The sequence below is a fragment of the Homarus americanus genome, unplaced genomic scaffold (genome assembly GCF_018991925.1).
Source record: "Homarus americanus isolate GMGI-L3 unplaced genomic scaffold, GMGI_Hamer_2.0 scaffold46583, whole genome shotgun sequence".
Lineage (NCBI taxonomy): Eukaryota > Metazoa > Arthropoda > Malacostraca > Decapoda > Nephropidae > Homarus > Homarus americanus.
The window spans coordinates 3,161,248-3,233,336 of NW_024731675.1; the positions used below are offsets into that span (position 1 = coordinate 3,161,248).

The 72,089-nt window shown below is 39.8% G+C and overlaps 2 protein-coding genes across 5 annotated transcripts; both read left to right on the plus strand.

Moving 5' to 3' along the window:
• Positions 1–1,395: 1,395 nt before the first annotated feature.
• Positions 1,396–28,072, plus strand: LOC121867798 (staphylococcal nuclease domain-containing protein 1-like). Its single transcript, XM_042367915.1, has 16 exons — positions 1,396–1,522; positions 3,884–4,002; positions 8,758–8,900; positions 9,138–9,265; positions 10,061–10,255; positions 11,701–11,868; positions 12,136–12,300; positions 16,000–16,124; positions 16,293–16,490; positions 18,767–18,950; positions 19,466–19,738; positions 21,074–21,289; positions 22,037–22,223; positions 23,632–23,843; positions 25,029–25,232; positions 26,744–28,072. Exons 1-16 carry the CDS (start codon positions 1,475–1,477, stop codon positions 26,852–26,854), a joined length of 2,676 nt encoding a protein of 891 aa, XP_042223849.1. The 5' UTR covers positions 1,396–1,474; the 3' UTR covers positions 26,855–28,072.
• A 5,119-nt stretch (positions 28,073–33,191) lies between these two features.
• LOC121867799 (FK506-binding protein 15-like) lies at positions 33,192–57,803 on the plus strand. 4 transcript variants are annotated; one of them, XM_042367917.1, is made up of 18 exons: positions 33,192–33,323; positions 34,729–34,932; positions 35,891–36,035; positions 38,307–38,402; positions 39,323–39,484; positions 39,662–39,781; positions 40,795–40,954; positions 42,598–42,740; positions 43,786–44,004; positions 44,287–44,460; positions 46,147–46,400; positions 48,138–48,288; positions 50,282–50,656; positions 51,714–51,788; positions 52,078–52,158; positions 52,786–52,992; positions 54,531–55,271; positions 57,527–57,803. In XM_042367917.1, the coding sequence occupies exons 1-18, from the start codon at positions 33,262–33,264 to the stop codon at positions 57,599–57,601; spliced, it is 3,444 nt and encodes a 1,147-aa protein (XP_042223851.1). In that variant the 5' UTR covers positions 33,192–33,261; the 3' UTR covers positions 57,602–57,803. The 4 variants fall into 4 exon arrangements, with proteins under 4 accessions (XP_042223851.1, XP_042223853.1, XP_042223854.1 ...); XM_042367919.1 differs by having other exon boundaries at positions 54,531–54,897; XM_042367920.1 differs by having other exon boundaries at positions 54,531–54,711.
• The last annotated feature ends 14,286 nt before the right edge of the window (positions 57,804–72,089 follow it).

A 72,089-nucleotide genomic window follows, 5' to 3' on the forward strand; every position in this document is an offset into this window, starting at 1 on the left:
CCCGGCCTGGGAAGATATTGGCAGCATAATGTGTTGTCTAATGGTGGACCCTGCTGCCAAAGGTGACCAAGTCCCAGGTTGATGATCTGACTCATTTACACACTATTGCAGGGCCTCAATTGTTTCTCTTACTTTGACAACACAACATAAATATATTGTTTCTCACTATTGATCTTTTTGTTCGTTTTTGTATTTCTTTATGGTTCTTTATTATGATTATTATTATTATTATTATCATTATCAGTTAATATTATCATTATTATTTAATTTTGTATTTTTATTATAAATGTTATTTACTATGAGCTATTATTATTATTATTATTATTATTATTATTATTATTATTATTGTTGTTGTTACTATTATTATTATTATTATTATTACATTTTCACCCCCCAGGCCCCGATGTGGGTCAGTGACCTGTGTCCGGGTGGGCTAATCCCTGTAAAAAACAAAACACCTGTGACCACCTCCCTATCGTTACCACACTCTCCGTCGTCTCCAATACAGATCCCTGTGAGGCTGAGACACAGCTACAGCCAGTCTAACTGGGAGGTATTAAAGCAAGAGTTAAAACAATCACCAAATACACTATAAACACACCTCCCAAATAGAGAACTCACTAGCGAAAACGTGAGCCAAGCAATGGAACACCACATACCTCACCGAGCACTACCACACCCCTAATACTCACACCAAGCAACAATCCTAGACACACAATTCAGTAACTTAATAAAAATAAATCATAGAAAAAGGATGGAGGCCAAAATACAAAAGACCATACACGGAAAAACCAAAAAAAAACAAACATGAACCATTGAGAGAGAGAATACACCTCGAACTTGAAGAGAAATACAATCCCAGGCAGGACAGATTTAGAAAATATAGAGGAACTTATACAACCATAGTCCTAATTTATAAAAAAATAATAACCAACACATTGCACAATAGACATTCACCCTTAGGACTAGGGTGCATTAGGACGGAGGACCCCACTAGCCATTGAGGTGTGTGTAGATGGCGTTGGTGATGTGGCTAGAGCCTGCCACATCACCATTGCAATTATACTTTTAAGGTCAATAGCTACAATACGTGGAAAATTTCGCTAATAATTACGTGATCTTTATTGATGTAAAGTAACAAAGATGCGAAAATAATAAACAGAAACATAGAGTTGAAAACTGCATGAAATACTCACCATGAAAACTCATCTGTTTTGAGTTCAACTACACAACTGAAACAGAAGTAAATATATCCCACAGATCATTTATAAACTTAATTAATGGCTTATATTAACTTAACTTCCAATACATTAATATTTTGTGTATATTAGAGATATTTAATGTAGGGATATCAGTAATAGGGTGTTAGGTATGGTATTAAGGTTATTAGGAGTGTTAGGTATGGTAGTCGACCTTAAGAGCTGTCAGCCGGCGTGGTCACGTGACTTACCTCCTCCGTCAGGCACAAGACACCATGGCTGCTCCTCAACCACCACAAGTCTGCCGCGGCATTGTTAAACAGGTTAGGACGATAATTACCCTCGAATTTAAGGCTCTTCAATGAAAACTCACCCTGTTGATAGTTTACTGTAGCTTTGTGGTTGACTGACATAAGGAGAGAGAGAGAGGGGAAGGCTGGGTTATGGACCATATGATTTTATACAATATTTATAAAGACGATAGAAAAAATGACTAATATTCACCTTTTATACCTTCTATGCACTCATTCTTACGTGTTTATATCCTATAGGGTCTTATTATAGGTATATTTAGTGGTTATTGAAGGTAGATAGTGTTATATTGGTAGTTTATATCTGGATGGTTTGTGTGTTATTTACAAAGGGTATAAATGCTTTAATTAAGTAATATTTTATAATTTTTATCTAAATTCTATCAAAAACAAGTAGATAATTATAACCTAGACATATTAAAACTAACTTAGAATAGTGATTTACCTTCCAGAAACAACTTATAATAATGTGTTTTTCCAATGGATTTTTATTATTTTTCTAGTTATATTTAAGTTAATACTAGTTAATGTGTGTCTATTAACGTGAATTATTCTAGAATTTATTGAATATTAGTTATCAGTATGGATTTGAGTTACTGATATCTTATGTAAGTGGACCATATGTAGATTAGACCCACTCATAGTTACTTTAGGTTTTAACTCTGGTCTTTTGTGGTTTTATAAAATATAACTAAATTAAAGGGTTCTATAAGTGTATGTATATCGACAGTGATTAATTTTATGAAGTCTTAATTAAACAAGGAAAGAGGAATTGGTAAAATTGCAGATTACAGCAATCAAGAATCGCCTGACCTGACCTGACCTGACCTGACCTTCCAGAATTCTGTGGTTGCTATTTACTGCAAAATTACAGCAGAATTTAGAAATGATGGGAATTATTGACAATTGACCAGCCGGGGCTTTAACATAGTAAATGATTATAAAAATACCTTAGTTTCACTGTCCTATAGATGATGGGTTTGTTTCAGAATTACTGGTTAGGTTGGGTTAGGTTAGGTTAGGTTAGGTTGGTGTTGTATAGACTAATGGGATGTTCTACTGATTTTAAATGGATTAATAGGCAAGGTACAAGGAAAAATTTGAGTGTTGGTCATCCCTGTATATAGATAACCTGACCTGACCTAACCTAACCTGACCTAACCTGACCTAACCTAACCTGACCTAACCCGACCTAACCTAATGTAAGGCGAGTTTGATGACATTTAACAATAAACTAATTTTAATAGAACACAAATTCAGTTATTGTGAATATTTTAATGATTTGTGAAATAGACCACAACAGTATTTGATAATGACATTTAGAGGAGGTTTTTTTAAGGTACTTGTTAGTAAGAAAATAAACCTGGAAACAAATAATGCGTTGGCGGGTTAGTCGTCAATATTAGCCACCTTTTGTATATAGGAAGATAATGGTGTTACTATAGCATGAGCTTTACAAGATATTTAGGTTAGGTTAGGTTGTGTTTGGTCAGGTCAGGTTATGTTAGGTCAGGTCAGGTCATATCGGGTTAGGTCAGGTCATGTTAGGTCAGGTCATGTTAGGTCATGTTATCTTAGGTTATGATAGGTCATGTTAGGTCAGTTCATGTTAGGTCAGGTCATGTTAGGTCAGTTCAGGTTATGTTAGGTCAGGTCGTGTTAGGTTAGGTCAGGTTAGGTCTGGTTATATTAGGTCAGGGCAGGTTAGGTCAGGCCAGGTCATTTTAGGTCGGGTCATCTGGATTATAACTAAATATTTGTACTGTACGCAAGAGTTAACATTTGTTTACAGAAGGAATATATATTTTTTTAGGGGGGGGGGGTTGTGTATCACCATTGGATTAAGGTCTATATATATACACAGGTTTCGAGTCATTCATAAAATCAGTATTACTTGTTAACTCGGGTGTCATATGTTGTTTTATGATGTTGGCGCTATTATTGTTTCGGTCATCCAGCGAATTTTAGGGTTTTAAGTTATTACCATTTGAGGGTGGGTTAGGCTGGCTTAGGTTAGGGTGGGTTAGGTTAGGTTAGGGTGGGTTAGGTTAGGTTAGGATGGGTTAGGTTGGGTTAGGTTATGTTAGGATGGGTTAGGTTATGTTAGGATGGGTTAGGTTATGTTAGGATGGGTTAGGATATGTTAGGATGGGTTAGGTTATGTTAGGATGGGTTAGGTTAGAATAGGAGGGTTTAGGTTAGGTTATAATTACGTTTTTCCAATGCCTTTTAACGTGTTTTGAATGATCCTGACCTACTTCCAAATAGGTGGATGACCCAAACTCCCTGATATGGATGGAACTCCTGCAAAAAAAACACTAAAACATTACAACATTTCATACTGCTGATTAACATGAATGATTGGCTTGGCAGGTATTGTCTGGCGATGCTGTTATCGTTCGTGGGCAGCCGAAAGGAGGTCCGCCCCCAGAGAGACAAATAAATTTCTCCAATGTTGTTGCTCCGCGTACGGCTCGAAGGGCGACAGCGAAGTGAGTATGATTGTTGTAGTTATTCCCACCACCATCAGGATGATTGTTGTTAATCCCACCACCACCAGGATGATTGTTGTTATTCTCACCACCACCAGGATGATGATTGTTGTTATGCCCACCACCACCAGGATGATGATTGTTGTTATTACCACCACCAGGATGATTGTTGTTGTTATTACCACCACCAGGATGATTGTTGTAGTTATTCCCACCACCACCAGGATGATTGTTGTTATTCCCACCACCACCAGGATGATGATTGTTGTTATTACCACCACCAGGATGATGATTGTTGTTATTACCACCACCAGGATGATTGTTGTAGTTATTACCACCACCAGGATGATGATTGTTGTTATTACCACCACCAGGATGATTGTTGTAGTTATTACCACCAGCGGGGTTTCACTTTTGACGGACCCTCGATATAACGGACTGTCATCTCTATATAGTTCGTTGTATGGGGGTTTCACGTCTAACGAACCCTCGATATAACGGACTTTCCTCTCCATATTGCCGTTAAATAAAGGTTTTATTGTACTGTAATTATCAACAGGATTATACCCCCAAATTATCCTAGTTATCATTTCACACTGTTTATAATCTCTCCCTTCTCTGTATGCTCTAATTTCTCTACAATAATCAATGGGTAAATGTTTATAAATCCAGCTCACAAGACGGACAATAACAAAGGTATTAAACGCTAAATACCCAGGTGCTAGTTGTAATAGCTTAAGGTCTTGTATGGTTTAAAAGACTTGGCATAAAAATACAATTGCCAAGTACAGTAGACTATTTGTGGGAGGAGGAAGACCTGCCCAGTTTGGTTGAAATTCCAAATTGAGGGATTTGCTTCGACCGTCCCGAGAATGCCGAACTTTGTGTAATTTTTAACCTAGATTTCATTCCCAAAGAGGTTTCATATGCCATACAAATGTTATTTTTGCTGCTTGGTGTTTTAATGTTTGTGGAAAAGAGTTTATTTTTCCACTGTCTTTCTTATGCTCTCGGTACAGCTGTGTTCGGCAAGTCGCCCATCGCCTTGTGTTGCCGGGTGCTTTCGGTGTCCGGTAGCCGTCTCGTTGAGAATTTATTTGAGGTCATTATGGTGTCAAATTCGTCTTTCTAACACAATTACAACAGATGCCTTGGATGAAAGTTTATACACCTTTGGCTAGCCGTAAATATATTCGCCCGTGGCTGCAGCACGTATGATGGGAGAGTGATCAGAGAATCGTACTAAGTAGAAGAGTGTTTCTTATGGTATACATTATTACTGTACTATGTCTGGTGATGTAAAATAGAAGCACATAGTACCATATGGGGGGGGGGGCACAGGGGGACCACACTTTATATGAGGGGCCCCACATTGAGACAAGACCTCGGCCATGAAAGCCGTGTGGGAGAAGGTGAAGACCGTGAAGATGTATCCTCCATCTTCAACCCCTCAGAAGCTGAACCTCCTCATCCTGAAGGAGTTTTTCTTTTACTTCAGGAATAGAGGGAGTTGAGTTCACCGGTCGAGTGGTGACCTTTTGTTGACCTTCGGTGACCGGGGCCAGGCCGAACAGTTGAAGAATATTACGAGCATCAACGACGTCGCCAACCGGGTGGTGGTCAGTCTCTGCGATGACATGCCACGTTATTACCCCTGGAAACACGGGAGTTGTTGGGAGACGTATACGTGGAGAGGAAGACGAAGAAGACGGAAATCCGCTTCGGCTCTGGCGATTTTTTCCACGAGATATCGGAGACAAATGTGAGCGCTACGGCCACCCGGGGAAAAAGTGCCGGGCTCGGGCGTCTGCGGGAACACCGGGCACGAGCACACCATCTGTACGACGAAACAGAAGAAATGTGCAGCTTGTTGTGGCCCTCACTCCTCCGACCGGGAGTGTCCCAAGTGGAGGGAGCAGCGTAGGGTACCTAAGGAGGCTCTTCTTGTAGTTAAGGAACAAGAAAAGAAGAAACAACCAGAAGAACAAGAAACAAAGAATAACAAGGAACAACAAGAACAAGATGAAAAAGAATAATATTTGTGTGAACTTGATCTAGTGTGGAAAGTGCACAAGAAAAACAAAAAAGGGAAATGATGAAGCTAATAAATCTACGGCTGTAATGATCGCAGCGTTTGACGGCCAGGAGAGCAAATGAAGATGAGAGGCGGCCAAATTAAATCAAATTATATACATGGTCATTGGTTTTATATATGCAGTATATCTCAACAGTCCATATAGCACGTGGACTTCAAACCTCTGTGTGTGAAAAAGTCGTTTGTATCTTCCGGTGAATGTACTAAATGTATAAAAAACAATAAGTAATGATATAGAAAACACCCAAAATACAGTACTGTATTTTAGGGCATATAAGACACACCCTCCATTTTACCTGGGAGTATTTAGGATAACAATTTCCTCCTGTAGCCATATTTTTCTATACAGTACCAGTAAATGTGAGGAATAAATAAAAATAATACCAATAAATGTTACAACAAAAAAATACTGTATTGTCAAATCAGTAAATAAAAGCCAAATAAAAGTTTAACTCGGTCACCAATTGGATACACTCCCTGGTTCACCATAGTAATGAGACCAGCAAGGATGCCACCTCCGCCAATTGTCTAACAACGCTCCTCCCCTCTACACACCTCGCCCCCCTCCCCTCTACACACCTCGCCCCCCGCCCCTCCCTCACTGAGCCAGCTAACTCGTGTGCAAAGAAATGTATATTCCCTTTGTGTGTTTACCCTTAGGACAGTTATTTCTTTTACTTTTTCCATAGTATGTATGTAGGATGGTGTGTGTATGTAACTAAGTAAAAATAAATGAAAAACACAAAAAAAAACACCTCATAGCTTGGCCCAGTAGCCTGGTGGTTACAGTGATGAGTCTAACCTGGCTATGAATCCATTATTAATCACTATTAAGCACTATTATATCAGTAAACACAAATAATAACAGTAAACCCAGTGAAATATGGCAGGGAGGGAGGGAGAGAGGGAGGGGAGTTACAAGAGCAGACGACGCTCAACTGGGGGTCACTCACTCCCCTTACTGCTCCTGTTACCAGGTGTACGTATGGGACAAATACATATCTTGTTGTCTAATTTGAAAATGGTGATGGGCCCAGTAATGAACAAAATATATAAATCATGCATTTACCTACGATAACACAATAAACATTATTATTACTAGAGCGAATTAATTAATATTTGGAGGAGGAGCGTGAACAGGAGGCTGAGGCTCTCTTGTAGGTGTAGGGCTTGGAGTGGACGATGGCAAGAAGAACATGGGGATTGGAGGCAGGTCAACCTGGCACTTTGGTTCCTTCATTATTTTCCTGTAAGGAAGCAGGAGCTTCTCCATCTCTCTCTTGAAGTTGACTGATCTCTTGATAGAGGGATTTGTCTCTAAAACATGTCAACAAGTGCCTTACTAGCCAGCAAGCACCTGTGACGGTTAAGGTGGGCACCTCCTCTACTTCACCTCACAACACTACTCCTCAATAACCTCGGCCAGCTCTTCCCCAGCATGACCCAAGAGCTCCTCTTCCTCCTGAAGATCATCAAACCCCTCGCCTCCCACTTGACAGGCAAGCTGGACGATGTACTGCACATCCTGGTCGACTGTGGGGAAGTCGGCAAAGTCGTTCACCACCTCTGGCCACAAGGCCCTCCAGCAGGAGTTAACACAGGGTTGTCAGGTCATCATGGCACTGCTTGATAGAGATGCAGTCTGCAATGGATAACCTTTTCCACATTTTCTGCACCGACTCGGCACCATCCCGTGTGTCGTCGTCCAAGGCCTGCCGCATCCTGCTGAAGGTGTGGGTCACGTACTTGGCCTTAAAAACAGCGATGACTTCATGGTTGAGTGGTTGAGTTCTTAAGCAGAAAGATCACCTTGACATTTTTGTTGTCAACCTCGAGGGCCTCGGGGTGGCCAGGGCAGTTGTCGATCACGAGAAGGACCTTAAACTCCAGGCCTTTCTCCTGCAGGCAATCCTTGACCTCCCTCATAAAACAGTTGTGAAACCAGTTGGTGGACACCACTGCCATCATTCAGGCTTTCTTGTGGCGGTAGGGCTTCTTCTTCAGCCATAAGCCAATTCCGTCAGCTTTAAAAACCTGCTCCTGCTTGTAGCCCTTCTCTTGGATAATCTCGGCTGATTACCAGTGATCCTCAAGTTGTGCATCGCCATCACTGTCAAGATTTGGAGGCTGAATTTCCGTACTGTGTGACGGACTTCCTTATTAGTGGGTATTGTGAATCTCCTCTTCCAAAACTGAACATTCTACTGCAGGAGCAATGTTATCAGATTCTGGTGAATTTCTACCCTTCTCGGGCATTTCATGGTCAAGTAAATTATTTTGTTTATTATCTCTGTTGGCAGTTTCAACTGTCCCATCATTTATAAGAACACCAATACAGTATTTGTGGTTTTTGTTTGCTGCACATGGTTTTAACTACACGCACATTGTGTTGTAGCTGCCGACTGACATAGCTGTGAGACCTCGGGTGGTAGAACCAAGAAACATGACAGCAATGGGCAGGAAGAGTATGGTACACCGACAGCTGTTATGTGAACCTATTGTGAAGAGAAATGTAGGGATAACATGCCAGTGTGCTCTCATATTTACTGTACAGTCTTGGTGTTCCCACAATTGTGTTAATTATTTTCTTGACACAAATTTTACCCGTTTTTATTCCAAAGTTTGTACAGTATGCATCAAATGATTCTCTCTCCATGCAGTGCCCCCGAGACAGTAGACGAACCCTATGGCTGGGAGAGCAGAGAGCATTTACGGAAGAAGGTTATTGGCAAGGAGGTTCTTTTTACTGTTGAGACCAAGACGCCCACTGGAAGAGAGTATGGTGCTATTTACCTGGGAAAAGGTTGGTATTGTGTCATGGCTAATTACAGGTACTTGATTGATTTATTTATCTCTGTATGTAGACATGGTAGACTTTAAGAGGCTGGTGTTGAAGTGTTCATGCGTAACAGTGTGTAAACCTCTTAAGTGTAGTGTCGGCTGTAATGTGTATTTTCTGTTTTATTTGTCATATATTGTCATATTCTTAAGGGTTACTTTTTGTAATTTCATTGCATTGAAAAGTTGTGTTTCTTTACAGATGTAGCAACTGGGGAGAACGTAACAGAGACTATGGTTGCTGACGGTCTCGTTTCTGTGAGACGAGAAAGCATCAGAGGGGAGTCTCGGCTTGTGGATCTTGAAGAGGCTGCCAGGACCCAAAGCAAGGTAACTTAATGGATGTATTTGCCTTCAGCCAAGAGGGCCAGAGGGCTGCTGTCATGAACCTGATAAGAAATGATGTCTTCACAATTTCCATCACCATCTTTAACAATTCCTCGAAAGTACTGTGAGAGTGGGTCCCATAGGAATGTTCGGGACATTGTCAATACAGGAAACAAGGAGGTAGCGTAGATGGTAATGCACTCTACCGCCTTTGCTTCCCCAAATTGTAAACTTAGGTTCATTGCTTATTTACAGCTAGGTGAACTGGGAGGGCCTGGGAATTGAACAACTGACCCATGGAACAGGAGGCGAGAGCTGTAACCAGTCAACCGCCGTGCTCCTTAAAGCTTTGTAATGTGATACAAATAACACTAGATGCACGGGGGATTCCCATCAAGTCTTCTAAAAGTATTTGTGCCGGAGTAGTCAAAATGTGTAACAGTAAATTACATACGTGGTGAAAAGATTGCTCGCTTAACCTTCAGAAATTGTCAGCAGCCATTTTGGGAACGTATATACAGTTATCTTTTTTATTTTATATAACTGTAAACTGATTGAACTTAAGGTGAGATGGCAGTTTTCTGTACTCTGGAGAAAATTACATGAAGGGTTAACTTACAGGCTGGTGATGAGTACTGCTAGGGAAGGTGTGTGGAGTAATGGGAGTAAGCCAGGTAGATAGTTAGACCTTGTTGTGGTAGGTAAGAGCCGTAGCAGAAAGCACCATTTTGCAGCGGTGAAAAGGAAGAAAAGTCAGCAAGGGGGATACATATATTTAACAATTTCTTTATTTCTCAGGGTAAATGGGCAGGCAGTGATGCAAAACACGTCCGCAATGTGAAGTGGACGTGTGAAAACATGCGTTCGTTTGTGGACAAGGCCAGAGGAAAGCCTATTGATGCCATCGTTGAGCACGTCCGTGATGGTTCCACAATTCGTTGCTTCCTCCTCCCAGATTTCCACTACATCACCCTCATGATATCAGGGATTAGGGTAAGTGTATGGTGTACCTAATACAGTATGTAAATTCTCAATTTTTTAATGTTACTGACTGAGACAACACTCTTCATTGTACTGTTACTGACTGAGACAACACTCTTCATTGTACTGTTACTGACTGAGACAACACTCTCTTCATTGTACTATTAGTGACTGAGACAACACTCCCTTCATTGTACTGTTATAAATGTTTAAGAGGGGGGACTCAACTGTTACACTGCTCTACACTTACACCTATTTTAACTGCTGTACTGTATTCATAAACGGGAAACTTATTTGCCAGTTCTGTATAATTAAAGTTGGAATATAGCCAGCGGCCTGGTTGAGGACATGTTAAAACAGGGCAGATTCAGTCAAGTTTAGTTTTATTTATACTGTAATAGGAAGTATGTGGGGTGACCAGTGTTTGAAAGGTACCATAAACGGGACTGCCATTACTCGATCTGATTTGGTTTGTCATGAAAATGCGATTGGTTTAGCGGTGTTCATATTACTTTAACATTGACCATTATACGGTGTAGGCCAAACTTATATACAGTAGAGTAGAACCCCGGTTATCTGGAGTCTTAAGTTACCAGCAGTCAACGAATTGGCACCAAAATGAATTGGTGGTAATAATGTAAATAAAAATTCCTCCAAAACAGCAAGAACCATAAGTTTGAATACCACACACAATGGGGATTAGCTGCCATATATATTGCTATGATAAACATAACATAACATATAAAATACAAAAACACATATTTTATATGCGGAAAATAGTTGGGGCAGTCACCCGGCTGACTGACAGACATGTGGCTGCTGGGCCGTGTGTATCACATTGGGAGGGAGCGCGGCCATGCAGTTATAGTGTGAAAATTAGGGTAACTAGCCATTTATAGCCTTGGAAATACAACATCAGGCCGGACCATGTGCAGCTCTTAAACTAAACTGTGTGTATACAGCATTGAAATAATCCATTAAACTGTATATCAAGTGTAATAAATTGTGAAGGAACCCTCAAGTGGACTTAAATCCTGAGGAGGGAGTGAGGCGACTTGGTAACAGCGCGGCGGCAATGTTGGAACAGAGGCCAGCTGTTATTGTTGAAGTATATTTTGTTCTACATCTTCTTATGAGCAAGATAATAGTTGTACCAGTAGTCATTTGAATTTATTATCAAGGGTAACAAATAACCAGCTATTTATTTGTCCTCTGCACCACATGGTCGCCCAGAAATCCACCCAGAGGTACACACATGTATATCTTGGTTGCATGATATACGGTAGGTCATATGAAGCTGTCTTGTGCTGACCGAGTGGCTATACTGTATTCTTGGCCAATACTCGTGGGGTGCAAAAATCTCCGTCCGTGTCTTTATTTTTTTTAGAAGCAATTGTTCATCATACAATATAGAAAATAATTAAATCCATTTAATCTTGCATTTTGTACAATTCCAGTGTCCCATGAACAAGCTGGACTCCGAGGGTAAGCCAGACAAGTCAAACAGTGAGCCATTTGCTGACGAGGCGCGCTTCTACACGGAGTCTAGATTGTTGCAGCGAGATATCCAGGTTATTTTGGAAACTTTCAACAATAACAACTTTGTCGGCTCCATCATTCATCCGGTAAGATTAACAAATGTGTATTGTGCTTATCTGGCTAGTTTTGTACATGTTAAGTTTAGCTAGTAAGTAAGAGTTATATTATATTAAATTTAGCTAGTAAGTAAAGGCACTATATTATGCACTTTAAAGTTTGCTAGTGGTAAGGGCACTATATTATACACTTTAAATTTAGCTAGTAAGTAAGGGCTTTACTATACATATTAAATTTAGCTAGTAAGGAGAGTTAATGACTAAGGGTATGTCTATTAAATTCTGCTGTCTTCGCAGAATGGAAATATTGCCGAGGCTTTATTACGTGAGGGTTTTGCGAGGTGCGTCGATTGGTCCATAGCGACGGTCACGGGAGGACCAGAAAAGCTGCGAAGCTCGGAAAAACAAGCAAAAGAGAAGCAGCTCCGACTTTGGACAGACTACAAACCCACAAGCCTGTCGGTAAGTCGATTGATGTCTTCAGTAGTGACTTGATAAATGTTAGTTTTTATGAAGACTTTACAAGATAAGTTCAGATACAGTCTCGTCAGATTGGGGCCCTTTGAGAGTAAGACCTAACTGAGGCTGTGATAGTTTCCTGGGTTAGGTTTAATGGTCTTCTCTAAGGTCATCCATCCGTTACATTAGTTTTGCTTTCACTGGCACACACTTTGATGAATGTGGGTCTTGCTTCCACCATATTCAGGTCACTAAGTAGTTACCCTAACCTTTTAATTGGTTACAAATCTTACGACTAAAGTATCCAGTTTGTACAGGCCATTACTCAAATTCATGCAAATAAATTTGGTATGTTTAATGAGATTAAATTCTATAATGTTCCAATTGACAGTTGAGTTACAAGGTAAAATTGAGGAGGCATTAGCCCAGTCAATGCAATGCTTATTATCTCTCATATGAATGAACAGAGCATTGGATTCCTGGCCTGTGCTGACACTATATTTATGCTGTTTTTCTAGTTATAAGATCTTGACCCATATGACCTCAGTAGAACATATTACATTCCTTGCCAGGAACCTTGTAAATACAGCCATCTCCATTTCTTGGATAATTCTTCATTAACATGTTTTATAATCTGTAAGGGATTATTAAATGTTACATTTACATTCCAGGTTTTCAGTTGTAGAGGAATTTGAGAGTAATTTTTGTTAAATGGTAATACTAAGAGATTCTTATTGTCATGAGAAGGTTTAGGATCAGTTCTATAAAAGAATTTCTTAGCCATATTAAGACATTTGTCTGTAAAAGATCTAGGGTACTTTAAGTTAATCCAATAATATACTGACTCTTTGACTAAAATGGTGGGCAGAATAATAATGCATGTATCAACACACATTAGTAGGTTTCCTATAAATACTGAACTTAAAGGTGTTACCTACACTGGATCAGACAGTCTAGGAATGGTAATTTACAGTTGCTTTCTAATTCCACAGTGAATTTGATGGAGGGGGCTAAGTTAAGTAGTGGTAAAGAAACTTACAAATTCTCTCTACATGGCCAAAGACATATCACATCATCTACATATCTAAATCAAGCTGCAGAAGATGGTAAAATATTACTAATTAATATCCTCAAAAATTCCAAATGTAAGTTGTTCAACATAAGTGAAAGTGGATTACCCGTTGTCATATCAACTTTTTGAGCATAATATTCTCCATTGAATTAAAATTGACAATCTTCAAGACACGGTTTGATGAGTTCAATAAAAAACATTGTTTGAGATGGTTAAGGAAATATTATCCAGGGAATCTGTGAGGAACTCGAGCAAATCAACTACTGGGACCTTTGTGAAGTGAGATATTACATCAAAACTGACCAGTATAAATCTTAATTAATGTGTAAGTTAATATGTTTATCAACTAAATCCACATTATTGTCAATGTTAGAGTTTGATATGTTGCCAACTAAAGGGTTTAGTAAAGACATCAACTATTTAGACAGCTTAAAAGTGATTGACCCAGCTGTAGTAATAATGGGTCTTGTATGTCTTAAAATAAGACCGTACATGTATGGCAGTGAAGGGAACTTTGAGGACAAATATTTAGTGGGAATATCTTCACCTCTGAAAAGAGCCTTAAGTTTTTCTGTTAAGCTGAGTGTTAACTGTGTTGAGGGGGATTATGTATGAGCTTAGACTGAAATAAATATATTAACCCTTAAGCCCTGGGTTAGGGTGCTGCTGGCAGTAACCCCCCCCCCTCTTCCTCCTCCTCAGGTAAATCTAGAAAAAATAATTTTTTCCAATAATTATAATAAAAAAAATTGTCAGGAAAATAGGCGGACGTTCTGGAACGTCACCCGGGTCTAAGGGTTAAAAGAACGTCACCCGGGGCCTAAGGGTTAAAAGAACGTCACCCGGGGCATAAGGGTTAAGAGAACGTCACCCGGGTCTAAGGGTTAAAAGAACGTCACCCGGGGCCTAAGGGTTAAAAGAACGTCACCCGGGGCCTAAGGGTTAAAAGAACGTCACCCGGGGCCTAAGGGTTAAAAGAACGTCACCCGGGGCCTAAGGGTTAAAAGAACGTCACCCGCATAAGGGTTAAAAGAACGTCACCCGGGGCATAAGGGTTAAAAGAACGTCACCCGGGGCATAAGGGTTAAAAGAACGTCACCCGGGGCATAAGGGTTAAAAGAACGTCACCCTAGGCATAAGGGTTAAAAGAACGTCACCCGGGGCATAAGGGTTAAAAGAACGTTGAGAACCTGAGCTCTCTTTGAGGCACCTGATATATACTATACATTTATCTCAAGGAAGTGAAGTGGATTTCCCCCCAATTAGTCTGGATTAACCTGGATATACTGTACATATATACTGTACAGTATGTGGTATAATATACGGTGTGGTGTGACAATCGCCAAACTGGGGGCTGGTGACACTCACTCCTAACCTAGACATACACCACAATATGGTCAATACGTTGTAACCTCTATTTAATGGTATTTAATGGACTAAGTGGAGAGGAAAATCTCTATGTTGACGGTCCGTTAGATGTGAAGCCTCCCATCTAACGGGGGTTTTGCCGTAACTGTATTAAACAATATAAAATTCTGAAGGTGAAATTAGACCTTGTTAACCACTTGTGTACGGGGTCCCCTCTGATCTGAATAAAATCATCGGCGTTAACCAAATAAAAAATTAAAAGTGGCGTCACTGTACCGAAGGAATTAAACCGAGTCCACAACAGTTGATTGGTTATGTGGAGGAGAATACAATGCATACGCTTCTCAATAAATAACTCGTTACCTCATACAATTAGTTTCCATAGTCTTAAAATTATTAAATGCTTATTGTGTACAGGAGATATTTTTATGTACTATACTGGCAAACTGATGCAAGAGGGTGATGGTTAGTCGCCAATTGGCTGTGAGGAGAATAGACATATTGTACGGTACACATTTCAAATTCATTCCTTACCACGTGTTATTTTATATACACTCAAAAGATTATCTCTACCTGGGGTGATCGATGAATCCCAGAATGAACGCTGTGGCTCCTGTTGTCTCGGTAGGATTGTCAAAATCCTTCGTCCGTTTTCATATTTTTTCAACACAATTTTGTACGATATTCTTATGTGTACTCCACCATGTCTGAGAAGTATTGTTGTTTAATAAAAATAAGTGTAGAACAGTTGAATAAGACCCAAGTTGTGTGAGGGGCAGAGCTTGACCCATTATTTCCCTTAACAAGTTTAAGTTAGATGAAGAATGATCACAGGCGAATGGGGTTTTCAAGAGCCTAATACCGTGATCTATTTCCAGTGGTATAAGGTATAAGTTGGTCTGTTTTAAAGTGATACTAACCCAGTGACAAGTTTTCAGGATACAAAGAAATTGGTGAGTAATAAAAAGAACAAATACACTGAGATTTATGACTTCATCAGCAACAAATAAATCAGAAATTATTATCACTAGAGATATTCCTCATTGACCACAGTCAACAGGTTCATGGGTCATCAATACAAGGACTTTGTTGCTTAATATTTCTGTATTAAGGAGAAAGGCAACTGATTCTATAGTGGATATGCTGTGCAGGAAAGAATTGAACTGTAGAGGAGGACATTTATACATGCTGTAGCTTTTAAGTTGGATGAGACAGTTTGTATTAGCACAGGCTGATGAAGACAATTATTTTACTTCATACAGATAGCTGACAAAGACAAGGAATTCACCGGTAAAGTAGTGGAAGTTGTCAACGGTGATGCTCTTGTGGTGAAGCGTCAAGATGGGACAAATAAGAAGATATTCTTGTCTAGTGTGAGGCCTCCCAGGTAAGTGTGGTGGGCTGTGTTCCTTAAGTGCAGAATATGGTTAGATATTTAACACTTTCATGAAGTATCACAAGTGTTCATGTTTCACTATTTCCTGATGTAGGCTATGAAAATATTGTTTACAGTCTGTCCCTGTTTGTGGAGATAATTATTTTCTTAATTTTCTAGACTTCCAGATTCAGAAACTCCTCGACCTCCAGGAAAGAACTTCCGTCCTCTCTACGACATTCCTTGGTTGTTTGAGGCACGAGAGTTCCTGCGCAAGAAGCTCATCGGGCAGAAAGTTCAGGCCACAGTTGACTACATCCAACCTGCTCAAAATAACTTCCCAGAAAAGACATGTTGTACTGTGAGAATTGGAGACGTGTGAGTATCATAACTGTGATGAAGTCTCTTCTTGTCTCCCACTACTGACACTAGACAAGGATGCACAACCCTTTTTGATTTGGGGGTCACATCAAAAGACTGACTCACAAGTTTGGGCCGCAAGATTTGGGCAGGTCCTTGTAATTAGATAATTAAGTCGTATGTTTAAAATTTCCATTCAAATGTATTATAAATACTTTTGATAACCAAGAATAGACTGTTGGCAGTATATGTTTTCTCACAACTAAGTTATTTCAGTGAGAATATATAATTGAATAATGTACTTACCACTTGGAAACTTTTTCTTGAGTTTAATGTGATGTGAGATGAGCTTCATGTTGGGATCTAACTCAGTGTTTGTGAGCTGTAAAATGGAGTGTAGATTCTCGCCAGTTAGCCTACCTTGAATCTTTGACTTGTTGAGATTTAATAAACTGAATGGTTGCTCACAGAAGTAAATGGAGCCAAATAAACTAGCATAAATAACAACCTACTGTTACAAATAAAGTTACAGTACTGATCTTGAGGCAAACACTTGTAGAAATTGAATAAGTTCCTTCCATAAACATTGCATGAAATCTGTCACAGTTCTGTAGATCAATCTAACTGGGCCTCAAGTTTGACAGAGAAGGAATTTCTGAATACTATAGTTGGAAGTGTTTCGTCTCTTTCTCAAAGCCTCCAAATTGCTTATCAAACACTTCTGGAATATCTCAATCATTCTTGCATAGTTTTCATCCAAGAGGTTAATCACTGGAGTGTATTTCCCTGACTTAACCCCCTGACTTGTGATGAACTCTACTTTAATATCTTCCAGAACCCGCTTCAACTGGTGATGATTCGAAGCTCGTGTTTTATAAAATTGGTGATGATTCAAGGCTCGTGTTTTATAAAATTGACAGATGAAACTACAAATTTCATCACATTTTCAAAGTTCGTCTTTCTTTACACATTTTGGTGATGTATAAAGCAGTGAAACTATCAGTTCATTTTTGTGTTAACCAAGGTGTTTGATCAACAGTGGGACTATATCATTATGTGTACCCATCATTATAGGAGTCCCATCAGTTATGTCAACTAAGTTATCCATATTTAACTCTAAGTGATAATGTGCTCCAGAAGTCCATTTAGTAAGTCGCTCCCTTTTGTGTGTTCCTTCAGTGAACTGTGACCAAAAAGTTCTTCGTGAATAATAAAGTCGTCTGTTACACCACATACTGTACGGTATGAACACCAATAGCTTCATCAGTTTGCTACAGAATAAAAGTACACAAATTCAATAGCTTCCTCTTTTAGCTGCTCTAACAAATCACTTAATGTTGCACGTACTTGGTCAACAAACTGGTCATAACTAAACCTTTTGGGGATGTTTTTGTACGATATTGGGTCAGGCAAATTAACTCTTTCCTCGAGTACACAGTGGCTGAATGAATTTAGCTCATATACTGACTCATATTGCCACTAGGTGTCTTGGAGGTTTGCCATTGAGTCGGCCACACCCCATACAATTGGGAAAGTGAAATGTGATAACAGTGCTATTCCTACCACACTGTCACCTTGTGTACCAAAGGCTTCATCTGCAGTGTCCTGTATCCATTCTCCTGCTAATAGGCTCTCAAGATGTACCTACTGTCTTTGCCACATGTGTATAAAATTCATAGTAAATAGGGAACAGGCCTTACCTATCAAAATTAATTCTGGTCTGCTAATAATCAGGAATCTGCAAGATGAACGTGATAATTATCATTTTCTCTCTATATTTATTTACCGGCGAGGTATAGATCACCATGAATGACGACCAAGCTCGGAATCTGGCTTGACTGATAGATTTGAGGCACAACTTGACATTATTTTGGGGAAAGTTGTTTGGATTCTTAGATGTGCGAGGTGTGATTAATAAGACTGTGTATCATGTTGTATGGTACTAGTGATAGAAAAGAGGCACCAAGACTCAAGAACTGGGATGTTGGTCACTATGAGAGCTTGGACAAATTCAACAATAGTGGAAGATCCAGCTTGTGCTGTATTTTTAATCTTCTCTTCTCTCTCAAAATTTTATATGCAACCTAATGCTTTGCAGACTGTTGAGGGCATTCAGGAGATGTCTGTGTCTGTCTGTCTCTCTGTCTGGAACTTGGCTGAAGCTTTTTCCTGACACACACACACACTATTTACATCAACTTGACCATCACATTTCCCAAAACAGTATTGCCTTCCCCTTGTGACCCTTGAAAGAAAACATTTCACAAGACCCTATGTTATTCTCACCCATCCAGTAATGTGGGAGAGGCAATGGTGAGCAAAGGCTATGCAACAGTCATCAGATACAGACAAGACGATGACCAGCGTGCCAGCTGTTACGACGACTTGCTATCTGCAGAAGCTAAGGCAATCAAATCTTTGAAGGGCATCCACAACAAAAAGGAAACCCCTATTCACAGAGTTGCAGACATCTCTAGTGTAAGTTGGTGTTTGTCTTAAAGTGGAATGAAATGTGGAGGTGAGAGTGTCTTAGTGTTAATGTTGCCTCTAGGCTGTGCACACGTTTACACTTTGCCTTCATATTGATATTCATTTTGTACTGATGTAAAGAAGTAGAGAGATTATTGGTCTGTGTGTCTGCTTGATAGGAAGGAAGGTTCAAATTAAGATCTGATAAGATTACCTTTGAAGGGTCAGTGATGTGGTGTGGCTCTTGTTTGTCTTAATATATCTTCCCAGTTGATAAAAATGATGAGAGAATTAGTATCACCAGTAGTTGTCACTAGTTCTAGAATGATGAACTAATTAATAAGTCATTTTAAATATAATTTGTTAGAGATACATGTGTGAGTGTTGGAGTTAGTAAAGGAAAAAAGGAATTTGTGGAATTTTTGTTTGTTTAGTTATTTAATCTTTTACTTGTTTCTCGGTGAAATACAAGCAAAAGATACTTGAAATTATTGTTAACCAGAATTGATTTTTTCCATTTTCAGGACGTAGGGAAAGCAAAGGGTTTCCTACCGTTCCTTCAGCGTGCCGGACGTACCGAAGGAGTAGTGGAGTTCGTGGCATCGGGATCCCGGGTGCGTCTGTTCATCCCCCGTGAGACTTGCCTCATCACATTCCTTCTGGGAGGCATCAGCTGCCCACGAGCCACAAGACCAGCTCCTGGGGGAGTTGGAGGCACACTTCCTGGTGAACCATATGGGGAGGAGGCGCTGGCTCTGACCAAGAGTCTGGTGCTGCAGCGAGAAGTTGAGATTGAGGCAAGTGTTTATATATTTCTCTCACACTCTGGATCATCAGACACCTCCTGACTCCCTCTGTGTGTAGGTTCATCAGGGTCTGGATCACTACCAGTAAGAAGCCTCAATAAAATGTAGTGAATTGCTAGAGTCTGGAGTAACCTTGACATGGGTGACTGATATTTCCAGTACTCTGCCTGCAGTTTGAAAAAGATGTCAGAATTTTATGAGGAAAGACATCAGCACCAGTGGTGTATTATTAAATTCATTACAAAATCTTAATGTTTGCCATATTACTTGGATATACTAAGAGTCCAGTTTTAGAATAGTGGAAATTAAAGTGAAGGCTTCATGAGAAACATGGACGACAATAAGAGTACACTGAACCATTGTTAATTTGTTATCGTCTGGCCTCTGGCTCAACCAAAATTAGCACAAAATATTAAAATTCCTTCACAAGGGGAAAAAAACACGAGAACACGTACTTATAAAGTTTAACAATTTAAAGAAAAATGTAATGCTAAATTATATTAAACACATATAAAGATAGTAGAGCAGTTTACTGTACTGTATTGTACACAGGTGTCTCTTGCTGTACAAAGTGGTCTTGGTTCAAGGTACACTTCATAAAGACCATTTATGGTCTCCACAAAACTACACTTGACTGCTTTACCTTCAATAAATGTCTAAATAAAAACATTAACATATGATAATTCTTATACAATATAAACATAATTTTAATAAATAAATAAGAATTATAATAGACTACAGTAAGTAATAAACAACCACCCTCGGTACATGACTTAACGTAATACTGTAAGAGAAATAAATTAACTCCTGTACAGTACTTTTACAATAATGTACTGAGAGGTGAGGCAACAGGAGTGTGAGTGGCTGTGACAAGAACACTGCATCACTTACAGTACAGTATAATCAATCATTCAGTATCGCATCTTGTATCATTATTTTACGTGTCTTTACAACTATTACAGGATTATTATACAAGATTGGATGGTGGCGGGAAGTTGACTATCAGCCATTAAGTAGACAATGTACGCACATGTTTCAAGTGTATAGCCTATGATGTTATGTGTGTATTTCATGTTATTTATCTCGATTGTTAAGGAAGCACGGTGTCATAACTGGCACGAACTGTGATGACAAATGCATGTACAAAAAAATACTGAATTGCCTGTGTCAATTTGCGAGTATACTTCATCGAGTTGGTGAAGATTTTCTGCTTTCTGTGGTATAAAACAAAATTACAGGCCTTTTTTTATTATTATTATTTATTTATATTTTTATTTTTATTTTATTTTTTTATATTTTTTTTAACCCTTGTTGTGTTGCCTGTAGGTCGACTCTATGGACAAAGGAGGAAACTTCATTGGGTGGCTGCACGTAGACAACAAGAACCTCTCCGTACTCCTGGTCGAAGAGGGTCTGAGTACCGTTCACTTCACCGCCGAGTCATCCAAGTTCTACCACTTGCTCACCACGGCACAAGAGTCCGCTAAAGAGAAGAAACTCAACGTTTGGGCAAATTTCGTCGAGGAAGAAAAAGACGAGAAGGTAATTTTGCTCTTTTTGTGATTAAATGAGTGAATGTAGTGACTTGATAAAATACACAGTGAATTATTGATGTGGATTAGTGAAGAAACATTCGCCTTCTCTCGGTACTGTGTAGTCAATGAGACCTTTATATAATGTAATTCTCGCTCCATATTATCCATGACATGGTGGGGGGGGGGGTCGCATCTAATAGACCCTCAATATAATGGATTTTTGTCTGTATATAGTTCATTCGATGGAGGATTTACATCTAACAGACCTTCAATATAAAGGACTCTCCTCTCCATATAGTCCATTAAATAGAGGTTTCACTGTGTGCGTATGAAGATGGGATGAGAGGAAATCGGGTTGCTGGAGCACTTGAATTTGTGTAATCTTTTTCTCAGTGCGTTCATGGGGTTTGTAATCTTTCACTTACTTCACACAGTATGGAAGAGGAGGAAAGATTATTAATAGTAATTTTCACATAGGAATAACTGAAGCTATTCTACAGTAAGTAATTAAGTATTACTTCTGAGAATGGCAGAAATATTTTAAACTGTTTATAAGAAAAAAGGGCTTGAGATTAATGAACATTGTCTGAAGAAAATCATGTAGGTATCAGGTAAAATGATCTAGTAGAGTCAGTATATATTTGGACAGCTGAAGAATCCAAGTATTTTCTCTGAACTGTGATTTATTATTAGTTTCTTTGTAGAGTAATCGCAAGGTAAAATCATGCTAACTGGAGACTTTATTTTTGTTCAGGTTGAGGACACCGTAAGTGAACGCAAAGTGGACTACAAACCCATGTTGATCACTGTAGTAAGCCGAGAAGGAACTTTGTTTGGTCAGTACTGCTCAGATGGACCTGCTCTTGAACAGATGATGGAGAACCTAAGGTCAGAATTTGCCAACAAGCCGCCACTAGGTGGAGCCTACAATCCCAAGAGAGGTAAAATATTGGTACAGTACAGTATCCCTTATCTAGATTGATTGACCTGTGTACTGACCACTCTGGTGTGAGGCACAGTAAACCTTGTGACTTCCAACTAATTACTTGTTGTTTTTTCTCGCCAACACTACCTGTATGTAAGCAAAATATATGATTTAACGCTGCACAGAAAAAATGAAGGCATTTGGCCCCTTATCGGCAGTACAGTATCTAAAACAATTGAACATTAAAGGAAATACATAGGATACTTATCTCACATTTATAATCCTGTGTGAAACCCTTGCAAGGTATTGTTGAGTAATCCCTCGGGTTGGGTTGAAATTAATTTTACATTTATCTTGATCAAACACGGTCTATGAAGATAATTGTTTAATACAACTGCTAAAAGGGTGATGGTCATTGTGTTTCAGGTTATTTCATACACAGGAATTACATTAGTTTCTTACTCAAGATTAGATTAAATTTTTGTGAACTGATGCCAATGTCTTGTTGGGTTGAATTGGAATTGGGTAAGTTGGAATGTCTGGTCAATTTTTATTTTATTTGGTTTAAGTAATTGTTCTTGTGCTAATTTAATTTACCTTCATACTTCTGCAAAACAGCCTGTGTACAAAATGGCTTATTTATGAAATACAGTTGGCCCTTCAAATTCACGGGGGTTGGGTTCTCAAAATGGCCGTGAAATGCCAAATCCGTTAATAACATTTGCGAACCGGAGGGGGGGGAAATTTTTACTTGTGTTCAAAGAAATGTATATTCCATTTGTGTTTGCCCTTAGGACAATTATTTTATTTACCTGTACAGTATTGTATATATACATATCTGTGTGTGTGTATCTACACACACAGATATACTGTATATACAATTCAGGTAAAGGAAATTACTGTCTGTAGAACAAATGGCTCCCTGTCCTGGCTGCAAAAATGCCGGCAACTTTAAAACTACCCTTAGACATTCTTGGGTACATCCAGGGTGTCATCTGCGAATAATTGAGGTCCGCAAATTAAAAATCCACAAATTTGAAGGGCATGCTGTAATGTGTATCCTTTATTGTACAGTACTCTGCTTTATGTCTTGAGAATATTAAGTTGAATCTTATTCTTTCTTCTTGACTTTTTCTTTCTTCACAGCAAAATGATGCAAGCAAACCTCCCTGAGTACACACACACACACACACACACACTCACTCACTCACTCACTCACTCACTCACTCACTCACTCACTCACTCACTCACTCACTTCTTAGATTTACTTCATCACTATGTCTGGAAGTTATAAACCAATACAGTAAGTACAGTGGTCTGAACACCTACTTGTACAGGATCATACACAAACATTCAATCCTGTGTAGGCTGTACAGTACACCTTATGGATACTTTTAAGGTTCTACATTGTGTTTTATCATCAGGTGACCTTTGTGCTGCTCAGTTTGTTGATGGTCTCTGGTACCGTGCCAAGGTGGAGAAAGTCACCGGAAGCAACGTGTCGGTACGCTATATCGACTATGGCAACAAAGAAGTGACCCAAGCAGTCAAATGTGCTTCACTTCCTGCCAGTTTCTCTTCCCCAGGTGCTTATGCACATGAATTACACTTGGCCTTGGTGAAGCTCAGCAAAGATGTAAGTGTTTTCTGGCAGTACTGTACTCAACTCTGCTCTAAGGATCCCTGATTCAAGTGGTACGTCTTGCTACATCCTTTAATGTAGCCATGTTTACTTAAAAAACTGTGTATGTTGTTTGATATGGTAGAAAAAGTGGGAGGAATGTGAGAAAATGTAGTCGCTGTGGGACGGGAGTACAAAATGGCTCCTCTCGCTGCTGATTGGCTGAGCTGGAGGTTGCAGCAGTCCATGGGCGGTCGTGTCGTGTGACTGGTGATGCTGTGATTGGTAAACCTATCTGTGCTCCCTCCCTTTGGTGACAGAGAAATGTAGATATATTTTAACATTCTGGTACTATAGGGCCAACACTTGGGCAGAGGACAAGAGAGCAGCTAGGTAGTCTTATCACCCCTCTGGCACTCAATGCCTCAGTTAAAAAAAAAAACTTACAAATGCAACTGGATGAATATGGTAGTGTGTTTAATAGGAGATAACTCTTAATGTGAACAAAAGTGGTGGATATAAAGAAGGGAGATAGGAGGATATAGTATGTTAGCTTAGAAAAGGAGATAGAAGGAAGGAAGGAGGGAGTTTTAGACAGAGTAGAAGATAAGTTAGTAATAGAATAGTTCCTGATGAGGGAAAGTAATAATGTTGGTGGATTGAAAAGTGTATTGGGAAGAGAACTGTCTTTAGGTAAAAATAGAAATGTACCGGTGAATTGCTGAGTGAACAAGGGTGTGAAGAATGGACTATGGATGCACAAATGACATGCCAGAGAGCATTTAGTGTAGGTAGGCAGAGAGCATTATTTGGTGTAGATAGGATGTAGAGAATAATATAAGATATAGAAGGGAAGTATGATAGAAGGGAGAGTATAATAGTCCTTCAGTTATCACCATTTGAGATTTTCAGTTGAAGAAGCCAGTGTATGGAAGTAAGCATAAGAGGTGGATCAGGTGCTATTTATACAGTACTTGTAGATGGTGTTCAAGCATGGAATATGAAAAAGCATTATGAAAGGGCATTATGTTGGGCTGAATATTTTTTTTTTATAGCCGCTGCAGAAGTTGAAAGGTCATTTAAAGAGTACAATGTAAAGGAAATTATTCTTGGTTGATGCTAAAGAGTTTTGTTAAGAATTACTCATAAATGTCTCGAGAATTTAGAAGTAACTTTTCTAAATGTCGTTTCATCGCCCAGGACGATTACATCGAAGATGCCCTGACGTTGCTTATGAGCGAAACAATGGAGCAAGAGGTACTGGTCAACCGAGAATACCGTAATCAAGGTCAAGATTTCGTGAACATTCAACGAGCGGACACCAAAGCTGACGTGGCTCGTACACTCCTCGTGAATGGGTTGTTGCTGCTTGATGAACGCAAAGACAAGAGATTCCAGTCCTTGGTAAGTACTGTATTTAGGGTCTGTTGTTGTTATTAAACTTTTTAGAGCAGTCAACCTCATGGGAGAATAAATTTTTTTACTTCTACTACTAACAATAATAATAAAGTACAGCCTCTCAATAGTGGACTGGTCAGTAAGGGATACTCTAAATAACAGACAGATATTTTCTAGATTTTTGGAAATACTGTCCACTATCCGCTAGACTCGGCGTGGCAGCTGATGCTGTTTACAGGATGATGGCTCAAACAACACACAGACTGTACATAGTGTTAAAATATTTAAACACATTATTATATCCTTAAAGCTGTGTTAATATAGTTTATAACTTATTATTTCCACTACAAACCTGTAATATAAATCTGTATGGCGCAATATTTGTTCGTCTTCGATAGCAGTGTATGTACGTATTGCCACCAGATCACTTAAGTTAAAATGTCCATTTCCTGTAAGTATATTTTATGAAAATGTTATTACAGGTATAGAGTCTTGAATTTTCCTATTTCTTGGCTCCTAGGTCGTCCATGTTACTCCAGGCCTGTCAGTAGACTATATTTAGTTTTGTTGGCAAGTTGTATAACAAAATTTTATTATAAGATGAAGAATAAATAGAACCTCAAACTGACAAGGTTCTTATTTCAGTGGTCCCTCGGTTAACGAACACAATCCGTTCCAGCAGGTTGTTCGTTAACCGAAACCATTGTTTCAATGGGTTTTTGGGTAATTGGTTCCAGCTCACCGAAAATTGCCTAAATTCAACAAAAATGGTAGAAAAGTTCATTTACTTTGAGGTGTGTATGTAGAAGGCTCCTGGATGATGATGATGATGATGATGATGGGAATTAGAATGGGGGTGGAGGAGAAGGAAGAAGAGAAGGCATTGGGGTGGAAGAGAAGTCACCCCATGGCACCATTTCACCCATAAAATTTTAGTTCTCTTGATGTATTTCAAGATTATTTTCTTTAAATCAACACTGCACTGCATTATATATTGTCAATATGTAAAATATATTTCAAAATGACCAATAATTTGCTTGGAAACACAGAAAAAAAGCGTTTAGTTGAAGAGTCTCAAGCAAGATGTTACCTCCAGTGAAAACAGAGAGAGACTAACGCCTGTTTGCTGTGTTAACAGGCTGGATGCTGCGCATTAAACTAGTCACTTTACCTTCAATTATGTTCAATAATTGTTAAAATGACTAAAAAATTGAATATTAAACTTTTAAAATTATTGAATAGTATAAACTTCTTGATATTTACTAAAATGGTAAGGAATTTAAGCCCTAGAACCGATTAATGTATTGGCGGACTAATACTAAAGCTGGTTGCCCGGCCAGTGCAAGCGAAAACATGTTAAGGTCGGTTCATAAGAAATTCGTTAACCGAATTTAAGAATCTTATGGTAGGCAGTTCGTTAACCGAGGCGTTCGTTAACCGAGGGACCACTGTACTTCAGAAAACAAAGGAAACTTGTTTGATGTCCACGAATTAATGAGAATTGTCGATGCTTTCAGGTGAGTGACTACCGCAGTGCCCAAGAAGAAGCCAAGAGGAAACACCTGAACATCTGGCAATACGGCGACGTTACGGATGACGATGCCCACGAGTTTGGAATGGAGCGGTAAAGAGGGCTGTGGTCTGCACGGTATTAATGCAGACGTACAGTACTTGACGTATGGAGCAAGTGGTGACAGTGGGAGTTGAGGGTAACGTTTTGTATCGGGTGACACATCAGCAACTTGAAATGACAGTAGCGGTTGACGTCAGTATATACATTATTGTATAAGGACATCAAGCAAGCTTTTGGGTGATAAAAGACCTCTACACTTTAAGTTGCATTTTCTATAAATGCACCGAGTAGTGTGTCACTAAACATTACACAACACAACAAACTGTTTACCTAACTGTGTGTTTTGGTGAAGGTTGTCTTCAATGTTTCCCTGTTGCCACGGTCACTTGTGTATTTGTAGTATACTTTGAACTTTTGTCATTGAGAGCATTGTGTACACTGTCCTCAGTTGAATGTGACTGCCAGAGATGTTCAGTAGTGATATGTTTTTCCTTCTATACTGAATATTATCGAGAGATCAGTGTATAAGCGTAAAACCTATTGTTTATTTTCTAAAGCTATTTGGCTCTTTTTGTGAGGTACCAGTGTTTTGTTTCCTCAAGGTGTGTGTCATAGTCCAGTAGCTTGATAAGTTTACTTGGTGTCTCCTCAACCTCAGCCCCTAAACTCTGGTAGTGAAAGATTCGGCTGAAGGTATGACTTGAAAATGCAATGGAGCTTTAAGCATCCATTGCTCTTGCATACACAGGTTGTTTATTGAATCCTACCTTAGTATTTTCTATGATGGACTGAACTCTTCAACTCGTAGAGTTCAATCACAAATTGAATTTTATTTATTTTTATTTTTTATTAGTATTTTGGAATATTTTTTTCAAAGCATGTATGAAGGCTGCAATTTCTATAAATTTATACATTTCCAGATAGGAAGGAACTAAGATGCTATTTTAGCATCATGTAAGACATTTTTAGTCTATAACTATGACTAGTAAGTTGTAATTAGTATATTTTGCAGAGATTATATGCAGATTAATGGGTACCAATATTCTTCTACGTTTGAAGATGTACATATGAAAGTTATGACTAGAGTATTACATCCATTGACATTATCATTGTCTACAGTTTTTGTCCATGTCCAGTGACTTCTACACCACTTTTATATGATTCAAAAGTTTATTTTTTGAAATTGTTGTTATTTAAATCCAGTTGTTTTAAGGTTAGAAGGAAGGGACACCATGGGTGATTTTGAGAATTAATATAAATGTCTTCTACTGTACCAAATGACTTTCATTGAACCTTATTTTTTTACCTTAAGTTATTAAAACCCTGTATGTAAATCAAACCAAGTCTATGATAGTGGATTTACTGTAAAAGTGGAGACTTTCTGCCTACAGTGGCTGGCCTGACATTAATCAGGTAGTTTGATGGGTGTTACTGGGTCAGTACAGCAGGAACCAAAATTTACCAGGAGTGCTGAGTATTAATTCTGGTGCCCTGGATACTATGGTGCAATGCATAGCACCTTATACCAAAAATATAGAGGTACTACTTCCTGCATCCTTGTACTGGGTGGAGTGAATGGAAGAGGATAGTGCAGCATACAAGAGAACTGATCAATCACGGAGTGTGTGCAGGAGATGCCCATCTTTTTTTTTTTTATGGGGATTAGCTCACTTGGGCATAGGTCACTGGCCCATATCAGGCCCTGGGGGTGAAAATGCAATAATAATAATAATAATTAGTGTTAAGTAAAATTTATAATAAAAATACAAAATTAAAAAAAAATAATAATAATAATAATAATAACACTAATAATAATAATAATGATAATAATAAAGAACCATAAACATATGAAAAAATCAATAGTGAGAAACAATATATTTATGTTGTGTTGTCAAAGTAAGAGAAACAATTGAGGCCCTGCAATTGTGTGTAAATGAGGCAGAAAGTCAGATCATCAACCTGGGACTTGGTCACAATTTTCGTGATGCCATATGGCAGCAGGGTCTACCATTAGACAACACATAATGCTTCCAAAATTTTCTCAGGCGGTAGTACGTCCCTGTTTGATAGCTGCCTACAATGGTTGGTCAAAAATTTTCTTAAGGCTGTCCCTGAGAGAGCCCAGGGGCCCTCACAGGGGCAGCAACGCTCCCATGGACCCAGCCAGGGGCAGTGGCGCCCCGAGTGGCCATCCCAAGGACGGTGGCGCATCAAGGGGCGCTGGCGCCCCCAGGGTCTCTCCCAGGGAGAGTGGCAATTCCAGGGGGGGCCTCATAGGGACGGTGGGAACTCCAGGGGCCCTCCCAGGGACTCCAGCACTCCCAGATGGTCTCCCAGGGACAGTGGCGCTCCTAGGGTCTCTTCCAGAGGCGCTGGCGCACCCAGGAGCTCTCACATTTAAACTCGCGCATCCAGGGAATCACCCAGGGACAGCGGCGCTCCCAGGGGCCCTCCTAGAAACATCAGCGCCCCCAGGGACTCTGCCAGGGACAGGATTTCCCCCAGGGGCGCTCCGAAGGATGGCACCACCTCGAGGGGCACTACCAGGGGTGGTAGCGCTCCCTCGGGCCGTGCCAGGGGCAGAGGCGCCCTTATGGGCTCTCTCAGGAATAGCAGCACTCCCAGGGGTCCTCCTGGGGGCCCGAGTGTTCCAGGGGTCCACCCAGAAGTGGCAACGCCTTCAGGGTTTCTGTAAGGGGTGCTAGCGCCACAAGGGATCTTCCAGAGGCCTCCCATGGACGGCCGTGCTACCAGGAGCCATGTCAGGGGCGGTGTAGCCGTCACGTGCTCCAGGGGCGGTGGTTCCACCAGTGGCCCTCTTCGGGACTGTGGCGCCCCCAGAAACCATACCAGGGGAGCCCCCAGACGCAATACCATGTGCACCCACCCGGTGCCCTACCAGGTGCGCCCCCTCCCAGGAGCTCTATAGCTTCCTTGGTCATGGTGTCGTACATAATGCATACGTCCAGCATTCCCTTACTTAACTGTGATTGGTGGAGTAAAATGTAAATCCACCAAATTACAGCCAATAGGAGAACAGTACAGTCAGTCAGCACAACACCCCAACTTATGTTTTCCTGTTGGATATTTATTCTTTATATTGTTCAGTAGATGATACTAGAAATGCAATGGGCAGTGTATTTATTTAACATCATATTTCCCAGAGTTTTAAATAGTGCAAAAACAACTGCCCCCAGGGGCCCTAAAATAGCGGCTGCAATTCTCGGGGCCCTCTCAGGTGTGGCGGCGCAAGCAGGGGCCCTCCCAGGGGCAGCAACGCCCCCAAGGGCTCTGCCATGGGCGGTGGCGTCCCGAGTGGAGATCCCAAGAAGGTGGTGCATCCAGCATCCAGCGATCATGTCAGGGGTACAAGCGCCCCCAGAGGCTCTCCCAGAGACTGCATCGCCTCCTGGGGCCCTGTCACAAGTGGGGTACCACAGGGCAGTGTATTGGGCCCGCTGTTATTTGTTTCATAAATGACATGCCAGACGTTGTACACTACTCCATACAAATGTTTGCCGATGACGCTAAGTTATTTCGGGAAATCAAGAACCAAGCGGATTGTGAAGAGCTGCAGAAGGACCTCTGTGGGCTACAAGAATGGGCGAAGAAATGGCTGCTGAGATTCAATGTCAGGAAGTGTAAGAGGATGCACCTGGGGCGTGCCAACGGTAAGGAGGCGTATCATATATCCCAACGGGATGAAGAAACTGCACTAGTTCAGACTGTGTGTGAGAAGGACCTAGGTGTGTATGTTGACAATAAGCTGAAGTTCTCGGGCCATTGCGAGAAGAAGGTAAATCAGGCAAATAAATTATTGGGTCTTATAAGAAGGTCGTTCAGATATCTAGACGGTCCTTCCCTCGTAACGATCTTCAAGAGTGAAGTGCTTCCCTATCTGGAGTACTGTCACCCCATCTGGTCCCCGAGATATGCTAGGAACTGTCAATTGGTTGAAAATGTTCAAAGGAGGGCCACCAGACTGGTGCCTGCACTTCGGCACCTCAGTTACCCTGAGAGATTGGAGCGCCTGAACTTGCCTAGCTTATATTAAAGACGGACAAGGGGTGACCTAATTGAGGTGTATAAGCATCTCAAGGGGCACTACTCAGTCGAGTGTCCTTCCTTGGAGCTGGCGGACGCTCGCCCCACAAGGGATCACAGCTCAAGATTGAAGAAGCCGCAAGTCCACAAAACTGTGAGGGCAAACTTTTTCGGAGTGAGAGTTGTGAACTGTTGGAACAATCTACCAGAGAGTGTTGTGACGGCACCGAGTGTGAGCTGTTTCAAGACCAGACTTGACCAAGACTGGAGTGGGTTCAGGTACATTCAGGAGCCGGTACATGCCCAGTACTTGCCAACAGTGCGTAACAGAGACGTGACCAATCGCCCAAGCGGCTAACGAGCCGATCATTTGGTGAAGAGGATAAAAGAAAAGGAAAAGTAATCAGAGACGTGACCGATCGCCCAAGCGGCTAGCGAGCCGATCAGTGGTGAAGAGGATAAAAGTAAAGTAAAAGGCACCCTGAGGGATATAATGCCTACAGTTGCTCAGCTTGTACTATAGGCGGGCAAGGGGTGAATGTAAGTTTATAAACACCTCGAGTGTTCATACCTGGAGCTACCGAAATTGCAAGTACTTCGGTGTGAGAGTTGTGACCGGACCGAGTGTGAGCTTTTTCAAGACCTGACATTCTTTATCATAGTATAGGAGGAAACCGGGGACCAGGAAACCTGTGGTATTTAGTAGTCACAATATATAACACCCTTCTCACGAGTGCCCGAGCCGAGGACCGAACCCAGGCATAGTGTGAGAGATTGGCGCGTTACCACTGTACCACCAACTGAGTTGCTTAAAGCTGGCGCAGATGCAGAAACATTCAGGAGCCAGTACATGCCCAGTACTTGCCAACAGTGTAATAGAGAGCCAGTACATGCCCAGTACTTGCCAACAGTGTAATAGAGAGCCAGTACATGCCCAGTACTTACCAACAGTGTAATAGAGAGCCAGTACATGCCCAGTACTTACCAACAGTGTAATAGAGAGCCAGTACATGCCCAGTACTTGCCAACAGTAGAGAGCCAGTACATGCCCAGTGCCAACAGTGTAATAGAGAGCCAGTACATGCCCCCACATACCAACAGTGTAATAGAGAGCCAGTACATGCCCAGTACTTACCAACAGTGTAATAGAGAGCCAGTACATGCCCAGTACTTGCCAACAGTGTAATAGAGAGCCAGTACATACCCAGTACTTACCAACAGTGTAATAGAGAGCCAGTACATGCTCAGTACTTACCAACAGTGTAATAGAGAGCCAGTACATGCCCAGTACTTACCAACAGTGTAATAGAGAGCCAGTACATACCCAGTACTTACCAACAGTGTAATAGAGAGCCAGTACATGCCCAGTACTTGCCAACAGTGTAGTAGAGAGCCAGTACATGCCCAGTACTTGCCAACAGTGTAACAGAGAGCCAGTACATGCCCAGTACTTACCAACAGTGTAATAGAGAGCCAGTACATGCCCAGTACTTGCCAACAGTAGAGAGCCAGTATAACAGAGAGCCAGTACATGCCCAGTGCCAACAGTGTAATAGAGAGCCAGTACATGCCCAGTACTTGCCAACAGTGTAATAGAGAGCCAGTACATGCCAGTACTTACCAACAGTGTAATAGAGAGCCAGTACATGCCCAGTACTTGCCAACAGTGTAATAGAGAGCCAGTACATGCCCAGTACTTGCCAACAGTGTAATAGAGAGCCAGTACATGCCCAGTACTTGCCAACAGTGTAATAGAGAGCCAGTACATGCCCAGTACTTACCAACAGTGTAATAGAGAGCCAGTACATGCTCAGTACTTACCAACAGTGTAATAGAGAGCCAGTACATGCTCAGTACTTACCAACAGTGCGTAAAAAAGGCGGACTATAACTACTGTACATGAATGGTAAACATAAGTCATTATCAAATCATGTAAAACATTCTGAGTTAAGAAATTCAACATACTATTGATGACTATAAGAGGCGTTCAGCTCCCAACAATTTGAACTGTCCCGGGAAGACTGTCCCGGGAAGACTGACTCGGGGACAGGCTGCCACACTCAGCTGCCATAAAAAACATTCAATAATGGGAAAACAAACAGTGGCCATTATAATTTATTTCTGATACTTTAAGTTATGATTAATTACTTTAATTATTATAAAAATAAAGTATGATTACTTTTAGTTTATTATAAAATAAAAATAATTATTAGTAAATATTATTATCGTTCATTAATATTACTACATTGATTATTCTAATACTGAAGTTATTACTACTACTATAAATAATATAGTTAATATGAATTAATTATTACTTAAATCAGGGCGGTGTAGCCTAGGGGTGTCATGTGAGAGACAGACAGACAGTATCAGCTGGTGGGTGTACAGTAAACAAGGAGTCTCTGTCAGCCCTTCAACATGTTCTTTAATGACCCCAATGATGACGATGACGAGGACTTCACCCCGGCCTCAACACCAAGGTAGTGTGTATGTTAACAGGACCACAGTGTGTATGTTAACGGGACCACAGTGTGTATGTTAACAGGACCACAGTGTGTATGTTAACAGGACCACAGTGTGTATGTTAACGGGACCACAGTGTGTACGTTAACAGGACCACAGTGTGTATGTTAACAGGACCACAGTGTGTATGTTAACGGGACCACAGTGTGTATGTTAACAGGACCACAGTGTGTATGTTAACGGGACCACAGTGTGTATGTTAACAGGACCACAGTGTGTATGTTAACAGGACCACAGTGTGTATGTTAACAGGACCACAGTGTGTATGTTAACAGGACCACAGTGTGTATGTTAACAGGACCACAGTGTGTATGTTAACAGGACCACAGTGTGTATGTTAACAGGACCACATGTAACAGGACCACAGTGTGTATGTTGACAGGACCACAGTGTGTATGTTAACAGGACCACAGTGTGTATGTTAACGGGACCACAGTGTGTATGTTAACAGGACCACTAACAGGACACAGTGTGTATGTTAACAGGACACAGTGTGTATGTTAACAGGACCACAGTGTGTATGTTAACAGGACCACAGTGTGTATGTTAACAGGACCACAGTGTGTATGTTAACAGGACCACAGTGTGTATGTTAACGGACCACGGTGTGTATGTTAACAGGACCACAGTGTGTATGTTAACAGGACCACAGTGTGTGTGTTGTATGTTAACAGGACCACAGTGTGTATGTAACAGGACCACAGTGTGTATGTTGACAGGACCACAGTGTGTATGTTAACAGGACCACGGTGTGTATGTTAACAGGACCACAGTGTGTATGTTAACAGGACCACAGTGTGTTACCTGGGACCACAGTGTGTATGTTAACAGGACCACAGTGTGTATGTTAACAGGACCACAGTGTGTATGTTAACAGGACCACAGTGTGTATGTTAACAGGACCACAGTGTGTATGTTAACAGGACCACAGTGTGTACGTTAACAGGACCACAGTGTGTATGTTAACAGGACCACAGTGTGTATGTTAACAGGACCACAGTGTGTGTATGTTAACAGGACCACAGTGTGTATGTTAACAGGACCACAGTGTGTATGTTAACAGGACCACAGTGTGTATGTTAACAGGACCACAGTGTGTTTGTTAACAGGACCACAGTGTGTACGTTAACAGGACCACAGTGTGTACGTTAACAGGACCACAGTGTGTATGTTAACAGGACCACTCACGAGAAGTTGTAGTGGTTGAAACTTAGTGAACGACTGAACCACTGGTTGTTAGGCTGTGTGGTAGTGAGACACCATCAGTAAGACTAATGCATTGTTGGTGGTACAGTGTTGGTGGTACAGTATAACAGTGTAGCCCTTCTATATACTGTATACACTGTACTGTCTCTCTCCCAGTTCCAGATTATCCTCATTATTTGGTGGCAAGTCCGACAAGCCCTCCAACCTGAAGTACGTGGCACCGAAGCAGCCTCGAGCGGACTCTACGGACTCAGTTGACAGTACCAAGGCCAAGAGTACCGGCACAGCATCCCCATCACAGCAGAGTACACCACAGGCCCCAACAGTCCTGATTGCCGCTCGTGTTCATGTGTATTTATAGTGAGTACGAGTTATGTTGCTTCATCTTGTATTGTACAACCTGGTTTAACTTGAGGAGTATAAGCATAATTACTGTGTGTTAAATATATCTCTAACTAACTTAACCCAACCAAAATAACTAACCTAACTTAACATTACCTAGTTTAACCTAACCTAACTTAAACCTAACCTAACTACTGTATGTTAAATAGATTCTGAAAATAACTAACCTAACTTAACATTACCTAGTCTAACCTAACCTAACTTAAACCTAACCTAACTGCTGTATGTTAAAATTATCCTGAAAATAAGTAACCTAACCGTACTACTGTATGTTAAATATATACAAAAAATAACTAACCTAACCACTAACCTAATCTAACCTAACCTAACGTAACTACTAACCTAATCTAACCTAACCACTAACTACTAATCTTATCTAACCTAACCTAACTACTATACATTAAATATATCCTAAAAAATAACTAACTTGTTTCTTGAAGCTTGACATTAAAATAGTTTGAGTTAAGGGAAGAAATTACAGGGTCTTTTATTTGTCTATTAACACAGGAACAAAAGTTGAAAACAAAAGCTCTGAAAAATATTGCAGAAGTTAATGGCTCTATAGTTCACTTTAATATAGATCACCTTCTTCATGGGATTTAGTGAATGAAATAGATCGCAGTGTGTGTTGCTAACGAGCCGATTGGTGGCGTAGAGGATAAAAGTAAAATGATATACAAAACATGTGAGACGATGGGGTTAAGTTTAAAAGTAAAAAGACTAATGAATCAACCAAAGAAAAGTCTGAAAGTATAGTACATTATAAGACAATCAGGATAGGTCAGATGAATCAACCAACTTAGACTTAACCTAACCTAAACCTAACATAACCACACCTAACCTTAACCAAACCTAACCAACCATTCCCCCCCCTCACCCCTCCCATGGTCTCAGAATCGTCATTTTTCATTTTCAGTGTGAACGGTGCGGCACAGTCTCAGGGTCGAGCCATGTGCTGCATCGTGGGCAACTGTGTGGAGAAGAATTTCCAGTTGTTGATCTATCGTTCTAAGCAGGATCACCTCACTCGGGCCAGGATACATCAGCACTTTGTCTTTACTGTAAGAGTTGGTAACGTGTTGTACCGTGAAACCTGGATATATCAGATTCCATGGAGAGGAAATTTTGTTATATCGAGGGTCCGTTAGATGTGGAGGTCCATTATATCGAGGGTCCGTTAGATGTGGAGGTCCATTATATCGAGGGTCCGTTAGATGTGAAACCTCCATGTAATGAACTACTTGGAGAGAAGTGTGTGTTATATGGAGGTTTTACCGTACTGTTAATATGCAGATGGATGAAGACTGCATCCATCTGCTAGTACACACACGGATGAAGGCTGCATCCATCTGCGAGTACACACACGGATGAAGACTGCATCCGGGTGGGCTATTTCCCATAAAAGAAAAAAAATAACCAACATTACAAAAGCAGTACTCAACACACCCCTAAAAGGCATTGCTAAGACCAGTCAGCCAAGGCTCTGATAACTAATACAAAACAATACACTGTAAAGGAAAAACACGAACCATCTACAACAGAAGATAAGTTGTATTGAGTTTATTACAACCCAAGAGTTATAAATTAGTTGTTTTATATTGGCGTTGAACCTAGTTGACTTGAAGTTCAGTTGGGGATATCAGCCCTAATTCTTGTTTTGACTGACAAGGTAGAAGTTATGGGTGTGTGGTGTTGGGTTAAGTTATTAGCCACCAGGGAGGATTAGTACAGTATTTATTGATAATTTATTCTTTTGTTTTTTATAATTTTCACCACTTATAAGTTTACTAGCCATTGGTGCGGTTGGTTGGTGTATCCAGTGTTAGTACAGGGGGGAAACCAGAGGCCGGGAAACCTCTCTCTCAGATCTAAAACAAAACACGGGAACAACGCACACTTTTATATGTCTCCGCGGGAAATGAGTGGTGTGTGTGTGTGTGCACGTGTGTGTGTGTGTGTGTGTGTGTGCGTGTGTGTGTGTGCGTGTGTGTGTATAGGTCTTGCCACAGTTTAAAGGCTAATATCGACACTTGTAATAAGGTTAAAACATTGCCGTATGAGCCATTGTCTGATGGTTGGACGGGGGGGCGCTCCGAGTCCTTGGCCGGCTTGTTTACTTGATTAAGCCCCCCCCCCCACCCCCACCAGTTAATATTTGTTTAATGGCTTCGGCAAGATTTTCATAAGTGATATCTCCGTTAGCCAGAACAATTGGTGCAGAGCACTTCTGGGAATGACAGATTTCCGGGTAACGAGACGACTCTCTCAAAGCTGGATAAAACTCCCCCATCTCCAGAATTTTCCGGGTATCGGGAAATTTTTCTCCGAATTTTCAGGAAAATGTCCCCCACGGAAAAATGATCTTCCGAGAAAATTTCAATTCCGGCTGTCGGAGAGTTCCGGGTATGAGGGATTCCGGCTAAGGGCGATATTACTGTATTTGGTTATTTTAGGATTGTTAAAAAAAAATTATGAATATATTTCTTTCCTTGGGCAAATTAGTATTAGTGAAGAGTTGGGTAAAAACTTTATCAGAAATAAACTACTTAATTACTGTACACCAAAAGCTTATTCTCATAACAAAAAGGGGCCACAGCCATTAAGCAAACCTCCAGCCCCGCCCCCAACCTTCACCCCCAGCCCCAGCCCCACCCCCCTCAGCCCACCCCCCACCCACCCCATCACCCCACACAACCATCACCCCCACCCCCAGCCATCACCCCCACCCCCAACCATCACCCCTATTAGATGGAGGTTTCACATCTAATGGGCCCTTGATATAATGGACTTTCATCTCTATATAGCTTTGTTAGATAGAGGTTTCACATCAAATGGACCCTCAATATAATGGACTTTCCTCACCCTGTACTCCATTAAATAAAGGTTTCAGTGTAGCTTGTCAATAAAGTATTTTGGGTTCCTCTTCAGTTTTAATATATACAGTATATTGCTTTTTAATGGAGTTCTATTAGTTTTTCTTAATGTTTAAAACTGGGAAAATAATTTATATTTGACCATTTAATTAGACTATGTATGTGTGTGTGTATGTATGTGATGTATGTTTGTGTGTTCTAGGTTTTTAGTGTGTGTGTACAGTATGTGTGTGCTTGTGTGTTTATGTGAGTGTATGTGCATGTATGTGTGTTTTTTTTGTGTGTGTGTTTTGTGAGAGAATGTATATGTGCTTTGTTAGAGAATACAATACTGTATATATATATGTGTATAGATATATGTATGTTACGTATATGCTTGTGTATTGTATATTTTGTGAGTTAAGCGTATATATGTATCCATGTGTATAAACTACTCAGAGACACACTACACCCCAACAGGTACAGCCAAATAACTACGGGAGCTTCACCGACGACCAACAGAGGAATTGGTCCATCATGCTCGAGGGGGCCCAGTACGTGGAGTTTGTTACGCAGGTATGTTTCCAAGCCTTCCGTGTCCAGGCTCCAGGAGCGTCTGTTAGCTCTATGGATGCAACTTACTGATTGATGGATGGATATGACTTCTGACTGACTTTCTGATGGACTGATGGATACCACTTCTGATTGACTTTCTGTTTGATTGATTGACCTTCTGATTGATTGACTGACCTTCTGATTGACTGACTGACTTTCTAATTGACTGACTGACCTTCTGATTGACTGGGTTTGGGAATGATTTTCCAAGAAGCACATTTTCTGGAAAATTCTGAAAAAATTCCTGAAACTCTTAGCAAATTTTTATTCCGGGTGTGAGAGCAAATTCTGAGGATGAAATACTGTACTGTGGATAATACACAATTTCTGGAAAATTCCGAGAAACTTTTCCCAGTGCCCAGAAAAATTCCAGGATTTTTTCTGGGTTTGAGAGAGTCGTCTCGCTACCCGGAAATCTCTCATTCCCGGAAGAGCTCTGCACCGATTGTTCCGGCTAACATGGATGCTGCAGTTGTCTTATGAACACTAATCTGTATTTTCTTATCACTTACCATTGTCCTCAGTGTCTATACTGTTTGTTAGCTGTGGGACGGTACAGTAGACTATTGTGTCAAGAATTTAATTTTTACACTGTACTGTTCTGTGGTAGGAAGTTGAAGGTTAACTGTGTGAGAGTGAGGAGAATTTCTACATTTGGTTCATTCTATTCTTGTCATTTCCACCTTTTGCCTTGTACTGTTCTCCCTCATCTCCCTCCTTTCTTTCATCATTTTCCTACCGTGTTATCCATCCATAAGAACCAGGAGAACAAACTTACTTTATAAATAGAACATTGTATTCAGATTTATCCTTCTGTAGTTAAATAAATGATAATATTAACTCCTACCCAGACCTTGACGTAGTAAATTTCTAACTTTCAGATTGGAGTTTGTCGAGCACTGGCGGGGCTGGGTATGGGTGGTGGCGGTGCTCAGGTGATACAGGATGTGACTGCGGGTGAAGGACCGTCATTACGAGAGGGAGACCAAACTCAAGTGGTGGTGTCCATGTGGAGCGTCATGAATGGGAAGAAGAATCAAGAGGTGGGTGGGGGTGGGTTTAGGGTGTGGGGGTGGGTGGGTGTGGGGGCGGGTTTAGGGTGTTTAATAATCAGGTGAAATAAAGCGTGTGGGAGACAGAGAGGAGGAGGAGGGGGGGCACTAATCTCATTATAAACATAACTTTATATTAATGCTAATTCGCACTTCACCGCCTTTTAGATTGAGGAACCTAAGGCCGGCCATCGTATCAAGCTAAAAGATGTTGCTGGCACCTGGGAGGGAGGAGTGATGGGTGCACAAAAAAATACTCGACGTTTTATCTTCGTGCACCAAGCTAAGGTACAGTACTGTGGTCTTGTCTCCATGCACCAAGCTAAGTGAGAGTTTCCAGTGTATGATCTAATCTATCGGGTATCATTTATCTCCAGTAAGAACCCTGTATAATACATAGGGAGAGGGCTTCGTGAAACCCCCATCTCACGGCCGAAGGAGAGAGGTTTCACCGTACTCGAGAAAGATCAATATTTGCTCTTATTTTCAAAACTCAGGTGATTTATGCAGTAACGATGACAGATCAGATTCAGGACAAGATTCCTCATGTAACTGTATCTAGCGTACCAGTCTTGTTATAGCCGAGACCGCAAGCAAGACCATTTTTTTGCGATTTTAGCCTTTATGGATTAAGGAAGCTGAAAATTAGCACCACCCCTCCCAGAAATACTCACCTGAAATCCTTCTCACCCCCTTAACCAACCTGAACATTAGCTCCCCCCAGAAATGCTCACTTGAAGTCCCCCACCCACTCCTCCCTTAAAACAACTTAACCTAACCTAACCATCCTGAAACAATTGAAAGTGGGGGGGAAGGGGTGGGGGCTAATCTTCCATACGTAAAGACTAAAATTCCAAATGGTCGGGGTTTCGGTTGATCCATTATCACTAGTATGAACACAATAAGACTTAATAAAAACAACTCTCCTCTTCATTGGATTTTCTCGTAAAATTTAACCCTCATCCAGGACGAAGAGTTTGACGATAGATACTGGTTGGCTGTGTGGAGAGAGAGAGAGAGAGAGTTGTTTTGAGTAGTGAGGAATGTGTGATTGGTGGTCAGGTTAGGTCAGGTTGTGTTGGGTTAAGTTAGGTTAGGTTGGGTTTGGTTAAGTTAGGTTAGGTTGGTTGGGTAAGTTGAATGAGGTTAAATTAGGTTAGGTTAGATTACAGTAGGTAGAATTAGTGTTATGTTGGATTTGATTAGATTAAGCTAAAAAAAAAGAAGAAAAATAATCGAACAGACAAACCTAATATTCAATAGACACGGAGTTAACAGTTTCCATCCACGTGTACCAACAGGGTGGTGATGGTCTGTTGATGTACGACGTGACGGTAGAACGCGTCAAACTACGGGGAGGGGACCAATCGGGAAGAAGCACCCCGCACGTGGACACTCAACAGGCGCAACGGGAGGAAAAGAACTCCATTGGATCGGGAAGTTTAGAGCACTTGCCCCAAGGTACCTGTGTGATGGCTGGGCTCTGTAATGTAATGATGGTGAGACAAATACAATGACAGTGAGATGAGTACAATGATTTCTCCCCCCCCCCAGTGTTCATAAATCTCCTCCTTTCCTCCCTGCTCCGTGCCTCCCTCCCTGCTTGCTCCCTGAGACACTGTAAGTTGGAAGGAGGCAGGAGGCAGGGACATCTTTCTTGGACACCCTACAGTTGGGTAAATGATGCTCTTATGGATGTCTGAATAAGTCAGACACTGGATCAACTACTTGACATGGTTACACGTTGCGGGTCTAGAAAATTATACAATACAATAAAATACAATACTTCATGTGGAATTATTTTAAAGTTCTAGGAAATACATTGATAATTGCCCCACAACTTTTCTTATTCACTCTTCAGTCTCTTAAAATTGCCAGGTGGATTAATTTAACAATATATTTCTCTCCCTTATTATCAAAGCTCTGTGTTAAGTCAGCATATATTGAGGTAGAAAAAAAATCTGAGTTATTGAGTATTTTATGAAAGTTTGATTTTTGTTATTTATTTCATGTTTAGTTAAGCTTAGAGACAATGTTATTTGAGTATTAGAATATTTTATTAATATTGTTTGGTTAGTACTTCTTGGGTGAGTATTCCCAGCAGACAAAATGGTGAAATTATTCTAGATTCATTTTTTTTTTATGTCTTTTCAAATACATATAAAACAGATTCTGATGACTATAGAAGTTTCAACCAGTTATTGTAATACTACATTGGATTATTGCCTCACACTTTCAATGTAGTTTTGGACTTGATAGAATATTTTAAAGTGTAGATGTAAAGGTTGCAGTGAGAAGTGGGTCTCATACTCCTGTTGATCCATTAGAGAATACAGCCAGGTGATAAGCACTGTACCTGATTGCCTTCACTTATCCCACTGTAAAGTCAGGTACAGTATATATTTATGGCTGGGTGAACTAGGGCACTCTTGGCTAGCAGTAGGCAAGTGTTGTGTCGACTCATCCACCGCTCCTTACAGCTACAGTTTTTTTCTTCTCCATAATTGATATAAAAAAAGGTGAAAGTTTCTCACTGCTGCGATCTCTTTTCCCGGTACTGTAGGAGATAAAGTTGGTGAGCAGAGTAACACTGTACAGTCGACCCTCGTTAATTCGGACCCCTTTAATCCAGATTTCGGATAATTTGGACGAAACCTGAACTGTCCGTATCAAATTTCTGGTTCTGGGATTGTCCCAGTTGTAATTGGGGTTGCAATTTCAAATTCTGTGTCACTTCTAAGGAATAATGAAGTCTCTGGTGCACTCTAAGATTAAGAGAAAACGGACGACTCAGGCGTCCTGAAGTGAGAGAAAACGGACTCCTGTGATGGGGCACTCAAATAAACATACACATAAATGTATAATGCAATATTATGCAATATTAACCCCAAAATCAGTTAATTTGGACAATCGGCTAAAACGGACACCCTTCCCCCCCTATTAGTCCGAATTAACGAGGGTCGACTGTATAGTCTCTCATTCACCGTTTGTTTATTGTACCAACTAGCTCATCTTACAGTTCTGATGGATCTGTAGTCACCATTGTGTCACATACTTATAGCACTGTAATGTATTAAGTTTTATTATGGTCCAACATTCAACAGATCCAGGTGGACAGGTGAAAGACGACGTCGGCTCGTCGACCAAGGCTTCCCTCGTCTCCCGTATGGCGCGGGTCGGCCAGCCTTTACTTCCCTCTAGACCGGCCACGAGCCGTTCGCTGGCAACTGACTCAGAAAGTGAGGTGGTAAGTATCTATGTGTCGTAAGTAACGGTCCGTCATTAATGTAATCTAATAATAACAAGTACAATAAGTGATTACATGTATGTGGTAATTAATTAATAGTTTGTTGGCACTGATTACATATCTTTTGTGATTTATTTTATTTATCACATCAGTTGAATTGAAACAGTTTAGTTAGCCGGAAAAATACAGATAAAGAATCGATAATAATAAGACTACAGTGGTCCCTCAGTTAACGAAATTTCGGTTAACGAATTACCTTACATAAGAATCTTCATTTCGTTTAACGAACAAAAATTTGGTTAACGAAATTCTTACGAAAATGTTTCGACATGCTTTGGCTTGCTCACCAGCTGGAAGATTAGTCCGCCAATACAGAAATCGGTTCTAAGTGGAGTTAAAAGTGGAGTAAATATCAAGAAGGTTGTACTATTCAATAATTTTCCAAGTTTTATATTAAATTTTTTAGTCATTTTAACACTTATTTAACATAATTGCAGTACAGGGAACTAGTTTTTGGTGCACCCATCAGCCACTTCACTCACCCACCAAGGCCTCAGTTTGTATCTCTGTTCAGTGGAGGAAACATCTTGCTTGTGGCTTTCTTGAACACAGAGTATTATTATGTTTTTACAGTACAATTATTGGTCATTCTGAAATTTATTTAACATATTGACAATATATAGTGCAGTGCAGTGTTGATTTAAAGAAAGTAATCTTGAATTACACCAAGTGAACTTAAAATTTTATGGGTGAAATGACGGCATCAAGCATGGGGTAATTTCTCTTTCACCCCCACCTCCTTCTCTTCTCCCTTCTCCTCCACCCCCATTCTAATTCCCATCATCATCATCATCAACCAGGAGCCTTCCACATACACACCTCAAAGTAAGTGTACATTACTGCAATGGTTTCGGTTAACAAAATTTTCGGTTAACGAATGACCTTCTAGAACGAATTGTGTTCGTTAACCGAGGGACCACTGTACTGATATGGCCGAGCATAAATACAGTCTCTCCGATCTATTTTCTTCCTCTTTAACAAACAGGAAGAAATCTCCCGACGAAAGAACACGAGACGTCACAGCGACTCAATGTCCGGGTCGATGGAGGAGTTAGAGGCGACTCCTGCGGTAAGATCGAGAGCCCCGTCGACGCGCTCTGACTCCCGGAGACCTGAGCCGGCCCCTCGACCTGCTCACCTCTCTGCTCATCCACAGCAGCTGGTGGTATATCAGTCATCTCCGTGGCAACAACAGACCATGGTGGTAAGATGATGTTGCTAGCTGTGTGTGTGTGTGTGTGTGTGTGTGTGTGTGTGTGTGTGTGTGTGTCACTCCTGACTTTCTCCACTGTTCCCACCCACATACACACACATACCCTACATCCTGTACCCTACACCCACTACGCTACACCCTACACCCTCTACCCTACACCCACCACCCTCTGCCCTCCACCCACTACCTCACTACCCTCCACCCTATTTGGCTATTATAAATGTGATGTGTAGAGTTCCACTTGAGTTCCACTTGAGTTTTGATACATTCTAGGCTCCTCCGGGATACTCACCAATGGCGGCAGCAGCTCCAGTTGCACCACAGGTCACTCCTCCAGCCTCTGACCCAACTCTCTCTCTCTTGTTCTCCGAGACAAGATCACAGAACACCGAGCTGAAAATATCCGTGTCCAAGATGTCGGATAAGATTGACTGTCTCGTGGGCAAGGTAAATGTTATCCAGGGGTTACTTTTCTTTATATCAGATTCACAAGGACTCGATTCACATATAAACAACTTTACATTTACCTGGTTGGTGTTTATATGGTTATGAAGAAATACTATCACAGGAACTACTTCAGGTAAAATTGTCATATGGCCAAGATGCTACCACAGCGGACCTCTTACTTCTGTGCTGGTTTGTCTGGCACCTCCACTATGTCTGGATATGTTAATAGACAAATAATGTGCAGTTTAATTGGTAATTATTGCGATTAATTTGGCGGATCTCTATTGACCCAGAGACAGACGTCGAGATTTTCGTTCATTTGCACCAAATTTCTTGATGCTTGTTGACAGAGGATGAGAATGTTAAACCTCTACAGGACTTCTTAGTAGTATATATTATTACTTAGATCTTGTCACAACACAAGACAGGAAAATGCTAAGTTAGTGGATAAAGTATTTAATAATCTGCTCGTGGGTGTGAGAAACGCTTTTGTTGGTTATGTACAAACAGCGCTGACATCTGTTGACAGTTGACGTTGAGATGAGTTAAATTCACTCTTAAGTCCAGTGGCTGTTCCCCTGTTTTACCCCCCCCCCCTCGCGGATTGTGTGTATTTATATCAAGTTTCATCAGATATATAAATTATTTGGGATATATCCAGCCATACAAACTGTAGTTCATTCAATATTGTGTTATGTTTGGTACAGAGGCATGGTAGGTGACACAGAGGCATGGTAGGTGACACAGGTGGCCAGATATGCCCAGATTTTCCCAGATAATTTTATATATCTCGACATTTCCCGAGTTATACTAATATATTCCTAGACCAAATCCATGCTGAGTTATGTGAAATTCCGAGTTATCAAATACTGAGTTATGTGAAATTCCGAGTTATCAAATACTGAGTTATATGAAATTCTGAGTTATCAAATGCCAAGTTATCGAGGGTTTACTGTATATTTTATGCTGTAACAAAACACAATGTGATAAGAGTATTACAATATAGCCGTGGAAGTAACCACTATGGCCTCACCATCAGCCAGAAGACATACTAGTGTTGTGTGTAAAAAAAATCTCTTCCTTTTTATATTTTGTCATATAGTTCCACAATGTCAACTGTTGTAGATAGTAAAGAAACATTCAGTAGTTTGGTTAGGTTAGGTTAGGTTATTTATATCACATCGTAGGTCATAAATAATGCATAAATGCTCAAATGAAAATGTCACAATGATACAATGGAAACTTGTTACAGTCTACATTAGTTTGGTTTATACTGTACCTGGCTTATCTAGGAGTGCAGTCCTGGTATAAATGGTAAATCAGGAATATGTCTCTTATTTTGACCTTGTGAGTCAGGTAAATCAGGAATACCTCTCATTTTAACCTAGTAAGCCAGGTAAATCAGGAATACCTCTCATTTTGACCTTGTGAGTCAGGTAAATCTAATTGTAAGATTGTAATTGAGATAAGTACCTTTTACACAAGACAGTTCAAGTAGTTAAGAATATACAGGGTGTCCATAAATGATTACCCTGATTATAACACGAGATCATACTGTGTTTAGGGTAATCATTTATGGACACCCTGTAGTATATTTAGAAATTGTTCACTTAAGAAATATACTCGTGTGTGTTTTGTTTTTATTTATTTATTTACTTTATCGGGATCATTATTATTATTCTATAGATCGAGAAGCTGGAGCAACAACAAGGTAGCGGCAGCGCATTCCAGTCTGCCGTCGTGCCTTCCAGAATGGCGCCCTACTACCAAGATCAGTTCGCACACAACTCGGCTCTAGGCGTGGATCCTCACGGTCTCCTGACGCACATCACAACGATCGTCAGCGACAACGACGAAATGAAAACAAGATTAGGGGATAAGGAGACAGCGATTGCCTCTCTTAATGCATCAGTGACTCAGTTGCTTCAGAAGAATCAAAAGTCAGTTACTCAGTATAATAGATCTATATCCTGCTGTAATACATGATAGTTGACATGATGGTAGCCTGGCCTCTCTTACTGTTGTACTACATGATGGCAATATATTCTCTTCCTCATTTCCTCTCTCTTGTTGCCTTTCCATATTTGCATTGCTGTGATGTTTCCCTTCACATTAGTTCGACAAGGTTACCTGGTGGCAGCTCTACACACTACATAGTCTCTTGTTGGGTTCTAATGTCATATCTTACAGCCTCTTCGTCAATTTGTATATCAGTAAAGACCAGCCTGTGAGTGGTGACTGATGTGAGATGAACGACAGCACTAGTGGTCAGGTATCATATGTAGCGCGGAGTCATTTTAAAATAGTGGCTGTACTGATAAGCTACATACATCCCCAATGGCCAGGATGCCTATGATTGGCCGATGTATCTCGCAGTCTATCTCCTCAAACCCTAGCATCGTGACACCCATTCGTTCATTGTCTGCTGCCATTGTACCAGCTTGTTTGGTCGCTCGCTGTTGTTTTCACGTCACAAAAGTTTGACGGCTTTATCTTCTCGGGTTAGGAATGAGTTAAGAGCTAACTCCCATTCCCAAGTGACATCCAGCTCATGAAACACTGTAGAATGGCAGGAGGAATGGAATAGGAAGGTCAATAACACGTCCTGATTATCAAAACTATAATATATTCAGGTAAAATCTAAATACAATGATGCTGAATTTCCACATGATTCACTTCACCACACACACTGTAGTTCTCCCCGTAAATCAAAACATTTCATCAACTATCAAAAGTACCGCCTCGCTAGTTCGCTTCGCTAAGGTTATCACTTGCTGGTCCTTGCTTCTTTCGACACATACAAGCGGTTCAGACGTTAACACCACACTGGTATTCTTGTACTCTGGTGTGGCGCTCCATTACACATCGTTGAATTTACCTGATCGTTTCTCCGAAGTTATCACCTGCAGGTTCATGCCACTCTGACATTTGCTTACTAGTATTCTGCTCCAGATCTCATTCTTTTCTGCATTAGGAAAGACCAGGAAGTGTGTTAACCTTTGCCTGTATTGAGAGGGTATACTGTGTCCATTACTTTATAGAGAGAGTTTACTGTGAATGCTGTACAGATGCCATAGCTACTTCACTCCTGAGCAGTTGCTTCAAGTATATAAGGGAATCATTTTTCCTAACTTGGAGTACTGCTCTCATATCTGGGGTGGCTCTTCTTCTGTTAGATAGGGTGGAATCAAAGGCATTTCGTCTTATTAACTCTCCTCCTTTAGTCGACAATCTCTCTTCCCTTTCTCTTCGCCACAATGTTGCTTTACTGTCTCTCTTTTACAGGTACTTTAACGGGCATTGTTCAGTGGATTTGGCATCCTGTGTACCGCCGGCAAGGCCGTGGGCTCGTAACACACGTCTTGCCAGCGGTGCCCACCGTTTCTCTGTGGATGTCAGTCACACTAGAATAACCTGTTATAGTACCTCCTTCTTTCCTCACACTGTGGAATGCTCTGTCTTCTTCTGTGTTTCCATACTCATACAATCTGTCTCACTTCAAAAAGCTGGTTTTCAGGCATCTTCGTGATGTAGGTTAACATAGTCATTTTGTTTTCTATTTATAATTTCTTTTTACTCCTATTTCCCCCCGGCCCTGTTGTGGGTCGATGACCTGTGCCTGGGTGGGCTATTCCCCGAAAAATTGAAACAAAACTCAAACTCCCATCTTATAACAGGTTATTGGAAGAGAAGACAGACATGCTGATAGCAAAACAACAAGAAGCAGGTACCAGCATCAGTCTATCAGAGGTCCTGAGTCTGAGAGAGGAGAAATCTTCAATCACTGCCCAGCTCTCCATAACCCAGCAGCAGTTGAAGTCTTTACAGGTTAGTCCCTAACCTAACCTAACTTTCACAGTATCATTGGATTGTGTCATATGTTCCGCCTCTTCTTAGTTACCATTAATGAAGGTAAAATAGGTATAAAACAAATCTAAATCACTGAGGGTGTCACTATACAGGTCAGTTGTTTCTGCTGGATGCCCACTGAAGTCTGAGGGCCTATACTCATGGTGCTAACTCTCCCACCAGCTATATATTTATTGATCATTACCACACAAAAATTATTACAGTTCTTTCAGGAGCATTACTTCCAAACTTCGTAAAGATTTTGCCTCAAGCTGCCCAAATATTACTGTCGTTCTGTGTACCTTTTTAATTTGTTTTCCTTTTCTGTGTGTGTACTAGAAGGATCTTTCCCCAAACTCTCCTAAATTAAAGGTCATAAGAGGGCAGGGCCGTAACCAGCCTTGATGGCGTCCAGGGCAATGGCTGAATTTGGCGCCCCCCCTCCCTTTAAGGCTCCCCACCACCACTAACCCCTCCACTCCCCACAACCACACTTCAACCACAAATAGTTATATCAACTAAATTTTAATTAATATAAATAATGTAGCATAATAGTAAATGAGGGATTGCTAAGACACTGATGATGATGTGTAATTTTATGGTTGTATCAAGGATTGAACAATTCAACTTCAAGAACTGGAATAATTATCTATAAGTAATCACCAATATGCTGCTCAAAACACACATAATCTACATTTAGTTATCCTAAGATAACTGAAAATCACATAAAATAAATATAAATCACACACACAAAAATAACACGGACAATAAAAATCACATGAAAGAAAAGCCACTAAAATGAACTTTTTACAATAACCAAAGGCACAGCTCAGCTTGTCTTGTGGACTGCACAATATTAGGCATGGTGTCTTTATTATCAAAATTTTTTTTGTAGATTATCTTACTGAATCCAGTAAGAAAGGTCAGTAAGCAAGTGAGAGAGAATCCTATAAATAATAAGACAAACTCACATTGATATGATTAAATTTGGCAGTACGCACTGTCTACGGCTCCAACACGTGACCAAAGATTAATGAGTTGGTCAATGACGGCGGCAAACAGACACATGGGGGCCCCAGCCAGACGGGTTGCCAGTCACCACCAAAACAATGTTATATTGACAAAAGTGTTAATAATAAATACATTTAATACCCGGTATTTATAAATTGGAGATTATGAATTAACTTATCCAGTGTAGCAGTAGTACAATATAGTACAGTACAGGCAATTCATAGGCAATTTGGCGCCCCCCTTACCTTGGTGCCCAGGGCAGCTGCCACCCACTAAGTACCCCCCTGAAAGAGGGCCACCATGAGCAAGTATAGCTGAATCCCTTGTCTATGTGTAGTAGATTTTAAAGGCATTTTTACCCAATTTGCTGCCTAAGAAGTTGAACTATGTTATAGATGAAGTAACAATAGGAGAATATGTGTAACAGTGATACATAGTGTAATCCAACCAATAGGAGAGGGTATTACAGTATGTGTAACAGTGATACATAGTGTAATCCAACCAATAGGAGAGGGTATTACAGTATGTGTAACCAATGGCAGTACAGTAGTTGTATGGTAGGCCACTCAGTCCAAGACCTAATAGACCCCAACCAAACCAAACTATGGGTCTAATGATCGATTTGTTTTATCATTAATGGTTAAGTTAAAGCTAATTAAGAATAGAGAAGTATTTAACCAGCCACCAGATCACATACAGAACTATGATGTTAATTAAGAATAGAGAAGTATTTAACCAGCCACCAGATCACATACAGAACTATGATGTTAATTAAGAATAGAGAAGTATTTAACCAGCCACCAGATCACATACAGAACTATGATGTTAATTAAGAATAGAGAAGTATTTAACCAGCCACCAGATCACATACAGAACTATGATGTTAATTAAGAATAGAGAAGTATTTAACCAGCCACCAGATCACATACAGAACTATGATGTCATTTTCTTCTTGTAACAGGATGAGTTGTCTCAGTCCCAGAGGAGCGTAGAGACCCAGAGAAACGAGATCCAGGGCTTAAAATCTCACATCCAAGTCGAGGAGAGGAGACGAGCGGAGCAGAACACAGCGCAGCAGCAGGAGTTAGTTAAAGAGGTGGACGAACTGAGAGAGGAACTCAAAACACTACGGGGGGAGAACGATAACGTGAAGAGCCGACTCACCGCTGCCGAGGGGAGTAAACAAACGCTGCGGCAAGAGTTGTCAGTTACGACCGAGGGGAAGACATCGGCAGAGGAACAGCTGTGTGATGCTCGAGTTGAAGCCGAGAGACTAAAGGGTCTGGTTCAGGTGGCTGAAGCAACGGTTAAATCACTGAAGCAGCAGGTGGGGGAAGTAAGTGAGGATAGATAAGTACTGTAGTATAATGACCTTTGACTTTATATAACCACTTCAGTATAATGACCTTTGACCTTATAAAAGTACTGTAGTATAAAGACTTTTGACCTTATATAAGCACTGTAATGTATTGACCTTTGACCTTATATAACCACTACAGTATAATGACCTTTGACCTTATATAAGTACTATAGTATAAAGACTTTTGACCTTATATAAGTACTGCAGTATAATGACCTTTGACCTTATATAAGTACTATAGTATAAAGACTTTTGACCTTATATAAGTACTGCAGTATAATGACCTTTGACCTTATATAAGTACTGCAGTATAATGACCTTTGTTTGACCTCTTTTTTTGTGTGTGTGTGTGACAAGATTAACAGTAGTGAGATATTAACAAGAGGAAGGATAGAAGAGTGAGGACAATTGTAGCCTGGTCAACGTGTATCAATTGTACATATGGTCTTGGTGAATTTCCTAAACACAAGGTGAAGTACAAGTTATTGACTAGTTAACTGGATACTTAATTACTCCTCATCGGAAGCATTTACAAGATCACTATTATGTCGTTAATAGAGAACAGTCGACACTATTTTAATGATTCACTGTTAACCCAAAGACCTAAAACATTAAGTAGGTCCCCCCCCTTCCCCCTCCAGTACCACCACTAAGACTGAACAGACTTACTTGTACCCCCCTGTATGAGAATGTAGACTGAATATGACTGAACAGACTTACTTGTACCCTCCTGTATGAGAATGTAGACTGAATATGACTGATCAGACTTACTTGTACCCTCCTGTATGAGAATGTAGACTGAATATGACTGATCAGACTTACTTGTACCCTCCTGTAGAATGTAGACTGAATATGACTGATCAGACTTACTTGTACCCCCCTGTATGAGAATGTAGACTGAATATGACTGATCAGACTTACTTGTACCCCCGTGTATGAGACTCTAGACTGAATTTAACTCCAGCTGGAGTGAGTCTGAGAGCGGACTGAGGCGGTGTTTTAATTCAGTAGTTTTATTTTCCTCTTTTTTTAGGAGTTAGCAAAAGACAAAGAGCACAGCAGTGGACAAGAGGATGTTCTTCACACACAGGCAGCCCAGATTAAGGAGGTAAGTGTATGCGGCGCGTGCCACCTTAGAGACTTACTAAGGAGGTTAAGTGAGACGGTGTGGCTGACTCCATAATATACCATTACAGCTTGTACTCATTCAGGGTCGGGTCGGGTCAGGTCATTCAGGCGTATAATACTGAACTGTGTATATGACAAGTCCTTTACATTCTCAGGTGAAAATTATTCTTTAATTAATAGCAAGAGTAATGAGACAGGATTCTTAGAGTAAATATTAGTATTTTCTTACTTTTTAACAAATACTGGGTTACATTTTTTCTTCTTAACAGCTGAAGCAGGAAATTCAACAGCTACAAAACAGCTGCTCTGAGTTGGAGAAGCAGAGAAGCCAGAACAACAGTGAACTTGAGGTGAGTGAGTTGTCCTTATAACAGTACCTTAATAGTGGCCATCTATGTTTGGTGTGCTATTCCACCATGTTGTGACACTATTGAGTTGTCCTGAGTGTTAGTAGTCCCATCACAGGTCACGTCCTCTCCACCCAACTGTATATTGACACTGTACTGTAAAATCTGTCCCCAGTTTACCAGCTAAATAAGTTCCTAAAAAATGTGTTTGTAAACCAGATCAATAAATCCCTTTAAAGGAATTATATATAAATAATTAATTGATACCCAGATGCAAAGATTAATCATGTACAGTAGTATTTAGAGAGGTTGTTTGAGAACTGAGGATTGTCTGTACAGTATCTTCCATTATTTTACAAGTTGGTGAAGTACTGGAAGCCTGAGTACAGTAATGGCCACCTTGCCACCTTGTGCGATATATTCAGTCTCCCTAACAGGTCTATGGGGCCTAGTTTCTCTTTCACATATAAACAGTATTTGTTATTGTACGTTGGGTCTGATGGCAAAATAATAATTACAAACATCATTTTTAAATAGAGTTCTTCAGGACACCTTACCGTAAATTTAATCATATACTCTGTGTGTGTGTGTGTGTGTGTTGAGGTAGCTAAAGCTCTGTATATTCCACAGGTACAAGTGCAGAAGCTAATAGCCGAGAAGATCTTGCTAGAGGAGACCGTCCATCGTATGAAGAACAGCAGCAGTAGTCCCCAACAAGTGGTAGACACGGTGAAGAAAGTCATGAACACAGTCTTCCGCACCCTGAAGCCACAGTTCACCGGCGACGAGATGTATCCGGGAGCCGAAGTTCTACGTATCATGCTCGGTGTCATCAGGGTATTGTATCTATGTATCTCTCATGGGTGATACATATATAGTATACATTGTGGGATTTATCTATGTGTTTTCAGAGGGATTAAAAATTTGACTCATATTTGCGTCAGCTTCCTCGCCCAGAGTTAGTACAGGAGGAAACCCCCAGTGCCCGGTGACAACCTCCCGAGAATCAAACCTTATGACACGGTGCGACCAGTCTACCACCGTCACCCCTAATGTGTTGTATAAAGAGGGAGTTAATGTATTAGTTAACCCCTTTAAGTGGAGACCTAAGAACATATCTATCTCACACACCTCGAGCTGGCGACCAAATTATATGGAAACTATAATGATTAAACACCTCATAGTGACGATGTCTTTCCATGTTTTTTTTTGCACTTGATGATTGAAAAATTCTACCTTGATTTTCTTATGTTTTTCTCCCGAGCAAAAGCAACGGTAATACTCGTCGTTACAATAATCGTGTTTTGTGTATAAATTGCGTTTTGTTTGTGTTATCGTGAAAACGGGTTGAGGGACCAGGATTACATTATGGTGTAACCGTTGTAATTCTGATTTCAACACAAAAGGTATAGATTATATTTTTTTTAATCCACTATCCGTATTATATTAAAGATGAAACTCTTCCATACCTCTGACCTGTACAAATTACCTTTACCCTAAGAGCTATTGTCTTGCCCCAGACCATATTATCAAGTTTGCTAAGAGGCTGTGGATCAAGAGGGTAGGTAATACTCTTCATAAAATTAATGGAGGTAATTTAAAATATTATTCAAATTCTGGCTAAAATTTGTTTCTTATTAAAAAAAAAAAGGAAGAGATTTACATGATCTCAGGATGTTAAAGTGTGTGCGTGTGCATGTGCGTGTGTGTGCGTGCGTGCGTGCGTGCGTGCATTACCGTGTTAAGTGTTTTTGCATGGAAACAAAAATGTAAAGATATATAGAGTAAAAAAAGTGAGCCAGAAAGAGATTGAAAGACAGATAATAAGAGGAAAGAGAGAGAGAGAGAGAGAGGAGAGAAGAAATAGAGCAAGGAAAGAAACATAGTATGATAGAGATACCTCAACCAACAATGTATTTCCAAGTATTTAAAGAAGCACTAAATTATCTACATGTTCCAGTTATGTAGAATTAAGATAACACTAAACTAATGCCTATAAGTGATCGCTTCAGTGACCTCAGTACGGTAACATACGCTCGTCACTTACTGTACAGAGACTAACAAGAAAATGAATGTGAAGTTGATGGCAGTTGATGATTGAATATATAATTGTACCATTAAGACATTAGACATTGTTTGTGTTGATTCATCGATCCTCTGAATCTCGCCACCGACCAGCCCGAGCGTTGTGGTACACCTGCAACATTGTCCTAACTTGCGGCAAAGTTAGGACAATGTTGCTGGGATAAATACAGTCATTCACACAATCTACATGTTTATCTTTATACCATTTTCTGAGACTAGTTTTATGTCAATTTTAACTAACAATTGCTCTTCTTTTTTGCCTTAGCTGATAATTGTTTGTGTATCTACAGGACACAACACTGCAGATCGTAGAGGAGCTTCTGAAGAAGGAATCCACAGCAAACAACTCCACAGCAGACAACTCCACAGTAGACAACTCCACAGTAGACAACTCCACAGCAAACAACTCCACAGTAGACAACTCCACAGCCTCACAGGACAAGATGAACAGTGAAACAACAATAACTTCAGGTACAAAAGAGCAAACAATAAAATACAACCAGAAAAACACAAACAGTTTATCCGATGATGTGAAGATAAGTTGTGTGGGTGAAGATAATCCTAACTTAAATAAAGGACCATCAGAGGGAGTAGGGATGAGAGAAGGAGAAGCTGGTGTTGAAAATGAAGGAAAATCTACACCTGGGATGAATTCAGGTGAGGGTGTGTGTGTCGGAGGAGGCGGAGGAGAGAAGTCATTTAGTGAGGCAGAGAGCAAGGGTGAAGGTTCCCAGTGTATAAGTCAGTCCACAGAACCCATTCTTGTCAACAGCTGTCCTCAAATGTTAGTCAGTAATTTTGATATTAATAATGATGAAGAGTTGGACCCTCCCAGTAGGTTAGGGACACAGCAGGAGGAGAGTGAGGCTGCTGGAGGTATTCAAGTTAAAGAGAATGAAGAAGAACCAGTGAAGTCTACAGAAGGCAAAGATAAAGACCACAAAGTTCCTGTTATTGATATGGATAATACTGAAGTAAGGATGAAAGGCCCTGAAAAGTCTGACAGTTCAAGGGATTCCTCCATGGAGAGGGTAAGTGGCGACACTGTTCAAGCCTGGGAAAGACCTCCTCATTCACTTAATCTAACCGGGATGCCGAATGCTTTGCACTTTTGATGTCTTACTAAAATAATACTACATGCATGTGGTCATTAATATTTTGGGTGTAGCTGCCGCCTGTATGTAGAGCAGGGTAGTGCAGTAAAAAAAACCTTCCTTACATAAACTGGGTGCTAACTGTGCAGGTGGTCGTTCTTACGTAAACTGGGTGCTAACTGTATGTGGTCGTTCTTACGTAAACTGGGTGCTAACTGTATGTGGTCGACTTGTAATCTATATTTTAACTTTGCTTGGCCATCAGTCATCAGTGCCCTTACCTTGCTGAGACTGCTGGCCCTTGAGAATGTGGTGGTGGTGGTGTCAGGGACCTGGTTTATCCTGTATAATAATATGATACACTTTTGCACTGGATATTTTTAAGACCACTTGAAGATTAGGCACTCCGGTTTATTTCACCCAACGATCAACACACTAAACACTAACCTAATCCTTCCCGGTAATATTAGAGGGTGTTTAGTCATCAGGTGAAATAAACTAAGTTGTCTAATATTCCTAGGATTTTTAATTATTTTTATATATTTTTTTTAATATACTTAGTTACCTTGGTGTGTTTGGGATCTCTTTTGCACTCCTATACACATGTTGCCCTCACCAGTCATAGGGGGCAAGACCATGATTGACCAACCCACTGCCAGCAAACATCATTATAGATGGATTAAATAAAGGATTTGTTCCTGGTCAATAGACAATACAAACTTTAGCCACCAAAAGTTTGTCTATTTTATCAAGCAAAAATGTTAGTGAAACGTCTGTATATAATGGATTCTTCTTCTCAGTGTTATCTGTTAGGTGGAGGATTCACATCTAACGGACCCTCGATATAATGGACATTACTCTCCATATAACCCATTAAATAGAGGTTTCACTGTACCTTTCTTGGTTCATTTGGCTTTTGGAAGCATGAGAGCGATTGATACATTTTAATACAGTACAGTAAAGCCTCGAATAACGATGGTAATGTTTCGTCCGATGCTGCAGTGTGAGGTGAATCAGCGTATCACGAATCATTAATTACCATTGAAATAAAGAAATAGTAATGAGATCCCAAGTGTGACCTTTTCATGTCTTTTGTGTGGTTTTTTACCCTCTTTTTCCCCAAAACAATACAATTAATGAAAATTGCAAACAATATTCTTTAAATATGTTTCTGAATGCAACTTATACAATATAAATGAATAATAACATGGGCACACAAGAGGAGATGGGACACCACTCTTGTTGTTAATGTTTACAGCCAGGAGTCTGGGTTAATGGTTCCACATTAGAAAATGAAGAAAATTAGACCCTGTAGTAAAATAAATGTAAAAAAATTAATAGCCACACCTCTACTTACGACGGAGTTAGGGACCCAAACCCAGGTCGTAAGTCGAAAATGCTTAAATAATACATAGAAAATCTAAAATGGGTGTCTCTTTTTCTTCTCAGCACCACAAAACTCTCACTTTTAAGCTTGGCAGCCATTTTAAAGTGAATTACAAACGAAAACTTTGTCAGTACACAGCGCAATCACTAACGTCGGGTCTTGAAAATATATAATCGAAAACAATTTTTGTACGACTGGGGCGGTCGTGCGTCCGGGTGGTCCTAAGTCGAGGAGTACCTGTACCTACCTTGCCTATATACATGTTAAACTATACCTACCTTGCTTATATAAATATACATTATGAATCAATATAAACATGAATTACAATTTTACAGAATAATTATGTAATTAGGAAGATTAAATTAGTTTGAGTTGCTGTGTTTGGTGCCTTCCATAACAGGGCAATGGTGCCAGGTCAAGCTGCATCTTCACCTTATCTTAGTCAACATAGCAGTATTGTCTTGTCATAAGGAAGTTGTGATTAACGGATTATATACAGATGAAAGTCCGTCATTTCGAGGGTCTGTTAGATGTGAGACCCTCCCCCCCTTCTAATGAACTACTGTATATGGAGAGAGAAGCTGAATATATGGAGGTTTCACTGTATAGGAAATGGCTCTTGAACTAGTACACAATAAAGTATACAATTATACACTGTCCCCATAAACATTATACAGTATATACATCTAAAGGTCTTGTCTCATATATACATCAAATGAATATATTTTTTATCTTAGAAATATACATAAATTCATCGAGTCAGAAAATTCTCTTCACGGTGTTAACATTGTCCTTAATTTTACAGGAGTGGAGACCGAGGCCCCCAACACCTCCCCTGTTTAGTGATGAAGATGATGACAACGACGATTGGCTCTCCTGATTGTGAATTGTGGGATTGATAGTGATTGTGTGAAATTCTCCTTTAACCCTTTGAGTGCTGGTGGGTTAAATTGTCGTCTTCGAAGGGTTAAATTGTCGTCATCAAAGGGTTAATTCTACCTTAAAGGGTTAAGCCATCATCCTCAAAGGGTTAAATCCACCTTAAAGGGTTAAACGATCATCCTCAAGGGGTTAAATCCACCTAAAAGGGTTAAACCATCATCCTCAAAGGGTTAAATCCACCTAAAAGAGTTAAGCCATCATCCTCAAAGGGGTTAAATCCACCTTAAAGGGTTAAGCCATCATCCTCAAAGGGGTTAAATCTGCCCCAAAGGGTTAAATCTGCCTCAAAGGGTTAAGCCATCATCCTCAAAGGGTTAAATGCACCTTAAATGTTTAATCTTTGTTGTTAATCATTACAGTAGGCGGATGATCAGCTATTGGGTGATACTCTGAAGTGACGAGGGGAGGGTGACCCAGAGATATATATATAGGGCCTCTGGGGAAGACAGACAGAGTGTTTCTAATACCAGAGCTGAAGTGATTGAATGACAGCTAGTGAAGGAGAGTGAATGTGTGTGTGTGTGTGTTTAAGTTTCTGGTCAATGGTTTATCTCAACAAAACTCTTGATAAAAATGAGAATATTAACTGATATAATGAAGTTACCCGATAAACTTAAAATATTCCCGATAAAATTAAAATATTCCCGATAAAATTAAAATATTACCCAATAAAATTAAAATATTCCCGATACAATTAAAATATTACCCGAGAAAATGGAAATATTTCCAATAAAATTAAATTATTACCCGATAAATGGAAAATATTGCCCGATAAAATATTTCCAGAGTGTAAACAACCTTAGCTACCACCGCAAGCGCTGGTGACCGGCGCATGAGGGTACAGTAACATTTTTGTGGTAATATTTTTTAAAAGTATTTATGATCTACAACCAAAGTTTACACAAAAATAGTCAAGATACCATATTTGATTTCTGACTTCCCATGTGATTTCTACCTGGGGTGATCAATGAATCCTATAATGAACTCTGTGACTCCTGTTGTCTCGATAGGGTCGTCAAAATCCTTCGTCCGCTGTATCATATTGTCACAACACAATTTTTATAAAGATAATTTTTTGAGTGACTAAGTATAATTTTTGCCATTTTAATGTTTTGTAATGTGTAACTTAATACATATGTCTTCCCCAAAAAAAATTTTCCTAAGACCACCCTCAGTAATCCATGATATTTGTCCTAGTTTATCCTCTTGTAGCAGCTGACTAGAGACAGTGGTCACCTGTTGTCTTAATGCATTGGTTTGTATCTGAGGCCACACACACACACACACAGTCCACTCACCTTACTTTGCAGATAGACAAGTGTAGACAGTAGAGTTCAGTGCCTCCATACAGACCAAGGAGCTAATATACCATCCAATACCCACAGTCTTGCCAATAGAACCCACATTTAATTTCATCTCCTGTTGATATATTTCCCATCGTTCATATGTTTTACCCACGAACATCTGCTCAAATACAGTACTATTGCAATATGGAGAGGTTGTTTAAACTAACTCGACAGGGTTTTTAAAGTTTAATAATTATATAGATTAACGAAACAAGTATACATAGCCATAACTAATTCTATATTCACAATTAGTCCATATATTATTCAGTATTCTTAAGACAGGTGTCAGGTTTTGTCGTTCAGCACGTCCCCGCATCGGACATCAAGACGTACGTGCTGTTGTAAACAATCACAAATTCCTCTCGACCTGTGGGGTGAATTGTAGTCAAAAAATATATAATAAATAAAAAGAAATATAGTAATGTTGATATATTGGGATAATTCGATGTTTCGGGCTGATTCGAGCCTCCCAGAGTCCTAGCGATGTCAGTGCGGGTTCAATGTACAGTGTCCTCTCATCATAGATCTGAAGGAAAATTAGTTTATCTGTTTCACTTAAGAGGAACACACTGTAATGTCACATGGTCTTTCCTGATGTACATTCAACTACTAAACTCCATTCACCTAACCTAACCAAATCTAACCAAACCTAACCTAACCAAAAACCCCACAGGTAACATTAGGTTGTTTAATTATGAGATGAAATAAACTAGGGAGGTTAATCTTCAGGTGAGCGTCGATGTGATTCATTGTCTGAAACTTTTCATAATATCACACTGGGAAAGGATCAATCACTAGGTTAGAATTGATAAGAAAAATCACAAAATTTTCAGAATCGTTACGAACTCGACACAGGAAACAGCAGTCAAGATTTTTCGTGATTTTAGTCTTTATAAATCACCTCGACATCTTGTACAATCACCGGTTATTCCATGTGGTTATTTTAGTGTTGTGCCTTTATTTACCAAACATTTATTCAATGGACTATTAGTGTTACTGCTTTATGATAAATTACTATGAAGATCTAGTTTGGTAGTACTGAACTGATTATTGCTGACATAGTATGAACACAGGAGGTAACAGCAGCAATTAGAGTGTGGCGTTGACTGAGACGGTGCATCACTGTTGGGAGATGGTGACTTGTGTTGAGTGATGGTGACTTGTGTTGAGTGATGGTGACTTGTGTTGAGTGATAGTGGTGATAGGGGCAATGGGGGCAAGTCATTCAGAATATAGGTATTGTTAGATTACATTTTGTGCAATAGTTAGAATAATTTACAATGAAAGGAAGGAAAATATGTAATTTTTTTTTTTTTATATATTAGCACCCCTGGAGTCACTGACCCACATCGGGCCTGGGGGTGAAAATGTAATAAAAACAATGATAATAAGAACCAAAGAAATGAAAAAAAAATCAAAAGTGAGGAACAATATATGTATGTTGTGTTGTCAATAGTAAGAGAAACAATTGAGACCCTGCAATTGTGTGTAAATGAGGCAGAAAGTCAGATCAGCAACCTGGGACTTGGTCACATATGTGAGCAGGCAGTCTACCATTAGACAACACATTATGCTGCCAATATCTTCCTCCCTGTTTGGTAGCTGCCTACTATCTACTGTGTATGTGTGTATATATATATGTACTGCAGGGGGGGATGACGCTGTGACTCCTGTTGTCTCTAGTGTTGTCAAAATCCATCATCTGCCGTGTCATATCATCTAACACAATTATGTAAGGATAGTTCTTTGATCGACTGTATGTATGCCTGTATTTCAGTGCACATTATCATACACAATGACATTTATAACAAGATCATGGTTGTCTGGAAGCTGTTAAGAAAATGGAATTAATCAGGAATAGATTAATTACTTGTAGCTGTTAGTAGAGAAGAATTATTTGTATTAATTTTTGTATATTTTCTGTCTGCATATAATCAAAAAATAATATATTAACCCCTTGTCTACTGTACAGTGTCTCCTCTGAGCTGAATAAAACCCTCGGGCATTATCCGTACACAGTATTAAAAGTGACGTCCCTGTAGTGAAGGGGTTCGTGGCGATAGTCTCATAATTTATCTCCTTGACACCACTTTGCCATATTTTATTGACGTATTGAGCGATTGGTTCGATACGGAGTTACAGACACGCGTAATTGACCCATTGTGTCTTGGGGTAGCGTCCAGTGTGCTGTAAACTGATCTGTCAACAATGATATTAGTCTATTGGAAGAAAAACTCCATTGGATGAAGCGATGAACACGGTCAAATACTCTTGTTTACGCAGAGGCTACTGTACCTACTATCAAGTCGACGGCGTTGATTAAACACATTAATGAACCAATAATATAATCACAGCTTCAATCGTTAACGTGAAGTCTGTGCACGATGAAGAATTGAATAGCAGACTGAGGTTAAAATTAAGAATTGTTTTGTTTATTAATCTTTACGATATTCTCGGAAATTTGTCAGGATTCCAAACTTTTATTTATGGAATGAGGCAAAATGTACTTGATTTCTTGTTATTTGTTCTTATTACATCAATGAAGAATATTATTTGTTACCAATTCTTATGGAATTTGTATTTTTATCTTGAATATGGATGCATTCTGGTCTAGAGAGAGAGAGAGAGAGAGAGAGAGAGAGAGAGAGAGAGAGATAAGCTCTTAAGCCAAATGTTTATCAATATAAGTCTACGAGAATCCCACAGTTTATGGATGTTTCATTTGCTCTGGTATTGCCTGACTTGCCACACAGCTAATTTATGAAAGCATCAGTAAAATTTTGAAATGATGATTTTTGTAGGGGCGAGATCTGTCTTTTATAATTAACTATAAAGAGCAGAGTTATGTGATTATTTTTTTATAGTTGGTGATCTTGTATGTCCCTGTCTAGTGATAATCAGAGTGTGGTGGTGAGGATAATGCAGGGCTTTTAAAATGAATGGTCGTCTGATAGTGAACTGTAACTAACTTATTTTTACCGACAGAAATGTAAGTTCTGAGGAGAAAATATACCAAGGACTGTATCATTATTATTATGAAATCTCAAAATTATCAAGATTTGTTGTTAAAAAGACCAGTCATTACAGTAGACCTTGAATCAGCCAAGGTACAGATGACCCCCAGGTATTCTTGAGAAACAGGTCATAAATACTGTCCTTTACTACAAGGTTTCTCCATTTTAAAAGTCCTGTGATGTATATATTAAGATATAAAGAATTTGCAACCTACTTTATCATAAGGAAGCCATGGTGTCAAATTGTTATACCTAGGAAGTATATTTTTATTTTACATTTGTAGTGCACATTCCTCTTAGTAGTATTAAGGTGTATTTATGGAGCTGTTTAAAGCTTCCATATTTTTTCAGAATTTTAAAACTGAAAATTGTAATCTTCCACCATGTGGTATCCTTATTGAGTATGACACCAGTATTAATGTGTAGTGTGTTGCAGAGATATGTTCCTGCCTGCCTGCCTCCCTCCCTCCCTATAGTGCCTCCCTCCCTCCCTGTCTGCTTCCTGAGACACTGTGAATTGGAGGGAGACAGGGAGCAGGCAGGCAGGGCGTAGACAGACAAATAGGGAGGGAGGCAGGGAGTAGACAGACAGACAGACAGGGAGGGAGGAGGCAGGGAGTAGACAGACAGGGTGGGAGGGAGGGAGGCGAGGGGAGTAGGAACCAGACTTTGAGGTGGGAGGGAGGTGACAGACAGGGGAGGGAGGCAGGGGAAGTAGGAGCAGACAGGGAGGGAGGGAGGGAGGGAGTAGACAGACAGGGAGAGAGGGACATATTTCTGGAGCACCCTATATAATCATGGCTCGTGAAGGACTTAAGTTTATATCGGTTTAAACACTTCATTACGAGCTCTGCACCACACCACAGCCTCCTACCACACATTTCTAAATACAGCCTCTACCACCACAGCCTCTACCTACAGCCTCTACCCCAGCCTCTTCACCACACCACAGCCTCTACCACACCACAGCCTCTACCACACCACAGCCTCCTACCACACCTGGCTCTACAGCCTCTGCACTCTACACACTACAGCCTCTACCACACTACAGCCTCTACCACACTACAGCCTCTACCACACTACAGCCTCTACCACACCACAGCCTCTACCACACCACAGCCTCTACCACACCACAGCCTCTACCACACTACGGCCTCTACCACACTACAGCCTCTACCACACCACAGCCTCTACCACACTACCACAACAGATTTTAAATCATTCTCCTCATGTGACATCACTAGTAACATCTCCATATGACATCATGTTATCAAGTGACATCAGTGAAGGCCTTGACTAATTCTTGGTTAGGTTAGGTTTTGGTTAGGTTAGGTTAGGTTAGGTTAGGTAAGGTAAGGTAATGATCTCAACAATGTTTTACTTAGTTACATTTTAATTAAGTTAATATTGGAAGAAAGTTATTGAGAGTCAGTGATTATTGTTGCTACTTGAGTGGTGAAATGTCTCATAAATTGACAATAGAAAATTTGGGATTGATTTTGCATCTACCCTGTACTAGTGTATGGGTGAATTGTGAACTACCAAACGGCCTTCCATCACCATTACATCATTAACTACTGGTACCTAGACTATTAAATTATGAAACATTAATTAAGTTAACATTTATCAATTTTGAATATATTTAAACAAATTTGTATTAGGAGTTAATTACAGATTGTTGGAGTTATGTATAGTACTGTATGGTGTATAGTACTGTATGGTGTATAGTACTGTATGGTGTATAGTACTGCATGGTGTATAGTACTGTATGGTGTATAGTACTGTATGGTGTATAGTACTGCATGGTGTATAGTACTGTATAATGTATAGTACTGTATGATTGGTTAACTGAATCATTGTAGTGAAGAGGTTAAATATTTATTAATTCCTGATGTTTATTTTATGTGAACTTTTTCCTTGTACTGTCATATGTCTGGATAAATTAATATAAAAACAAAACCATTTCTTATCATGAGACAACATCAAATATTTATAGTAAATTTGATCTGATTTCAATAATATGCTTTTCCTAACCTAACTTAACATATAAATCTGCTTCAAGTATTATAAGCTTTCCTAGTCATAATATTCTCCAGTTTGCGAGGATGATAATGCGTTTTATTAGTGTTTTTGTTATGATTTGTTTGTTCAAGTCCGTTATTTTATTGTTTTTTATTCATATCCATTAAAGAATTTTTGCCAGTCTTGTGTAGAATAAATAAATAATTACATTAATACACCTGGGGAAAAAATAGTTGTGTGTTTGATTACATGTGACGCTGAGTATGTGGTATGTGGTCATGTCACCTACCGCCTCATAGCAAGTTATTCCCTATACTTCCCAGTGAGTCGTGCTATAAACCCAATTTTGAGTTTACGTGAGATAAGTTGTTTAATTGTTATTATCGCTAAACGATTTAACATTAAGTGAATCAACGCTTAATGAGGAAGGAATAGGTATGGTTAGGTTAGGTTTAGGTTAGGTTTCAATATGTTGTAAAAAGATTCGTTTCCAAAGACTGTTCGAGGATGACATTAAACGATTAGACACCCCAGTTTATTTCACTTGATTGAATGAACATCACAATGCTAATTTAACCTAACCCTCTCTCCCCACCCCACTTTACTGCTCCCCACTCCACTTTACCCCTCCCCACCCCACTCCACCCCATCCCACTCCACCCCACTCCACCCTACTACTGTATTTCCCTTCCCAATTTTAGGGAGTTTGGGCATTTTCTTTTCTGTGACCATTGATTGGCCATTAACCCTTGCTGTGACCATTGAAAGACCATTAACCATTTCTGTGACCATTGAAAGACCATTGAATACTTTCTGAGACCTTTGAGAGACCATGAACCCTTTCTGTGACCATTGAAAGACCATTAACCATTTCTGTAACCATTGAAAGACCATTAAATCTCTGACAATTGATTATATTTGTGATTTTTACTTTATATAATTTCTAAATTTATCTTGGTGTTGTATTAAGAGGTTTCTTTTCTTAATACCATTTAAATATTTATCTCTGGTGTAAGTTACGATTTGCCAAACTTAAACTCATGGCTGTGATTCCTGTCGAGTTTGTGGTCCCGGGTACTCGCCAGTATGACTCAATCAATAACGGCAAGTTATCTCTGGGTACTGGGGTTTCCTCCTGTTACATTGGATGCTGAGGGTCGTTATAAGAAACAGGACGACCACTTGAATGGTTAATAAGCTTATAATTGGTAGGAATGATAGAGAAGTTACTGTAAATTGATAGGAATGATAAAGAAGTTACTGTAAATTGATAGGAATGATAGAGAAGTTACTGTAAATTGATAGGAATGATAGAGAAGTTACTGTAAATTGATAGGAATGATAGAGAAGTTACTGTAAATTGATAGGAATGATAGAGAAGTTACTGTAAATTGATAGGAATGATAGAGAAGTTACTGTAAATTGGTAGGAATGATAAAAAACAGTTACTGTCCTGTATTCATCAACCACATCAAAAGAAACTAAGTATGAAAATTTATCTGATTTAGTAATGTATAATAAATAAAAATTGTCATGTGATAATGTTATTAATAGAGAATTTATCATCATTTGAGGTATTAGAAGCAGAATCATTCATTTCATAGTACTGTAATCAGAAGAATAGGCTGGTCGATAGTTACGTATAAATATGTTCAATAAATGCAGAATGAGTATTTTTGTAGCCGAGTTGTATTATCGAGGAATCGGTTTTCTGAAGTTAGTTATTTTAAAAGTCTCTCACAACGACTGCCAAGATGGTTGTGATGGCATTGGCTGGACAGTAAACAAGACTCTATTGTGTCGTGACTCGTGGTAATAAAACCAGCCGCCGATTACGTTGTTCCGTTAGAGGACTACAGTGGGATACCAGCCTGTGAAACGGCCCTGAAGATGGAGCTCGAGGTCAGTGCAATTATGTGTAGCAGGTGCCGGTTATATAGTGAACTAATATACAAGTGAAATTACCTTACTGGCATGCTGTTGGGGATACAGTACAGGACACCAAGTACTTCTGAGGCATTTAAATCAAGTAGCATTGTTATTATCACTTCAGGTCAAATTTATACATTAGCTAGACAACACCTTATCCTGTAATGCCTATTTCATCTATTACAAACGATTGAACAAAACATTTCTTGAAGAGTTGTCACCGTAACATTGATGTATGGCAAATCTTGTAGCTTGTCCTTGTAACCAGTTCATTTATTGACTTTTCTGTTTATTGTCAACTACTGTATAGTTTTATTGCTTTAGTCATTTACTTTGTTTATTGAGGTGTGTGTGTGTGTGTGCATCTAACAGCAAGGTTGAAAAGTTACTTCTTGGATTAATTAAGACACATCCTAGTAACCTGCCATGAGTTGATGTGTTTATGGTTGTAAAATACTGTACTGTACTGTACGACCAAGGACTCCCACAACTCTGTAAAGTGTGTCCCAGAAAAATTTCTTTCCCTCTTTCCCTGCCTTCTTTCCCTGCCTCCCTCCCTCCTTCTTTCTCTGCCTCCCTTCCTGCCTAACCTAACCTGTTTCTTTGTTTTCCTGACTGTTGAGGATCGCCCTTTAACATACCCTGCTTCTTTCCTATCTTCTACACACTCACTCTATGGAATAGTTTTCACAGCCTTCCCTCAGCATTAAACTTATGTGGCCTCACCTCTCAACCTAATGTAACATCCCATTACATGTCTTCTTTGAGCTGAAATAAACAAATCATATTAGAATATTTACTAGACTCGAAGAACACACTAAAGTACTTTCATAAATCCTGTAAAGTAAATGAGTTTTATGGATAGGATCGTACAGCAACTAAAACAACCATCTGTGCAGGTGGGTCGATATGTTCTGTTTACATGTGACTAATGGCAGCCCTCATATACCCGAATTTATCGTCCATGGTCTCATATTGTGCCCCACAAAGTATGCACAGATAGTTGGTTTACCTACTGTACGTTATTACTGAGAAAATACACCCCTGAAAGATGCTTCATACATACAGAAACTATAAACTACCTCACTATGGTATGTGTACTTGTGAAACATTGGTAAGATCTCTGAACGTTGTGGCCAAGGTACATCATCATCACTCCCAACAAAATGACCATCACAACAGCAGGTTTTTTTATTTTATTGATTTATTTTTTACGGGGATACAACCTTTTGTTCTGGGGTAAACATGACAAGCAGCGTACCACCACACCTTCCTGACTATTTCCTGGGAATTTTTATGATTATTTTTCCAGGTGTGGGTTTATCAGTACTGTACTTGTCGTTACAGTCTGTGGCGCGGTGTTATGAGTACCTCTGACAGTATCACACACACCGGTACCAATCGAAGACTATACTAACTGGTGATGTCTCAACCAATCAGAAGGTTCGCTGACAAAATATATGATTTTGGATTATTTTAAAGAAATTTATCTCCTTATTTTAAGTTGTTTTTGCCAAAATAAGTGCATTATAGTAAAGTTTAGTGTTTCTGTCCAAAGAAGAATTTTTTTTGGGGGGTAGGGGCGGCCTGCAACCAGTCTATTCGCAGTCGATTTTTTAACAGAAGTTTTCATTTAATACTCCAACAAATAATTTTCCCGATGACTATTCTGTAATAATAATTATCTATTTGATACTACAATTGACAAAAAAAATCGAGTTAGGGCATAAATGATATAAGAGTAAGAAATTATAATCATTAAAGATTATAAAACACAAGGCTCTATTTTTGGAACTTGTGTGTATGCCTACAGACCCCAGTACAATATAAAGGGTATCCCAGATAAAGGTCCCTCCCTGCCTGCCTTCTTGTCTCCCTGCCTACTTCCTGTCTCCTTCCCTCTCTCTCCAACTCACAGTTTCTTAGGAAGCAAACAGGGAGGGAGGGAGGGAGAGAGCAGGCAAGAAGGGAGAGAGGGAGCAAGCAGGGCCATTTTTCTGGGAAACCTTATACAGCTCCTCCCCGACTTACGACGGGGTTAGGGTCCCAAATCCAGGTCGTAAGTCGAAAATGCTTAAATAATACATGGAAAATCTAAAATGGGTATCTTTTTCTTCTCAGCACCACAAAACTCTCACTTTTAAGCTTGAAAGCCATTTTAAAGTGAATTACAAACGAAAATTTTGTCAGTACACAGCGCAATCACTGACGCCGGGTCTTGAAAATACGTAATTTGACAAAATTTTGGTACAACTGAGGCGGTCATAAGTTGGGGAGGAACTGTATACAGTATATATATTCCCTTAATGATGATAATGTACTGTTATCCATCAACTGTTAAGGGTAATTATACTCTCGTATTTTTAAGTTCTTTTATTACCTTGGACTACATTCAGCCACACAATCACAGACTTTGAAACAGGAATATGTGAACTGTGTCACTATGAAACTGGGAAAGAGAAAGCATATCACACCAGTACTCCTATTGGGTTATATATGTGTACAAAATGACCTAAGTTTATATTTAATGCCAATAACTTTACAGATGTTTTGTTAATATTTGTCAATGTAAAATAAATGCTACGTAGTCATGTTAAATGCGATTGTCTGTTTATTTATGTCATGTCGGTCAGATTGTTAAGGTGTGTGTGTCTCTTAGCTTCTCTGGCCGTTCATTATACAAGATTTTTTTTATTAAACTGGTGAGTAATTATAGTAATAAGTCACATGTTTAAGATACTGTACATGTTTCCAGGTACTGTACTCCATAAATGTTGTAGACGTGACTAAAGACGGTGCTAAGACGGTACAATGTTGTTTTATGACTACGATAAATCTTCATCTAAATTAAATATTGGACAGTACCGAGTTCAAGTTGGTAATGTTGTTAACTAATGGCATCACACAAATAATCTACTCAAGTCATTTAATGAATTTGGCGTTTTAGGGGGAAAATATCCGCTGCCTAAGAAATGTATAGTGATTCTCCTACAATAAACAAAGGTGCTTCAAGTATAGTCATTCATTACTGCAACTGGAATAAAATGCTGCCATTCATTAGGGACTAATACAGAGAGAGAGAGAAACTGTATCCACATCAAAGCAAAATAATTAAAAGCTGTTTGGTGACATTAGGATCAGTTGCAGTAAACAATATACAAGGTACAGTACTTATAAAAGGTGCTCATAAACTTTCCTTTAACTAAATGACACAGTATTGGTCACTACAGTACTGTAAATAAACTACTTAATATAAAAAACAATATACTATATGTGCATTGCTTCATTAGGGATATGTATGTAGTTATTGTCTCAATGTATGAGTAGACGTTCTCAAAACATGTCCAAGAAAATAAGACCATCTGTCAGTAACAATACTCTACCTCTCTTTGTCGGTCTTTTCTTTAATAATGCTGTACATACCAGTGGTAGTAGTGTCACTATTTATGAACGAGTGGGTAGTGACGGACGTGATTGGTGGATGGGTCTACTACAGGTCGTGTACAGGTAAACCTCGATAAACGATGTCTCGTTCGGCAGTACAGTGTATTCCGCTTTAACGACGGTCATGAATTCAGACCATATCTAGTGCAAACTACGGGTTGTATAAACTTAAAATAATCGCTATCTTGCAAGGATTCCAACACAGCAAATTATATTTTTCTATGTCAAGTCAGCGAAATTTTATAAGGAAACAATATTTAACCCTATGTACCACACATCTCAACCTTCACTTGTCACCCCTACCTGTGCGCCGCCACCCTACAGCCCTCCGCCTGGTTCATTGTTGATCATAAACCCACCATCGCATGGCTCCACAATTATCGGTCACCATCATTCATTGTACTTATCATGTTTTGTTTTTCTTTTATGTAGTAAGAGGACAACAGTAATGTTTAGAGTGAACCGTTATGGTGACTGTGAAGTGACATTTCCTTTGAAAATGTCTGGGAAGGCCAAGGCATCCAAGACAACCTTGTCTCTGAGGTGAAGGTTGACATTGTTAAGCAACATGAGACTCCCCAGAGGCTGTGTGACATCTCCACTCCACCTACAAGTGCCCCCATAGCCTTGAAGGGGACATGTGATGATGACCAGAGTTATTCTTGATGATGTGGTGAGTGTTGTTTAATTGTTTTGTACTGACAGTAGTATTGTAGGAATTTTTTTTTCAGTGACACGTGTGTGTTTGGGGACTGCCTGGGAACATACCTCATTGAACCCCATGTTATAATGCTCCCTATCTACGACATTTCACTCAGAGATGGGCGTTTCAGGAACCTAACCTCATCGTTTATCGGGGTTTACCTGTAGGTTGGCCGTTTGGAGACACGGGCTACCAAGGGGCGTAGGAACACATTTCCGCAACTGTACCATAATTTCCTTTCACGTCCTGATTTCTCTGTTATTGTTAAAGAATCTAATTTAAACATGAGAGAATTCATTTCAACTATCTGTCCTCAACTAACACTTCTATGTTCTGGGATCTCAAAGTTCATCCGTTATGTTAATTACCGTAACACAACATACTGGTGCGAGATAATGATGAAGTCTCTACTGTGTACTGTAAAGGTATCAAACTGGCCAACTTAAGCAATTACATAAAGATTAAAGCCAAAATAGCACTGGTGTGTCTACTCTAACAAGCTAAGCCTTCTAAACCCCTCCAGTATGTTGATGAAGTAACTCTGAACCCAATCTTTTGTTTCACCAGGACATAACAAACTCTAATACAGTAATCTACAGATATTTTTCTTGGAACTCTCATTATTTTTCACTGTTTTTCATTCCCAAATCCTTCTTCAATCTCCAAACATCAGGGGCGAGTGATATTTAACTATAAAGTGATAAAAATAGTATTAAGTTGTCTAAAATTATTCACTGTAAAGATTGCTGAGGAGATTTTGAACTTAGAAATGAGAAACTTTAGTGTTTTTACATTAAGTAGACCTTTGTGTGAGAGAATAAAAAATAAGAAAGTTTCACAAGTCCCAAGGATCAGAATATGGAAGATCGTGAAATCCATTCATATTATCCACACACCTACGAGCTCAATCAACATCTTCTAACACCTGACTGCAAGAAATGGGTTCCAAGTGACTCCGAATTAGAAGTCACTTAAGAGTGTGGAGACGTTCATTAGTGAAGGAGCTGTACCATACACTCGTACTTTGCAACTGAAGCCGAGGGTTCATTTGTTACCAGACTAACTGACGGACACCCTAAGAGTCACTACACTGCAGTTCTTTAGCAGTAAATATATCATATTGAAAATCTGATGTTTTTAAAGGATTATAACTTTTCTGCTGATCTCTAATAACTTCTACACCTGGGGAGGCAAAAATTAGCTTGTGAAACTCTCTAGTAATACTGTAGATATATCACAAAAAGTACACACAAAATATTACACTATTTCAGCGACTTCCTCGACCTCACTCAGCGAGGCGGAGTTTACGTCGCCAAAGTCTCTCGTCGTGTTTGTGTCTTCTTTACAGTATAATGTTTTATTACCAATGTATTTCACCAGCCAATTTTTTTGCTTCTCTGAATGTGAAAATTATCAGAGATCTACACAGTAAAGTTATACTCCTTTAAAATATCAGATTATCAATACGACTGTGAATCATTGGGTTTCTGTCCGTCAGCCAATCAGCTGCCTTATTACAGAAACTTCCACACATTACATAAGACCTACCAGCTTGTTGGGCAGTGGTAATGTCTGCCGGGGTTACTGGTTGATACTCCTTATAGTGTCTTCTGTATTTACCTTTCATAACCTTTTAGTTAATAAATTACAGTACAGTACAAGCATACATAACACATTATGGTGAATACAACTGTACAGTATCAGGTCTGGTTTTGTTCACTCCTTACCCTTGGTTATAGATGGAGGTTTTACAACACTTGTATACATTAAATCTGCCTCTAAAGACTAGAATATTATATTCTATTGTATTTTTCTAAAAAGAAATAAAAATTTACAATACACAAAGGAGTTCCCTTTATGGTATAAAATTTCATTATTCAAGATTAATACAAATAATTGTGAACACATTACATACTGTAGTATACTGGAAGGCTAATAGTGTATACATTACATTATTGATAATTAACT

What these genes read in the sequence shown, in the direction of transcription:
- LOC121867798 (XM_042367915.1), top strand. Translation starts at nt 1,475, where the DNA reads ATGGCTGCTCCTCAACCACCACAAGTCTGCCGCGGCATTGTTAAACAG. An exon ending in ACAAACCCACAAGCCTGTCG is followed by an intron (nt 12,301 to 15,999) that starts GTAAGTCGATTG and finishes TACTTCATACAG; the next exon opens with ATAGCTGACAAAGACAAGGA. An exon ending in ACAAGAGATTCCAGTCCTTG is followed by an intron (nt 25,233 to 26,743) that starts GTAAGTACTGTA and finishes CGATGCTTTCAG; the next exon opens with GTGAGTGACTACCGCAGTGC.
- LOC121867799 (XM_042367917.1), top strand. Translation starts at nt 33,262, where the DNA reads ATGTTCTTTAATGACCCCAATGATGACGATGACGAGGACTTCACCCCG. An exon ending in CGTGTTCATGTGTATTTATA is followed by an intron (nt 34,933 to 35,890) that starts GTGAGTACGAGT and finishes TTTCATTTTCAG; the next exon opens with TGTGAACGGTGCGGCACAGT. An exon ending in TTGCTTCAGAAGAATCAAAA is followed by an intron (nt 46,401 to 48,137) that starts GTCAGTTACTCA and finishes ATCTTATAACAG; the next exon opens with GTTATTGGAAGAGAAGACAG.